The following is a 72,089-nucleotide window of genomic DNA, read 5'->3' as shown; positions in this document are numbered from 1 at the left end:
GCCATCGCTTCTGGTTCCAAACCACACACTTTTCAGCAGGAAGTTTTCTCAAAGTTTGTCCCCTTTTTAAAAGTTCCCTGCCGTACCATTTCCCCATGTAGATTTCTCTGTCCTTAACCATCAGCTTTGGTCTGACACGACCTGGAAAGCTTTTTTCTAAGGCCACTTTTGAAATGTGTTTTGAAAGGACCCCTTGGTTTGTTGCATCTGTCAAAATTCTAGAAATGCATTTCATTTTTTCCTCAATATTTTTTTCACGTGGAGCATTTTTGAAGTCTTGTTGAATTTATTGCAATATTGCTTCTGTTTTTTATGATCTGTTTTTTTTTTTTTGGTGGGGGGTATGACACATGTGGGTTCTTGGCTCCCTGGCCAGGCATTGAACCCACACCCCCTACACTGCAAGGCAAAGTCTTAACCACTGGACCACCAGGGTTGTCCCCAAAAGTACATCCACTTTGATAAGGGATTCCATTTAAATAAATTATGAAACAATTGGCACACATAAAAACCATTAACTGATTTGTTGATTGCAATGTTGGAACATTTAGAAATAAATTTAACAGTCTAGCAGCTGTGACACAGTGATAGTGAAAAATAGAAAAATTAGAGTCAGACATTAGTTCTCAATGAATCCATATCATCTGTGAATATATTTGCACTTGAAATAAACAGAAATACCATTCTCTGTATATTTTAATTCTTCTGTATGTCTAAAACAAAGATTGCTCTCCAGTATATTAATATGTTTGTGTGTTAAGGGAAACGCATGTGTATGTATACAGAAGTTTTAGAAAATGTATTGGAATATATTTTCTTTTCACTGTTGTGCGGTTTCTGCTGACAAGCAGTATGAATCAGCTATACATATACATGTATCTCCTCTTTTTCTTGGATTTCCTGCCTATTTAGGTCACCACCGAGCATTTAGTAGAGTTTCCTCTGTTCTAGAATAGTTTCGCATTAAGTATCCATTTTATACATTAAATCAATAGTGTATATGTGTCAATCCCAATCTCCCAGTTCATCCCACCCCCCTTGCTCCCTTGGCGTCCACACATTTTTTTTTTTTTACATTTATGGTCATTACTTCTATTTTGGAAATAGATTCATATGCATTATTTTTCTCAATTTCACATATATGTGTTATTATACAGTGTTCTGCTCTTTCTAACTTCACTCTGTGTGATAGTGTGTGGGTCCAACTGCATTTCTGCAAAAGGCTGAGTAATAGTCCACTGTGTCTATACACACACACACACACACACATATTTATATACCACTTCTTTTTTCATTCCTCTGCTCACGGATGTTTAGGTTGCTCCCATGTCCTGGTATCTTAAAGAGTGCTGTTCTGAACAGTTGGGTTCAGTTCAGTTCATTTCAGTCATTCAGTCATGTCCAATTCTTTGTGACCCCATGGACTGCAGCACGCCAGGCCTCCCTGTCCATCACCAACTCCTGAAGCTTGCTCAAACTCCTGTCCATTGAGTTGGTAATGCCATCCAACCATCTCATCTTCTGTCCTCCCCTTCTGCTCCTGCCTTCAATCTTTCTCAGCATCAGGGTCTTTTCCAATGAGTCAGTTCTTCGCAGCAGGTGGCCACAGTATTGGAGTTTCAGCTTCAGCATTAGTCCTTCCAATGAATATTCAGGACTGATTTTCTTTAGGATGGACTGGTTGGATCTCCTTTTAGTCCAAGGGACTCTTATCTCCAGCACCACAGTTCAAAACCATCAATTCTTCAGCACTCAGCTTTCTTTATAGTCCAACTCTGACATCCATGTATTAGGGTGTTGTACATTTTAGAATTATGGTTTTCTCTGGGTATATAGAATTTAAACAAAACTGTCAGAAGAACCTAATTCTGTCTAGAAGGTTAAATGGCAAATTAAGATTGAAAATAATTTAATATGAACGTATGTGATCATGTACCTATCTGTGACTTTCTGTAAGTTTAGTGATATTTCTTCTTTACTTATTTGATGGTTTTCAATTCAATATCCTTGACCTCCAACTTTGTGGAATATTCTTTGCAATTTCTTTAATAAAGACAGAAGTCTTCTGTTCACCACGTCAATTTTGGTTCCACGCCTTTCAAGTACTGTGTCTACATTTCACCTGGATTATTAATTCCAATAACATAAATCTGTTTCTAGTTACCCCGTGATATTTATCTGTTGGATTTGTGGTGATAATTTGTTTTTTCCTATTAATATTGAAAAAACCAATACACATATGTGTATATATGCGTGTATATATGTACACACATGTCTGCATATGCTATTTCACAGTTTATGACTTGTTTATGCCAGGTCCTGACTTTCAATAGCCCTTAAGAGATTCACCCCATAACTGCATGGTGTTGCCCCTGTGTCTATCCACCCATCCAATCCAGCGTTTGCAGAAGTACTGTGAAGACCAGAATCAGAGCTCCAACTGCATACACTCTGCTTTACAAGTAGCAGAACTTGCCCTTGACCACCATTACTATGAACTAAGCCATGGAAACATTCATTCCTGGTCCCTTTGACATTGACCAGTTGTAGCCCATTTGGAGGTCATGACTATGTAGGAAGTAAAACATTTATTCTGTTACATATCATCAGGTCTAGTAATATTTTCCCAAGACTTGGAGCAGATCTTTAAACTTTTCTCCAACCTTTTATTTTTTTATTTTTAATTAATTAATTAATTTATTTATTTTAATTTTTCCTTTACAATTCTGTATTGGTTTTGGCATAGATAAATAAGTTCTATATCTTTATGTTTTTGAGAAAAAAACAGTTGTTTGTTATTTCTGACTGCTCTGGCTCTTAGCTGCTGCCCTGGCTTTATCTAGCTGCGGCGAGCAGGGGCTACTCTCTAATTGTGGTTTGCAGGCTTCTCACTGTGGCGGCTTCTCTACTTGGGGAGCACGGGCCCTGGGCACACGCGTTTCTGTAGTTGTTGGGCATGGGCTAGTTTCTCCGTGGCGTCTGGGATCTTCCAGGGTCAGGGATGGAACGTGAGGCCCCTGCAAAGCAGGTGGATTCCTTACCACTGGACCACCAGGGAAGCCCCATAAGTTCTATATCTTGAGTGCTCGCTAGATCTTTTGGATTCTAAATACCTCGGTCAGTGTGCTCTGCCCATTGTCATGGGAATGTCCTTTCAAGCCTTGGAAATGCTACTATCTGCGGCTCTTTGAACCATAACTGGCTGGAAGAGCATCTTTAGATCCTGTTCATGTGGATCAGTTACAGCTGCCTCGTTTTTCTCCCAAGTGTCAGCTGCTGCCCCATCTTTGATTCCTTCTGTTGCAGTCGTTAAGAAGTATGAGTCCTTCAGCTCAATTGCAGAAATGTTGGTGCTGTTGGAAGAGGCGTTTCCCCTCAATTATGATCAATGTCCTCTGACATTTTCTGTGCTACATCTTAGTAAATCCGAACACGAGTTTCTTTCCCTGTAATGAGTAAGACGCTTTCTGGGGACATCTCTCTTCACCTGACTGCCCCTCTCACTAGAGCAAGAGCATCCATAATCCTGTCCCCTGCCCAGTGATGGATTTGTTCCTTTCCTCCTTCTCCCAGGGACACCTGTAGGACATCTCTAGTTAATCCTCCAGATAAATATTGTCTCTGATGAATATCTCTCCTGAAAGTGACAGTGTTAGTTGCTCAGCCATGTCTGAGTCTTTGCAACCCCATGGACTATATCCCATCACAGTCCTCTGTCCATGGAATTCTCCAGGCAAGAATACTGGAGTGGGTTGCCATCCCCTTCTCCAGGGGAACTTCCCAACCCAGGAATCGAACCCACATCTGCACTGCAGGCAGATTCTGTACCGACTGAGCTACCAGGGAAACCCATCTATCCTCTTAAAGGCATATATTTTTGGACAGTTAAATTTAATGCCTATATTTGTGTGTTTTACATCAAGTGACTTTTGCACAGACACACATGTGCAGGGATGATATTAAATCAGTTTATTTAAACCCTCAGAAATCAAAGACCACCAAACAGGATGGGATTAGTGACCAGCAGAGACAAGATGAGAGAGGGAGTGTGAGTGTGAAGAGTGAAGGATGGTGTTACTCAGGAACCAGGAAAGTGATCTTCGTGTTGTTGATCTTGATTCCATGGAGACGAGGAAGGATCTGGTCTCAGGGAGTCTTTCTGTAGTTGAGTAAAACAGAACCAAAGGTTTACTATAGTTGACTGCGTGGTGGCTGACGGGGTGAGCCTCAGGCATCAGGCTGTCCAGGGTACAAGAGCTGGTAGCTGATCCAATGTCAGAATCCTGGTGGACCTCACTACTCCACATCGCTGTGATGTTGGAGTCCCTGTGGAATTCTTCCTAGGATGTACATATGGTGGGACCTTTTATGTACCGGATGCAGTCTAGGAGTAGTGATTACAGAATGCATGTTCATGAGCTTGGTTCATATTAAGATGGTTTACAGACTCTATGATTGGAGTAAGCACCTCTGATTCCACAAGTTTTGTATTTGGGGGCTTCAAGAAATAATTTTTTATTTTATGTTGGATTATAGCTGATTAACAGTACTGTTTTACTTTCTGCTCTACAGAAAATTTATTCACACACATGTCTGCAATGTGGGTGACCTGGGTTCAATCTCTGGGACAGAGGAGCTTGGTGGGTTGCAAAGAGTCGGATACAACTGAGCAACTAGCATTCAATATTAAGGTACTTGGTATCATTATCTCTAGGTCCATCCATATTGCAGCAAATAGTATTATATAGGTTTTTTTTTTTAATGTTTGAGGAATGTTCCATTGTACCTATGCACTACATCCTTTTTTTAAAAACCATATTCATGTGGAAGATAGTCTTTTTATTTCCTTTATTTCTTCCATTTTGCCTCCACAGAAAAATAGAAGCTACAATTTAATTTAGATAAGTGTCATTCTCTGAAGCTATCTCAGTTTAGAAAGTTTAAAGATCACACTAAGACAAAATTGCCTACTGAGGGGAAATATAAAATAAATGCAAGTCCCAGACAGTGGTTGGAAGGCCTTTACTGGTTCTGTAAGATTTATGTGAGAATAAACAGTGGAGTTGAAGGACACACGAGTTCTCTTTACTCCCCCTTCTCCTGGAAGAGGGATGTGTGTGGGCAAATGTGAGGTCTGGACTGGTGGGGACACAAGTTTCCAGCAACTTGTGGGGATTCCTGCTTCTCTCTGATGACTCTGCTCTGAAGTTTCCTTCAGGTTAAAACTTGCTCACCAAAGCTGCTTAGTATTAATCAGCCAACCAATTGGAAATTTAATATGACTCAGTGCAGTTCAGTTCAGTCACTCAGTTGTGTCCAGTTTTTAGCGACTGCATGGACTTCAGCATGCCAGGCTTCCCTTCCATCACCAACCCCTGGAGCTTGCTCTAACTCATGTCCACTGAGTCGGTGATGCCATCCAACCATCTCATCCTCTGTCATCCCCTTCTCCCACGTTCAATCTTTCCCAGCATCAGGATCTTTTCCAAAGAGTCAATTCTTCACATCAGCTGGCCAAAGTATTGGAATTTCAGCTTCAGCATCACTCCTTCCAATGAATATTCAGGATTGACTTCCTTTAGGATGGAGTGGTTGGGTCTCCTTGCAGTCCAAGTGACTCTCAAGAGTCTTCTCCAACACCACAGTTCAAAAGCATCAATTATTTGGTGCTCAGCTTTCTTTATACTCCAACTCTCACATCCATACATGACTACTGGAAAAACCATAGCTTTGACTAGACAGACATTTGTAGGTAAAGTGATGTCTCTGCTTTTTAATATGCTATCTAGGTTGGTCATAGCTTCACTTTCAAGTTTAAACAAGTGTGTTTAAATTTCATGGCTGCAGTCAACATCTGCAGTGATTTTGGACCCTCCAAAAATAAACCCTCTAACTGTTCCCCTGTTTTGCCATCTATTTGCCATGAAGTGATGGGACTGGATGCCATGGTTTTAGTTTCCTGAGTGTTGAGCTTTAAACCAACTTCTTTACTCTCCCCTTTTACTTTCATCAAGAGGCTCTTTAGTTCTTCATTTTCTGCCATAAGGGTGGCGTCAGCTGCATATCTGAGGTTATTGATATTTCTCCCAGCAATCTTGACTCCAGCATGTGCTTCCTCCAGCCTAGTGTTTCTCATGATGTACTCTGCATATAAGGTAAATAAGCAGGGTGACAATATACAGCCTTGACGTACTCCTTTTCCTATTTGGAACCAGTTTGTTGTTCCATGTCCAGTTCTAACTGTTGCTTCCTGACCTGCATACAGGTTTTTCAAGAGGCAGGTCAGGTGATCTAGTATGCCCATCTCTTTAAGAATTTTTCACAGTTTGTTTTGATCTCCACAGTCAAAAGCTTTGGCATAGTCAATAAAGGAGAAATAGATGTGTTTTTTTTGGAACACTTTTGCTTTTTCATGATGTAGCAGATGTTGGCAATTTGATCTCTGGTTCCTCTGCCTTTTCTAAATCCAGCTTGAACATCTGGAAGTTGACAGTTCAGATATTGCTGAGGCCTGGCTTGGAGAATTTTGATCATTACTTTATTAGCATGTGAGATGAGTGCAATTGTGTGGTAGTCTGAGCATTCTTTGGCATTGCCTTCCTTTGGGATTGGAATGAAAACTGACCTTTTGCAGTCCTGCGGCCATCGCTGAGTTTTTCAAATTTGTTGGCATATTGAGGGCAGCACTTTCACAGCATCATCTTCCAGGATTTGAAATAGCTTAACTGGAATTCCATCACCTCCATTAGTTTTGTTCCCAATGTAGCTTCCTAAGGCCCACTTGACTTCACATTCCAGGATGTCTGGCTCTAGGTGAATGATCACACCATCGTGATTATCTGGGTTGTGAAGATACTTTCTGTACAGTTCTTCTGTGTATTCTTGCCACCTCTTCTTAATATCTTCTGCTTCTGTTAGGTCCATACCATTTTTGTCCTTTATCGAGCCCATCTTTGCATGAAATGTTCCCTTGGTATCTCTAATTTTCGTGAAGAGATCTCTAGTCTTTCCCATTCTGTTGTTTTCCTCTATTTCTTTACATTGATCACTAAGGAAGGCTTTCGTATCTCTCCTTGCTATTCTTTGGAACTCTGCATTCAAATGGGTATATCTTTCCTTTTCTCCTTTCCTTTTGGTTTCTCTTCTTCTCACAGCTATTTGTAAGGCCTCCTCAGACAGCCATTTTGCTTTTTTGCCTTATTTTTTCTTGGGGATGGTCTTCCTCCCTGTCTCCTGTACAGTGTCACAAACCTCCGTCCATAGTTCATCAGGCACTCTATCTATCAGATCTAGTCCCTTAAATCTATTTCTCCCTTCCACTGTATAACCTTAAGGGATTTGATTTAGGTCATACCTGAATGGTCTAGTGGTTTCCCCTACTTTATTTTACGTCTGAATTTGGCAATAAGGAGTTCATGATCTGAGCCACAGTCAGCTCCCGGTCTTGTTTTTGCTGACTGTATAGAGCTGCTCCATCTTTGGCTGCAAAGAATATAATCAATCTGATTTCCGTATTGACCATCTGGTGATGTCCATGTGTAGAGACTTCTCCTGTATTGTTGGAAGAGGGTGTTTGCTATGACCAGTGCATTCTCTTGGCAGAACTCTATTAGCTTTTGCCTTGCTTCATTTTTGTACTCAAAGGCCATATTTGCCTGTTACTCCAGGTGTTTCTTGACTTCTTTCTTCTGCATCCCAGTATCCTTTAATTAAAAGAACATCTTTTCTGGGTGTTAGTTCTAGAAGGTCTTGTAGGTCTTCATAGAACCATTCAACTTCAGCTTCTTGAGCATTAGTGGTCAGGGCATAGGCTTGGATTACCATGATATTGAATAGTTTTCCTTGGAAACGAACAGAGATCATTCTGTCATTTTTGAGATTGCATCCAAGTATTGCATTTCAGAATTTTTTGTTGACAATGATGGCTAATCCATTTCTTCTAAGGGATTCCTGCCCACAGTAGTAGACACAATGGTCATCTGAGTTAAATTCACCCATTCCAGTGCATTTTAGTTCATTGATTCCTAAAATGTCAATGTTCAGTCTTGCCATCTCCTGTTTGACCACTTCCACGTTGCCTTGATTCATGGACGTAACATGGATGGATTCCATGGGTTGCATGGATTCCAGATTCCTATGCAATGTCACTCTTTACAGCATCGGAGCTTGCTTCCATCACCAGTCACATCCACAATGGGGTGTTGTGTTTGTTTTGGCTCCATCTCTTCATTCTTTCTGGAGTTATTTCCCCACTGATCTCCAATAGCATATTGGGCACCTGCTGACCTGGGGAGTTGATCTTTCAATGTCCTATCATTTTGCCTTTTCATACTGTTCGTGGGGTTTTCAAGGCAAGAATACAGAAGTGGTTTTCCATTCCCTTCTCCAGTGGACCACAAGTTGTCCGAACTCTCCACCGTGACCCGTCCATCTTGGGTGGCCTTACACAGCATGGCTTCATAGTTTCACTGAGTTAGACAAGACTGTGGTCCATGGGATTAGATTGGTTACTTCTCCGTAACTGTGGTTTTCAGTCTGTCTTCCCTCTGCTGGAGAAGGACAAGAGGCTTATGGAAGCTTCCTGATGGGATAGACTGACTGAAGATGAACCTGGGTCTTGTTCTGATGGGCGGGGCCATACTCAGTAATTTGTTAATCCAATTTTCTGTGGAACTGTGTTCCCTCCCTGCTATTTACCTGGGGCCAAACTGTGGTGGAGGTAATGAAGTTAATGCCAACCTCCTTCAAAACATCCCATGCAGGTACTGCTACGCTCAGAACCCCCAAGCCTGCAGCAGGCCTCCACCAACGCACACCTCAGCCAGAGACTCCCGGACACCCACAGGTAAAGCCGGGACAGTCTACTGTAGGGTCACTGCTCCTTTCTCCTGGGTCCTGGTGCATAAGGTTAAGGTTCTGTTGGGCCCTCAAAGAGACTATTTCCCAGTCCTGTGTAAGTTCTGGCAGCTCTGTTGTGGGGTTAATGGTGACCTCCTCCAAGAGGGCTTATGCCATACCGAAGTCTGCTGTACCCAGAGCCCCTGTCCCTGCGGTAGACCACTGCCGACATGTACCTCCACAGGAGACACTCAAACACAGTTCTGTCTTGGTCTTGTGGGGTCCCTGGGACCTCATGCCCACAAGATTTGTTTGAGCCCTCTGAGCATCTCTGGCAGGAATGGGGTTTGATTCTAAACATGAATTCACCCCTCCTACCATCTCGCTGTGGCTTCCCCTTTGCCCTTGAACATGGGCTATCTCCTCAGATACTCAGGCTACCAAATACAGAGTGTCAGGGTTAATCTCTTAAGAAATGTTGAAAAGCACTGCCTTGCATAAACAAGTCAAAATATTCTGAAACATCATATACCTACATAAGCATTAATGTGTATGTATATATATGTGTGTGTGGGTGACTGTATGAACTTGTGATAACTATTACTAAAAAAAAAAGATTATTGCCACAAAGCTAGAAGACAAAGAACACGACTAAACTGTAAACAGATGTTGTTATTCAAATTAACACTCAAGATGAAATTTACACATTACCTCAAAGATGTGTTACTACAACTAAAACACAATAAAACAGAAACTTTCTAATGTCCTTTATCTATTAAAGGAATTGAGTACAATGTTCCAGAAATCTGCAGGGCAAGATTTAATTGAAAATTTTCCAAGAGGTAGCAAAGAAATATCACTAGACTCAGACAAAGCCAACCATGTGATCATATGAGTTACAATTAAAGTACTTCCCATTCAAATTCGATCCTTAATCCCCTAGACAGAATTAGGTACTTCTGAAAGTTTTCATTAAAACCTGTATATGCAGTTCAGTTCAGTTCAGTCACTAAGTCGTGTCTGACTCTTTGCGACCCCATGAATCGCAGCACGCCAGGCCTCTCTGTCCATCACCATCTCCCGGAGTTCACTCAGACTCACGTCCATGGAGTTGGTGATGCCATCCAGCCATCTCATCCTTGGTCATCCCCTTCTCCTCCTGCCCCCAATCCCTCCCAGCATCAGAGTCTTTTACAATGAGTCAACTCTTCGCATGAGGTGGCCAAAGTACTGGATTTTCACCTTTAGCATCATTCCTTCCAAAGAAATCCCAGGGCCATTCTCCTTCAGAAAGGACTGGTTGGATCTCCTTGCAGTCCAAGGGACTCTCAAGAGTCTTCTCCAACACCACAGTTCAAAAGCATCAATTCTTTGGTGCTCAGCCAAGTACATGCACACCAATGCACAACAGCAGTATGTACAAAAGCCAAGACATGGAAGTGACCTAAGTGTTCATGAACAGAGCAATGGATAAAGAAAAATGTTTAACAATTCTATATCTATTAATGTTTTTTCACTAATGCACAAACATACTAACCTACTGGGAAGATGTCTTTGTTTTACACATACATGAGAATTAAAATATAAAGACAGTCATCTTTCTGTTTACTTCAGGTACTAATATTTTTACAGATTCTGTGGACTCATAGAGATCTAATGTATGAATCCAATTTCTTATATTTCCCCCTATGAATAGCTACTAGACTGTAAAATTTATTTTTAAATTATTTACCACCACAAGCAACAAATCAGTTAATGTTTTTTGTATGTATTGATGGTTTCATAAAATTTTTTTAATAAAATGCCTTATCAAAGTGAATGCAACTTCCCTGTGGGTCCAATGGTTAGAACTTCACCTTCCAATAAATAAGCTGCAGGTCTCAACACTGATTGGGAGCTCAGACCCTACACGTACATGTTAAAAAAAACAAAACATAAAATAGAAACAATATTGTAACAAATTCAATAAAGATTTTAAAAGGGGTCCACATTAAAAAAAAAAATCTTGAAAAAAAAAAAAAGTGAACGGACTTGTAGAATTTTGATAGATAAGCCTACCAAGGGGACTTTTCAAAACACATCTGTACTTTGTTATCTCAAGTCATATTTTGTTCTTCTCACAGATTCATACTTAACTGACTCATCCAACAATCCTCACAGCGTCGCTGAAAACCATCTCTATGGAAATATTCCCTTCTTCACCCTACAACATATAAGGACAGAGAGGAGAGTGAAAAGCTGACTTGAAACTCAACATTCAGAAAACCAAGATCATGGCATCTGGTTGCATCACTTCATGGCATATAGATGGGGGAAACTATGGAAACAGTAAAAACTTTATTTTCTTGGGCTACAAAATCACTGAGAACAGTGACTGCACCCATGATATTAAAAGACACTTGCTCCTTGGAAAAAAAAGCTATGACAAACTTAGACAGTGTATTAAAAAGCAGAGAGATGTACTTTGCCAGCAAAGTCTGTATAGTCAAAGCTATCGTCTTTCCAGTATTCACGCATGGATGTGAGAGTTGGACCATAAAGAAGACTGAGTGCTATGGGGATGACCCAGAGAGATGTTGTGGGGAGGGCGGTGGGGGGCGGTTCACGTTTGGGAACGCATGTACACCTGTGGTGGATTCATGTCAATGTATGGCAAAACCAATACAGAATTGTAAAGTAAAATAAAAAATAAAAAAGATGAAATTTTGATATAAATGGAAAGATCAAAAAAAAAATAAAGTAAGAATAGGATAGGATTTTTGTTTTGGTTTTGAACTGGCTAATGAGCAGCAGGACAATTAAACATCACCATTCAGTTATCGTCTCAAAAAAAAAAAAAAAAAAAGGCTGAGTGCTAAAGAACTGACGCTTTTGAACTGTGGTGTTGGAGAAGATTCTTGAGAGTCCCTTGGACTGCAAGGAGATCCAACCAGTCCATCCTAAAGAGAATCAACCGTGAATATTCATTGGAAAATCTGATGCTGAAGCTGAAGCTCCAATACTTTGGCTATCTGATGGGAAGAGCTGACTCACTGGAAATGACTGGGATGCTGGGAAAGATTGAAGGCAGGAGGAGAAGGGGACAACACAAGATGATATCGTTGGATGGCGTCACCAATTCAATGGAAATGAATTTAGGCAAGCTCCAGGAGACGGTGAAGGACAGGGAAGCCTGGTGTTCTGCAGTACACAGGGTCACAAAGAATCATACATGACTAAGCAACTGAACAACAACAAAATCGGCAATCATCTGTTAGCTGCTATTAGTATGTATCTGTCTGCTTTCACAGGAAGACAGCTCACTGGATGAATTCCTGGGTCTATCTGCTTTCTGCTGAATCCTGAGGCTTAGTCTCTTACTGGCACTGAATCTGTATTTACTGAATTCATGCCAAAGCATGGACAGGACTGTACAGAATATGCATTCTTTATGAGCACATGAACTGTTTACAACACATTGTACTGACCTTATTCTCTAGCCTGTTCCTGTCTGATAAAGGCAAAGTCGAGACATTCTGTGGACAATGAAACTTCACAGTTCCTAAACAAATGATCTTAATAACCACACACTTTTATCAAGAGCAATGTCAACAGACTGACTGACTGAAATGCCCAGGACGGAAGTAATATGTGCCATTCAGCCAGACTAACATGTGTGATGAAAAGAAAACAGATACTGATTAATAAATACCAGTACGGGAACATAAAAACAAAGGTGCATAGTGCTGAGACACAATGGACCTTTCTCTATAGGACCAGTCCTCTCTGATATCTGTAGGAAATTTGGTCTTGTCCACGTCAACCTGCAATCCTAAAAGTTTCCCCAAGTATTAGGAAGGTCATTGATAGATGACTTTTGCTTCTTTTCACGTCTCTCTGTTTTTCTCTCCAGCTGGAGAGCTTTGAGAGATTTTCAATATCGAATGCAAGCTCAAAGAAAGCGGTGAAGATTTATAGCATGAAAATGAAATTAAGTATAGATGTTATATCCTCTACTCACATTGAGTGTTATCTGTCATTTGCTTGGGCTGTGTGCACATCAAAGTGTTTCCCTGACATTTAGTGGGAAAATGGTCAGTCTTTCCTGAGTCAAACTAAGAGGGCACCTTTGGGAGCTATGCTGAAATTGTACAACTTGGGTAACTATTTACAGGAATGCCTACTCTGGGTCACTCTGCTTCTAGGTGGGGACTCCCATGAGAACAATATGTGTGTGTTTTCCTTCTGTCTTTGTACATTCCTGTTCATCTTACTGAATCCTGACATCTTTCCCTGACATCACAGTTCTCAGCACAAACAGTGGCAGGGTCAGGGTGCTGGGTGACTTCTAGACACACCTGGGCCAGTGCCCCCTGGCCTTCTAGAGCCTTCTTCCTGTCCACTGGATAGTGCTGAATACAACCCTTTCTACCATATGCCCATGCATCTAATGACCCTTGGACAATGGCTCTGGATTCCAGTCCTGAACACATCCTTCTGTCTTTGGTTTGACTAAGAAATGTCCCTTATATATATACACATGGTGGCCCACATTTGCCCATCACGAGCCAAAATCCCCAAAGAAACACCCTGACTTATTTATTCACAAGCTCTAGCAATGGGGACTCAACCAACACCAAAGTGCAAAGGCCATGATGATGTTGAAGTTACTCATTGGTAGATGAAGACTGGTTAAAAAAGAACAGAGGAAGATAAAGTGGGGAAGAAGAAAGAGTAAGGGAGTGTGGGGCTGTGGCAATGGATGGAAAACCATGTTCTGTAGAAATCTACAGGTTCCTATGAGGACTGAGGCTTCATTCTGGGTCAGAGCAGCAGGGAAACTCAGGTGATTCAGGATTTCTCAGCCTCTTTGTGATGGACGTGCGATGGGACAATCCTCTGTCAGGGCTGTCCTGCATATCGTAGGCTGTTTAGCATCCTGTTTCATTTCTAACAACCAGATGGAAGGTGTCATCACCCACCTCTCCCACTGCCACAACCATACGTGACCAGTGTCTCTCCTGGGTGTGGGGGCTCATGCTCCATCTGAACCAGCAGCAACAATAACCTTCTCTGGGGTCACTGAGCATTTACTCAATTGAGAGGCACCATGTAGAGAAACTGGAAAATTCTGAAACAGATGGGCATACCAGACCACCTGACCTGCTTCTTGAGAAACCTTTATGCAGGTCAGGAAGCAACAGTTAGAACTGGACATGGAACAACAGACTGGTTCCAAATAGGAAAAGGAGTACGTCAAGGCTGTGTATTGTCACCCTGCTTATTTAACTTCTATGCGGAGTACATCATGAGAAATGCTGGGCTGGAGGAAGCACAAGCTGGAATCAAGATTGCTAGGAGAAATATCAATAACCTCAGATATGCAGATGACACCACCCTTATAGCAGAAAGTGAAGAAGAGCTAAAGAGCCTCTTGATGAAAGTGAAAGAGGAGAGCAAAAAAGTTGGCTTAAAGCTCAACATTCAGAAAACTAAGATTATGGCATCAGGTCCCATCACTTCATGGCAAATAGATGGGGAAACAGTGGAAACAGTAGCTGACTATTTTGGGGGGCTCGAAAATCACTGCAGATGGTGACTGCAGCCATGAAATTAAAAGACTCTTACACCTTGGAAGGAAAGTTAGGATCAAGCTAGACAGCATATTGAAAAGCAGAGACATTGCTTTGCCAACAAAGGCCCGTCTAGTCAAGACTATGGTTTTTCCAGTAGTCATGTATGGATATGAAAGTTAAACTATAAAGTAAGCTGATCGCCAAAGAATTGATGCTTTTGAGCTGTGGTGTTGGAGAAGACTCTTGAGAGTCCCTTGGACAGCAAGGAGATCCAACCAGTCCATCCTAAAGGAAATCAGTACTGAATGTTCATTGGAAGGACTGATGTTGAACTGAAACTCCAATACTCTGGCCATCTGATGCAAAGAGCTGACTCATTTGAAAAGACCCTGATGCTGGGAAAGATTGAAGGCAGGAGGAGAAGGGGACGACAGAGGATGAGATGGTTGGATGGCATCACCGACTCAACGGACATGAGTTTGAGTAAACTCTGGGAGTTGGTGATGGACAGGGAGGCCTGGCCTGCTGCAGTCCATGGGGTCGCAAAGAGTCAGACATGACTGAGCAACTGAACTAAACTGAGGTAGAGAGTGTCTGCAGGATCAGACCTTAAAAGATGGGCTAGCAGTTCTTTATTTCAACTTAGATTCTAAGTACATTGAACCTTGGTCAGGAGTCCATGAGGGACCTGTGTGTTTTTGGTGACCAAGATCACAAGTTTCCTTGCATTATTTAAATAGGAGTTGCATAATCTAAGACATAAAAATAGTGATCCCAGAGAAAGAGGAAAGTAAGACAAAATTAATAAACTGGGAAAGAGAGGCTTCATAGTTCCAGAAAACTGGAGAATCAGAGGAGACACCAGGAAGATGTACCAAGCATGGTTTATCATTATTTGTTGGGGGATTACAAGATTATTGTTTGAGTAAGGTGATTCTGTTTTATTTATCAGTTTGTTACCTACATTTTTTGTCAACATTTATGAAGGAGACTTTGGATTAAATGTCCTATGACTTCCTTTAGTTATAAACAAGCAGAACTGCTAAAACCTGTTCCAATAACCTCTTGGAGAAACTGTGTTTAATTCCCCCTTGATTGGCAGTTAGAAAGGTCTTCCTGAGATGGGATGGTCCAAGAACACACTCCCCAGTGACACGTGTTGGTAAGAATCTGAAAGGAAAATGTGAGAATGTTAGAGGTGCCTAAGGAAAGATGGAAGGGTGATGATGGATAGATAAGAGGTGTTAGCTGGGATCATACTCCTGTTAAAATGATCTGAATCAGGATGAACCTGGTGGTTCAAGGGTTAAGACTCAATACATCCACTACATGAGGTGATGATTCCATGCCTGGTTGGGGAACCAAGATCCCTGGTTGTGGGAAAAAAAAAAAAATACAAAGTAGAGATCCTTTGGCTATTTGAGGGATCTTGATAGTAACTAGATGTATAGAGTTAGGAAATTTCCTTTTTTATTTTAAATTCTACAAGTACAAGAAATACAGTCTTGCTTTTCCACTTCCTTAGAAACAATTGAGTCAATGAGTAAATGATATACCACAGATTAGATAGATAAAGGATGTCTTGAAGGGGAAAGATGAACAGAATTGCTCACGGGCCTTTTTCAGAACGAGGGTAAGGGGCATTTGGATGGAACCTCCTCTTAGCTATAAGGAGGACAGAGCCCACTGTGGGGCAGGAAGAGGTGATAAACACTTTGTTCTGATGTGTTCCTCCCTTCAGAGAAACAAGAGGTTTTCCGAAGGTCTCTTCAGAAGTATTTTTAACTTTGTTAAATCACACACTCAACTTAACTTTGGAAAATAAATTTTAGACTCTCTCGTAAATGTTGAGGAAACAGCACAGGAGTTGGAGATATGTACCTTGGACAGCTTATCCCAGCTTTACCTCAAGATACAAAGGTAAATAAATATTCCTGGCCCTGGAATATCAGCGTGTATTGTGATATCTCATTCCCTTTAAATGTCACCATGTCCAGATCCTCTTAAGCTTCTCTTAAAACAATCCTCATGATAAAGATAACAAAATGATATGACAGCTGATCCCTGCCAAACAGGATACTGAAGATAACTTCTGTGTAACCTTGGGCTTAGGAGGAACAACCATTGGTTCGTGGCAAGTCACACCAACATAATGATCCTATAAAAAGTGCCACAATTCCCATCCTCTCCAACCACTGGGACACACTCAGCCTGGACAGACGAAGGACCACGAGAGACAAGATGAAGGTTCTGTTCCTGACTCTTCTCCTTGGTGTGGTTTGTGCCGCCCAAGAAGAAGAAGCTGAGCAAAATCTCTCAGAGGTACCAGGGATGGTCTAATCTGGGAGGAGGCCTTGGGTGTGTGGGTGTGTGTGTCTGTCCCTTTTGTGGTTTTGTTATGTGGACCCACGAGCTGATCCTTGTCCCTTCGACTCAATACTGCTCCATTAACTGACTCTAGACCTGCTCCGTTTCATCTCTGTATCATCTCTACTGTGTATTAATTGACTCTCATGCATTTTTACTAGTCTTGTAACAGAAAAAAAGAGGATCAGCCAAACAGCTGTTGATTTTGAGATCTTGTATTTGACATGAGAACTCAAGCTATCTCAGAAATGTCTCAATTCCTTCTTTTACTCTGAGTCAGTTTTACATTTTTTCATAAAACCTGCTTTGTCCAGTCAAGGCAGATAATGTGTGCTGACTTGCACTGGGGATGGGAAACTCATGACTGATGATGCTGGATGAAATAAAAAGACAAAGACTACACTTTCTAAGGGGAATTTTGGTTTCAGGCCTCAGGACAGTGGAGAACAGTGTATATTGGATCCACTGACCCAGAGAAAATCCAGGAGAATGGACCATTCAGGACTTACTTCCGTAAACTTGTGTTTGATGATGAAAAGGGCACAGTAGACTTCTACTTTTATGTCAAGTAAGTAAAAATAACCAAGAAGGAAAACACATGCAAAAAAAATCAGACACAACTGAGCAACTATCACACACACACACAAACACACTTTTGAATTTTCATACGGCTAATCTTTCTGAAATCAACTTTATTGACGTGAGCATGTGGCTTGCTAGGTTGTTTCAGAAGTGTCTGACTCTTTGCAAACCTATGGCCTGTAGACCACCAGGCTCCTCTGTCCGTGGGGACTCTCCAGGCAAGAATACTGGAGTGGATTGCCGTGCCCTTCTCCTGGGCATCTTGCCAATCCAGGGATTGAACCTGCATGTCTTATGTCTCCTACATTGGCAGGTGGGTTCTTTACCATTCGCACCTCCTGGGAAGCCCATGAGCAATCATTATATGCAGCTTTGTGGAAGGCATAAGGCTTTCCCGATGGCTCAGATGATGAAGAATTTGCCTGCAATGCAAGAGAACTGAGTTCGCTCCTTGGGTCAGGAAGATCCCCTTGAGAAGGAAATGGCAACCCACTCCAGTATTCTTGCCTGGAGAGTCCCATGGACAGAGGAGCCTGGTGGGCTACCGTCCATGGGGTCGCAAAGAGTCAGACGTGACTGAGCAACTAATTCTTTCTTTTGTGGAGGGCATAGTTCAATGTGTTTTGCCAGGCACACATCTTTTTCGTGAACTCCACTGCACAGATACAAAATTTCTCCATCTCTGCCAAAACTCTCCTTTTCTTCAAAATTAAATGTCTACCCACTGAGCCACAAGTTAACAATGGATCTGCTTATTGACTCCTCTCTTAGAACTTCAGATGACAAGATTACCCTGTGGGGATAAAACAAAGAAAATTCTAAGTATATGTCTACTTTTTTCATTGCTTCGACCACCTTGTACATGTTTTGTTTTTAAGGCGGAATGGAAAATGGAAGAATGTGCATGTCAGAGGAACAAAGCAAGAGGATGGTACTTATGCTGTTGACTGTAAGTACAGCTGCTTCACTGCTCAGAGGACATTTGGGTAGAAATCTTGGCACAATTGCCTTCAATAACCCCACACACCTGAATTCTACTCCTACTAACAATTAGAGGGGTGAGCAGGCTCCAGTCCTTAGGATATTCAAGCACTTCACTTTGTCATGAGACAACGATTCAAACACACGGCTTGGAGGTCTCCTCCCAATCAAGAGTGTTAGCCACTGAGAATAACATGTGTAGACCTGTATTGCATACGGTTCTCAGACAGTTTACAACAGCCTGAGGAACCGATGTCTCAAGGGTCTATCTTGAGTCTTCACATCAGTGTCACGTTTTTCAAACAATTTTAAACATCTTAATCCATGCAAGGTACAGAGGATGAACTTGAACCCAAGGAAATCATCTTGAGTTCAACCATAAAGGAAACTGCTGGTCAAAGCAGTAGGGATGCTGGCTAAGATTTTTAAGTTCTTTATAATGGCCCCAAAATACCTTCCTAATTTTAAACGTCCTAGTTCAGTTCAGTCGCTCAGTCGTGTCCGACTCTTTGTGACCCCATGTATCACAGCACGTCAGGCCTCCTTGTCCATCACCAACTCCCAGAGTTTACTCAAACTCATGTCCATTGAGTCGGTGATGCCATCCAGCCATCTCAACCTCTGTCATCTCCTTTTCCTCCTGCCCTCAATCCCTCCCAGCATCAGGGTCTTTTCCAATGAGTCAACTCTCCACATGAGGTGGTCAAAGTATTGGAGTTTCAGCGCAGATGGTAAACGTCCTAAGTGAAGTGAAGTGAAGTGAAGTGAAATGAATTTGCTCAGTCATGTCCAACTCTTTGTGACCCCATGGACTGTAGCCTACCAGGCTCCTTAGTCCATGGAATTTTCCAGGCAAGAGACTGGAGTGGGTTGCCATCCCTCTCCAGGGGATCTTCCCAACCCAGAGATCGAACCCAGGTCTCCCACAATGCAAGCAGATGCTTTATCATCTGAGCCACCGGGGAAGCCCCCAAACGTCCTAAGGGGTACATATTTTACTATGATAAAAGAACCAGCCTGTGATGACAACCCATGCTTATATGATGACAACCCAATGCTTATATGGTGAACACAAATCAATGACATTTATGCCTGAAAATTTTTCCTGGATGGCTTTTAATATTTGAAAACTTTTACATTATGGTTTTATTTTCTTACTCTGATATTATTTTTTCCGTTGGCTAAATCTCAGGGCTTCCGCTGTCTTTACTTTTCTCCAGCTTTGCAATCCTTTTTAGCTGTAGTTTTTACAGTGTGACTAAAGAAGGGAGAAGTAGATTATAACACCTTCTTGTAAGGTCTCTTGGGGACCAGCAAGTGCTAACCCCCAAGTGTGTTTTGGGGGCTGTGAGGTGTGCCCACATCAAGCCCCGCTCCTTAGTAATGGCCTTGATGGTGACCTGACACCCATAAGACAGGTTGGCTCTCACTGTCCCGTCGCCTTCATTAATGTCACAGCCAATTTAGTGATGCTGCAATGCCCACCTTGCTGAAGTCATGCTCAGCCACAGGCGGTCACTGATGATCTCAGGACCTGCATCATCTGACTTCAGTTGTCCCAGCGTGACTCCAGGCTCTAGACTCATGGTGGGCTTGGGCCCACTGCATGTAATGTCTAGGGGCTCTGAGACTATGAAGCTGCTTCGGTCACTATTTTTTCTGCTTCTCCATCACACTAATAATTTTCAGTGTTTCAGACACTGAGAAATGGCGTTGGCATGTTTTAGGTACAAAGGTGGGTGGTTTTACCTCCTGTCTTTCTTAGGGATTACTATTAGGTAAATGGAAGCCAGGAGAGACAGAATGGACACAGACAGTTTAGACGTAACACACAGTAAGTCAGAGCTGCTTCTTGTCCAGACACATGGGGCAGAGTGGACGGGCAGGGCAGAGAGGAGGGGCAGCCCTCCAAGTGGGGACGGAGCTCACTGCCTGCACTTTCCAGCCGGTGAACTGTCTTCACACCAACGGACATGTCATACCCCAAGCTGAGGGGCAGAGGAAGCACAATAACTAATATCAAGTGTTCCTAAAGTTGCCTGGCACAGTCTAGGCACTCGAAAATACACATTTTTTTTCTTTCCTTAACTATTTTTAAAAATTTGATAATTACAATTTTAACTATATATTAATTATTTCAATAGCAGCTCTATAAAACATCTCAAATTGTCCCAATTTTTTTTTAAATTTATTTTTAATTGGAGGAGAATTGCTTTACAATGTTATGTTACTTTCTGGTGTACAATGTCAATCAGGCATATGTGTGCATATATCCACCCTGCCTTGAGCCTCCCTTCCCTTCTCCCATCCCAGCCCTCAAGGTCATCACAAAGCACCAAGCTGAGCTCCCTGTGCTATCCAGGAGCTGCCCACTAGCTGTCTGTTTTACACATATGGCACCCCACTCCAGTACTCTTGCCTGGAAAATCCCATGGATGAAGGAGCCTGGTGGGCTGCAGTCCATGGGGTCGCTGAGGGTCGGACACGACTGAGCAACTTCACTTTCACTTTTCCCTTTCATGCATTGGAGAAGGAAATGGCAACCCACTCCAGTGTTCTTGCCTGGAGAATCCCAGGGACGGGGGAGCCTGGTGGGCTGCCGTCTATGGGGTTGCACAGAGTCAGACACGACTGAAGTGACTTAGCAGCAGCAGCAGCAGTATATACATGTCAATGCTACGCTCTGAAATGATAAGTTGATTTTGGCCCTAAAGAAAAATCAGTTCCATGGCTGGAATACAGAAATAGAAATAAGTTTGGATCTTGGATTTGATAATACACTCCTGCTTTTTTTTTTTTTTTTTAAACTGTTGGGTTCATTAGAGCACATGTTGTAGAAGACAGCTGAGTAAGAGGGCAAAGAGGGACTGGTTAGTTGCATGAGAAGGTGGGACTAAGGAAAAGTCTTGACCATTCCTGCTCTCCTTGCTGCCACAGCAGCTGTAGGATTCAGCCCACCCATGGAGTGAGACACACATCAGTACAGGATGTACTATTGCTATTACTCTCAATTCACTGTGATGAATCTAACTGAACATAGATGAAGGTGGAGTCCTATATATATGCATATTCTCTCTCTCACAGATGAGGGTCAAAATGCATTTAAAGTTATCTCCATGTCAAAAACGCATCTGGTAGCACATGACATCAACGTGGATAAACATGGCAAGAAGACAGAATTGACCGGGCTATTTGGTATGTGTGACGTCCTCCTATGCACATCAACACTGTCATGTAGAACCTCCATCGTCACTGCTCTTATCCATAAGATCATTAAGTGGTGATGATTATGCAGCCCACAGAACCTAGATCTTTCTGTTCATGGACATAAGGACTCTGGAACAAAATCTACCAAGAAAGAGGAGCTCAGAGGGGTTGAGGAGATCATATCATCAGACATTTCTAAATAAATCCCATTTGCTGAAATGAAAAATAACAAATGAGTTGTAGTGCACATAGTTTTTTGTTTAAATTTTTCATTGAAGGAAAATTATTGTGTTGGCTTCTAGGTTTTTTTTTTTTTTTTTTTTAAAAACACTTTAATTTCAAGATATGGCTATAAGGAAACTACTCTCATTTGTTGAGTTTATACCAGTTTCTCAATTGACTTGAAGACTTGGAAGAGAAACTTTTATTTTCAATCTTTCTCCTGTGCAATTTTTCAAATGCACTATTATGAACACTGACATAAGCCCAAATACCTACATAGAAGCACTGAGACGAGTGTACACCATTGGAACAACATATGTCTAGTTAAGGAAAGGTTCTGAGCAGAATAGTGGGTTAATTAAAGGATGAATCATCTCCCATTTTCATGTGTGATGAGATGACTGCGTGTCTATCAGGGGAGAACTCTGCTTTTTATTTGAGTCAGAACAAGACCTCAGTGGCAGGTGTAGTTACTCGGAAGGTGGTCAGCAAGAAGGTCAGTTCCATACTGTGATGGATGAAGCCCCCAAATCCCTGAAACTCCTGTGAGTCTTTGGGGCACTCCTGCTGATGCTGGGGTGGGGGTCTAGTTACAGAGTTGGGTGGGGATTAATTCATAAGACAGACAAAAGACATCTGAGTCATGAAATGGTAACTGCTTGAGGCTTAATTTATATCAGGTGAAGATCTGACTTGGACACTCCACTTCTTGTTCTGCATTCAGAATGGGTTCTGAGGGGCAAAATTCTGTTTTCTATGTGGTGGTGTTTTTCAGTTAAATTGAATGTTGAAGATGAAGACTTGGAGAAATTCAGGAAGCTGACAGAAGACAAAGGAATTGACAAGAAAAATGTTGTGAATTTCATCGAAAATGGTAATGGAATTCTATTTTTTCCTAACTATATCATTCACCTTATATGCAAATATACTATCAGGGAACAAATCAATGTATTTGATATCTATTTCTCCATAAATATTATTTTATATAATCTGTTACTTAAAAAAAAAAAAAAAGTCTTGGAAATCCTGTGGAATGGTACTAATTGGTGGATCTTTCTTTCCTGTCCATTTGATTTTCCCCCAGAAGACCATCTTCAGTTCAAGTGACAAGGTCTGAACAAACATCAGTGTAAGTGAAAATAGTCTTTTACTAATACTGTTCCATTAAATAAATCAATAAGGACACACGGTGATTTCATATCTGCCAAATTTGTAGATAACAATAATTTTTGGCCCCACAGCTTACATTTGATCAGTAGAGAAATATCTCTGTCACAGCAGGTAATTCCTCTTCTCTCGAGCCATATTAAATTGCCATTTGGGTGGTTGATTCATCCTGGGCAGCTTTGATGAGAAAGCCTTATCCTGCAGGAATATTGCAGACCAGAGTCATGAGGGAGAAGCAGGAATGATCACGAGTTGGTGGAAGCTTAACTAGTTTTCCCCTTGTTCCTGACTTCGTGGTTGGCCACATACATCCCTCCTCTAAGAGAACCACGATTGAAGGGTGCTCATGTTGACTACAAGACAAATGTTCAATCTCATATAATTCTTTTATTTTTTATTTTACTTTACAATTCTGTATTGGTTTTGCCATACATTGACATGAATCCACCACGAGTGTACATACATTCCCAAACATGAATCCCACTGTCTGCAACATGCATTTGAATTATATTTCCCTTTACAAGATGATTTTCTTAAAGTGAGATGTTTAAACTTTCTAAACTAAGACAGCCTCAGAAAATGACACACATCTGGGATAAAGTGTGGCTTTTAATTTTCTGTTGAGAAAGAAAAAATAATGCAAGAAAAAGGCAAAGACAAACACTAGCTTCCAGGCAGCAAATATGATAAGAAAGATGTGGTACATATATTCAATGGACTATTACTCAAGTCATAAAAAAAGAATTAAATAATGTCATTTGTAGCCACATGGGTGGACCTAGATATGATCAAACTGAGTGAAGTCAGAAAGGGAAAGACAAATATCCCATGACGTCACACATATGTGGAATCTAAAATATGACATGTGAAAATCGCTCAGTCATGTCCAAGTCTTTGTGACCACACGGACTATAGTCCATGAAATTTTCCAGGCCAGAATACTTGGGTGGGTAGCTTTTCCCTTCTCCAGGGGATCTTCCCAACCCAGGGATCAAACCCAGGTCTCCCACATTGCAGGAGGATTCTTTACCAGCTGAGCCACAAGGGGAGTCGAAGAATTCTGGACTGGGTGGCCTATCCCTTCTCCAGGGGATCTTCCCAACCGAGGAATCGAACTGGGGTCTCCTGCATTGCAGGCAGACTCTTTACCATCTGAGCTGTCAGGGAAACCCAAAATATGACATGGAGGAACTTATTTAGAAAACAGAAACAGGGTCACAGACTTAAATAACAGACTTGTGGTTTCCAAGGAAGAAAGGGTGGAAAAGAGATGGAATGAGTACTTGGAGTTAGAAGGTGCAGGCTACTATATACAACATGGGTAGATGAAAAAGTCCTAAAGTATAGCACAGGGAACTATATACAATACTCTTGAAAAACCTACATGAGAAAAGAATCTGAAAAAGAATAGATATACGTATGTATAAACTAACTGCTTCACTGAACACACGAAACTTACGCAACACAGTTAATCAACTATACTTCAATATAAATTCAATTTTTAAAAAATTATTTCTTGAAGACCCTAAAGACAAAACTTGGAGAGTTAGAGGAATGCACTCTAATCACAGAACCTGAATGTGCCTTCTGAAACCATTATTCCTATAATGGATCATATAGATAAAAGGTCACCTCATTCGTACATCCTGGGGAAATTTCCACAGGGACTCCCACCTACATCAGAGATGTGGAGCAGTGAGGTCCACCAGGATTCTGACATTGGATCAGCTACCAGCTTCTGTACCCTGGACAACCTACTGCCTGAGGTTCACCCCATCAGCCTTCACACAGTCAACTCTACTGAAGTTTTCAGTTCAGTTCAGTTCAGTTCAGGCACTCGGTTGTGTCCACTCTTTGCAGACACAGCATGTCCATGAACTGCAGCTCCCTGTCCATCACCAACTCCTGGAGCTTACTCAAACTCATGTCCATCGAGTCGGTGATGCCATCCAATCATCTCATCTTCTATTGTCCCCTTCTCCTCCCACCTTCAATCTTTCCCAGCGTCAGGGTCTTTTCCAGTGAATCAGTTCTTTGCATCAGGTGGCCAAAGGATTGGAGTTTCAGCGTCAGCATCAGTCCTTCCAATGAATATTCAGGACTGATTTCCTTTAGGATGGACTGGTTGGGTCTCCTTGAAGTCCAAAGGACTCTCAAGAGTCTTCTCCAACACCACAGTTCAAAAGCATCAATTCTTCAGTGCTCAGCTTTCTTTATCAACTAAACATTTGGTCCTGTTTTATTCACCTACAGAAATAGTCATGGAGACCAGACACATCCTCATTTCCATGGAATCAAGATCAACACAAAGACGACTTCTCCGGTTCCTGATTAACATTATCCTTCTGTCTTCACACTCACACTCCCTTTCTTATCTCATCTCTCCTGGTCACTAATCACATCCTGTCTGGTGGTGTTTGATTTCTGAGGGTTTAAATAAATTGGTTCAATTTATAGTCAAGTTACGTGTGTTTGTACCAAAAGTCCCCATTTTCAAACACCCAAAAATGCACCTTAAATTTAACTATCCAGAAACATATGCCTTTAATAGAATAGGTGTTCCACCAGAGGCAATTCTGAGGAGGAGTATATAGAGATTCCTAGAGGTGTCCAGGGTAGAGGGGGGAAAAAGAACTTGGGATAGGGACAGCGTTATGGATCATCTTAACTGCAGTGGGAAGGGGTAATCTGGTCAAGAAAGATGTCAAGAAAACATCGTATTCATTACATGGAAGGGAACTGTGTTCCAGTCTCATAGAGAGAAAGTATAAGATGCCATGGGCCACAACGTAAGAGAAACGTATATTCTGACAACACCAACACTTCTGCAGTTGAGCCGAAGATATTTCTTAATGACTTGGATCACTAGGAATCAAAGCTGGGCAGCATGTGCACCTTGGTATACTTCATAGTATACTTCATAGTATCATGAAGTCAGTGCAGTGCTTGGAGGAAGAAGATGATTAACAGCTCAGGCAGGAAGCTGTCACTGTTTACAACATCTAAAGGTGTACTTTGGCCACCTCATGTGGAGAGTTGACTCATTGGAAAAGACTCTGATGCTGGGAGGGATTGGGAGCAGGAGGAGAAGGGGACGACAGAGGATGAGATGGCTGGATGGCATCACGGACTCTATGGACGTGAGTCTGAGTGAACTCTGGGAGTTGGTGATGGACAGGGAGGCCTGGCGTGCTGTGATTCATGGGGTCACAAAGAGTTGGACATGACTAAGCGACTGAACTGAACTGAACTGAAAGATGTTTCTTCTAGCCTCTTATGTTTCAAAAAGCAGTAGATGTTAGTAGTTTGAAGGAGAGGCCATTCCCACTCTCGTGGGGAGAGCACACTGATCAGATCTCCTTGTGGTTTACAATCTACAAGATCGAATACCCTCGAGATATAGAACTTATGGGACTTGCCTGCTGGTCCAATGGTTAAGAATCCACCTGTGGATGCAGGAGACAGGGGTTTGATCCCTGATCCAGAAAGATCCCACATACCAAGGGAAAACTAAGCCAACGGAACACAGCTACTGATTCTGCACACCTAGAGCCCATGCTCCAAAGAGAAGGTACCACAAAGAGGAGCTTGGTCACTGCAACTAGAGAGTAGCCCCCATTCCCTGGAGCTAGAGAAGGCCCAGGCAGCATCGAAGACCCAGCACAGGCCAAAATTAATCATTAAATCTTTTTTTTTAATGATGCAAATGGTGATTGCCGCCATGAAATTAAAAGATGCTTACTCCTTGGAGGGAAAGTTATGACCAACCTAGAGAGCACACTAAAAAGCAGAGACATTCTTTGTTAACAAAGGTCCATCTAGTCAAGGCTATGGTTTTTCCGGTGGTCATGTATGGATGTGAGAGTTGGACTGTGAAGAAATCTGAGTGCCGAAGAGTTGATGCCTTTGCACTGTGGTGTTGAAGACTCTTGAGAATCTCTTGGACTGCAAGGAGATCCAACCAGTCCATCCTAAAGAGAATCAACCGTGAATATTCCACTGGAACAACACATGTCTGTTTCAGAAAAGGTATTGGCTAGAACACTGGGTTAATTGAAGACTAAAGCATCTCCCATTATTATGTGAGATGAGGTGAGTGTGTATCTGTCAGGGGAAACCCTGTTCCCTATTTGTTAGGGTCAGAACAAGACCTGAGTGGCAGGTACAGACACTAGGAAGTTGGTCAAGGAGCAGGTTGGTTCCATACTAAATCCATGGAGCTCCTGCAAGTTTTTGGCGTCCTGCTCAGGACACTTGTTTGGTCTAGTTACAGAGTAGCCCTGAAATTAATTGTTAAGACAGACAGCATACATCTGAGTCATGGGAATTGGTTGCTGTTTGAGGCTTAATTTATAACAAGTAAAGACCTGAATTTCACACTCAACTTCTTGTTCTGTATTCAGAAATTTCTCTGGGTTCTCAGGGGCAAAAATTCTCCTTTCTGCATGGTATTTTTCAGTGAAGGGAAGTGATATTGAAGATAAAGGCTTGGAGAAGTTCAAGAGGTTTGCAAGAAAGAGAGGGATTAAAGAAGAAAATATAGTGGATATCAAAAAAAGTGGTAAGGGAATTACACTTTTTCCTAGCTACATCATTTATTTAGCATGTAAATATGCTATCAAGATACAGTTGAATTTATTTAAAACTTCTTTCTCCATGAATAAACTTTTACATAATCCCCAACTTATAAAAACAGAAAGCCACTGGAAATATTGGAGAATGCTTGTAAAGAATGAATCTTTTATTTCTTCCCCTAGATAACTGTCCTCCCGGTAAGAAGAAAAAGCCTTCACAATAACTTCAGTGTAAATGAATGTTTGTGTATTTGTGCTCCGTTGCCTCTGACTTTTTGCCCACCCCTCCATGAACTGTGGCCTGCCAGGCTCCTCTGAACATGGGATTCTCCAGGCAAGAAAACTGCAGTGAGCTGCCGTTCCCTTCTCTAGGGGATCTTCCTCACCCAGGGACTGAACCTGGGTCTCATGCATTGCAGGCTATACTGTACCATCAAATATACCAGTAAGGACACATGGTGGATTTCGTATATGCTAAATTTAGCAGGTAGCATTTTTTTTTTTTGTCCCAATAACTTACTTTCTAGCACTAGAGAAATTTCTCTGTCACAGTAGGTAACATCTCTTCTCTTGAGTCATGTTAAGTAGCCAGTTGGTTGGCTGATTAATACTCAGCAGCTTCGGTGAGAAAACCTTAGCCTGCAGGAATCGTGCAGACCAGACTCACCAGAGAGAAGCAAGAATTCCCACAAGTTGGTGGAAACTTGCGTTCCCATCAGTCCTGACCTCCCAGTTGTTCACACACATCCCTCCTCCAGGAGAATAGGGATTAAAGAGAACTCATGTTTCCTTCAAATCCACTATTTAATCTCACATAATTCTGACAGAACCAGTAAAGGCCTTTACCGCATGGTCTGAAACATGCATTTATATTTCCCCTCAGTAGGAGATTTTTGTCTTAGTGTGATCTTTAAACTTTCTAAGCTGTAAGGCAGCTTCAGAAAATGACACTGATCTATGCTAAAGTGCGGCTTTTATTTTTCTGTTGAGATAAATGGAAGAAATAAAGCAAATGAAAACACCATCTTCCAGGTGTATACGGTAAAAAGAAAAGCTGTAATACATAGGTACAACAGAATACTCTTCAGCCATAAAAAAGAATAAAATAGTACTCCTTGCAGCAATGTGGATGGACCTAGAGATGGTCATACTAAGTACCTGCATATTGAATGTTATTTGCTCAGTTGTATCCGATTCTTTGCGACCCCATGGACTGGAACCCACCAGGCTCCTCTGTCCATAAGATTCTCCAGGTAAGAATACTGGAGTGGGTGGCCATTTCTTTCTCCAAGAGACCTTCATGAACCAGAGATTGAACCCAGGTCACTCAGATTGCAGATTCTTTACCATCTGAGAGACCAGGAAGCCCATACTAAGTAATGTAAGTCAGAGAGAGAAAGATAACTAGCATATGATATCATTTATGTGCAAAGTCTAAAATACAACACAAATGAATTTATCTGCAAAACACAGACTCACAGACATAGACCACATGCTTGTGGTTGCTAAGCGGCAGCAAGAGAAGGATTGGGAGTTTCAGATTCACATAGAGATAAAAACTATTGCATACAGGATGGATAGACAAAAAGGACCTACTGTAGAGCACCGGGAACTGTATTCATTGTCCTGTGATAAACCATAATGGAAAACGATATGCAAAAGAATATATACGTGTGTGTATATAACATATACCTGTGTGTGTGAATAACTTTCCTGTAGAGCAGAAAGTAAAACAGTATTGTTAATCAACTATAATCCAACATAAAACAAACAAACAAAAAAGATTCTTGAAGCCCCCAAAGACAAAACTTGTGGAATCAGAGGTGCTTACTCCAATCACAGAGTCTGTAAATTGAACCATACCCATGAATGTGCATTTTGAAATCATTAGTCTTAGATTGCATCCGGTACCTAAAAGGTCCCACCATATGTACATCCTAGGAAGAATTCCACAGGGACTCCAACATCACAGAGATGTGGAGTAGTGAGGTCCACCGGGATTCTGACATTGGATCAGCTACCAGCTCTTGTACCCTGGACAGCCTGCTGCCTGAGGCTCACCCCATCAGCCATCACACAGACGACTCTAGTTAACTTTTGGTTCTGTTTTACTCAACTACAGAAAGAGTCCCTGAGACCAGACCCATCCTCGTCTCCATGGAATCAAGATCAACAACACGAAGACGACTTTCCTGGTTTCTGAGTAACACGATCCTTCACTCTTCACACTCACACTCCCTCTCCCATCTCGTCTCTACTGGTCACTTAATCATGTCCTGCTCGGTGGTATTTGATTTCTGAGGGTTTAAATATACTGATTTAATATCTGCCCTGCACATGTGCATCTGTGCAAAAGTCACTTGATGTAAAACACACAAATATATGCATTAAATTTTACTATCCAGAAACATATGCCTTTAAGAGGATAGATGGGTTTCCCTGGTAGCTCAGTCGGTACAGAGTCTGCCTGCAGTGCAGGAGATGTGGGTTCGATCCCTGGGTTGGGAAGTTCCCCTGGAGAAGGGAATGGCAACCCACTCCAGTATTCTTGCCTGGAGAATTCCATGGACAGAGGACTGTGATGGGATATAGTCCATGGGGTTGCAAAGACTTGAACATGACTGAGCAACAACACTTTCACTTTCAGGAGAGATATTCATCAAAGACAACTCTGAGGAGGATTAACTACAGATGTCCTAGAGGCATCCAGGGGAGAAGGAGAAAAAAAACGAATCCATCATTGGACAGGGGACAGGGTTATGGATGCTTTTACTGTAGTGGGAGGCACTCTGGTCAAGAAAGATGTCCCCAGAAAGCATCTTACTCATTACAGGGAAAGAAACTCGTGTTCGGATTTACTAAGATGTATGCACAGAAAATGTCAGAGGACATTGATCATAATTGAGGGGAAACGCCTCTTCCAACAGCACCAACATTTCTGCATTTGAGCTGAAGGACTCATACTTCTTAACGACTGCAACAGAAGGAATCAAAGATGGGGCAGCAGCTGACACTTGGGAGCAAAACGAGGCAGCTGTAACTGATCCACACGCACAGGATCTAAAGATGCTCTTCCAGCCAGTTATGGTTCAAAGAGCCGCAGACAGTAGCATTTCCAAGGCTTGAAGGGACATTCCCATGACAATGAGCAGAGCACACTGACCGAGGTATTTAGAATCCAAAAGATCTAGCGAGCACTCAAGATATAGAACTTATGGGGCTTCCCTGGTGGTCCAGTGGTAAGGAATCCACCTGCTTTGCAGGGGCCTCACGTTCCATCCCTGACCCTGGAAGATCCCACACGCCATGGAGAAACTAAGCCCATGCCCAACAACTACAGAAACGCGTGTGCCCAGGGTCCGTGCTCCCCAAGTAGAGAAGCCACCACAGTGAGAAGCCTGCAAACCACAATTAGAGAGTAGCCCCTGCTGGCCGCAGCTAGAGAAAGCCAGGTCAGCAGCTAAGAGCCAGAGCAGTCAGAAATAACAAACAACTGTTTTTTTCTCAAAAACATAAAGATATAGAACTTATTTATCTATGCCAAAACCAATACAGAATTGTAAAGGAAAAATTAAAATAAATAAATAAATTAATTAATTAAAAATAAATAAATAAAAGGTTGGAGAAAAGTTTAAAGATCTGCACCAAGTCTTGGGAAAATAATACTAGACCTGATGATATGTAACAGAATAAATGTTTTACTTCCTACATAGTCATGACCTCCAAATGGGCTACAACTGGTCAACGTCAAAGGGACCAGGAATGAATGTTTCCATGGCTTAGTTCATAGTAATGGTGGTCAAGGGCAAGTTCTGCTACTTGTAAAGCAGAGTGTATGCAGTTGGAGCTCTGATTCTGGTCTTCACAGTACTTCTGCAAACGCTGGATTGGATGGGTGGATAGACACAGAGGCAACACAATGCAGTTATGGGGTGAATCTCTTAAGGGCTATTGAAAGTCAGGACCTGGCATAAACAAGTCATAAACTGTGAAATAGCATATGCAGACATGTGTGTACATATATACACGCATATATACATATATGTGTATTGGTTTTTTCAATATTAATAGCAAAAAAACAAATTATCACCACAAATCCAACAGATAAGTATCACGGGGTAACTAGAAACAGATTTATGTTATTGGAATTAATAATCCAGGTGAAATGTAGACACAGTACTTGAAAGGCGTGGAACTAAAATTTCCGTGGTGAACAGAAGACTTCTACTGTCTTTTCTCTATTAAAGAAATTGAATAGAATATTCCATAAAGTTGGAGGTCAAGGATATTGAATTGAAAACTATCAAACAAGTGAAGAAATATCACAAAGCTTAGAGGAAGTCATACATAGATACGTGATCACATATTAAAGTATTTTCCATCTTATTTTGCTATTTAATCTCCTAGTCAGAATCAGGTTCTTCTGACAGATTAAATTCTATATACTCAGAGAAAACCATAATTCTAAAATATGTATGCACCCCAATGTATCGATGTGAGAGTTGGACTATGAAGAACGCTGAGTGCCAAAGAATTGAAGCTTTTGAACTGTGGTGTTGAGAAGACTCTTGAGAGTCCCTTGGACTGCAAGGAGATCCAACTAGTCCATCCTGAAGGAAATCAGTTCTGAATACTCATTGGAAGGACTAATGCTGAGGCTGAAATTCCAATATTTTGGCCACCAGCTGTGAAGAATTGACTCATTGGAAAAGACCCTGATGCTAAGAAAGATTGATGGCAGGAGGAGAAGGGGACGACAGAGGATGAGATTGGTTGGATGCCATCATCAACTCAATGGACAGGAGTCTGATCAAGCTTCAAGTGTTGGTGATGGACAGGGAGGCCTGGCATGCTACGGTCCATGGGGTTGCAAAGAGTTGGACACGACTGAGTGACTGAACTGAACTAAACTGAACCTGAATGTTCACAACAGCACTCTTTAAGATACCAGGACATGGAAGCAACCTAAACATCCAACAGCAGAGGAATGAAGAGATGTGGTATATAAACATCTATATGTATGTGTATATATATATACCCACACTGGACTATTACTCAGCCTTTTGCAGAAATGCAGATGGACCCACACACTATCACCAGAGTGAAGTTAGGAAGAGCAAAACAAACACTGTATAAAAATGCATATATGTGAAATCGAGAAAAATAATGCATATGAATCTATTTCCAAAATAGAAGTAATGACCAGAAATGTAGAAAAAATGTATGGACACCAAGGGAGCAAAGGGGGTGGGATTTACTGGGAGTTTGGGATTGACACATATACCTATTGATATTATGTATAAAATAGATAATTAATGAAAACCTACTCTATAGTAAGGAGAAGGCAATGGCACCCCACTCCAGTACTCTTGCCTGGAAAATCCCATGGACGGAGGAGCCTGGTAGGCTGCAGTCCACGAGGTCGCGAAGAGTCGGACACAACTGTGCGACTTCACTTTCACTTTTCACTTTCATGCTTTGGGAAAGGAAATGGCAACGCACTCCAGTGTTCTTGTGTGCAGACTCCCAGCGATGGCAGAGTCTGGTGGGCTGCTTGCTGTCTATGGAGTAGCACAGAGTCGGACACGACTGAAGCGACTTAGCAGCGGCAGCAGCAGCAGCACTCTATAGCACAAGGAAGTCTCTACACAATGTTCTGTGGTGACCTAAATAGGCAGGAAATCCACAAAAGAGGGCCTACATGTATATGTATAGCTGATTCATACTGCTGTAGAGCAAAAACTACACAAGCATGTAAAGAAACTATATTCCAACAAATTTTAAAAAAATTCTATAGATGTACACATGCTTTTCCCTTAACCCACAAACATATTAACATACTGGAGAGCAGTCTTTGTTTTGCACATACATGAGAACTAAAATATAAAGAGAATTGTATTTCTGTTTATTTCAAGTACTGTTATATTCACAGATCACATTGATTCACCAAGAACTAATGTCTGACTCTAATTTTTCTATTTTCCACTATCACTGTGGCACAGCTGCTAGACTGTTAAAGTTATTTCTAAATGTTCCAACATTGCAATCAACAAATCAGTTAATGGTTTTTATGTGTATCTATTGTTTCACGATTTATTTAAATGGAATCCCTTATCAAAGAGAATGTACCTCTGGGGACAACCCTGGTGGTCCAGTGGTTAAGACTTTGCCTTGCAATGTAGGGGGTGTGGGTTCAATGCCTGGTCTGGGAGCCAAGAACCCACATGTGTCATAGCCAAAAACAAACAAACAAAAACACAAAACAGAAGCAATATTGTAATAAATTCAACAAGACTTCAAAAATGCTCCACAGGAAAAAAATCACTGAGAAAAAAATGAAATGCATTTCTAGAATTTTGATAGATGCAACAAACCAAGGGTTCCTTTCAAAGCTTTGCATGTCCTGTTCTCAAGTCCTCTGGGTTCTTCTCACAGAGTCGCACTTAGCTCACTCTTCCAACTATCCCCGCAGGGTCACTCAAAACCTTCCCTATGGAAACATTCCCTCTTTCTGAAATTAGACCTCAAACACACTCTGCGTTTCCACCTATCTTTTGTTTTGTTTGTTTGTTTTCCCCACGTAACATCTATATTTTACTTACCAATGTGTATGCAGCGTTTCCTGGTTTTAAATTTATTTTTAACTGGAGGGTTGTTGGTTACAGTGCTGACTTGGTTTCTGCTGTACTGCAGCGTGAATCAGCTATACGTATACACATATTGTATCTGTCTTGAGCCTCCCTCCCACCGCCACCCCACACCTCTCAGTCATTACAGATCACCCAGCTGAGCTCCTCGTACGGTATAGCAGCTCCCCACTAGCAATTTTACATGCAGAAGTGTATATATGTTCCAGCTTCTTTTTCACTTTGTCCTTCCCTCTCCTTCCCTGCTTGGGTCCACATGTCTGCTCTCTATCTCTGCCTCTCTATTCCTGCCCTGTAATTACGCTCATCAGCACCATTTCGCAGCTTTCTTTATTCTTCATCCTACAACTTAGAAACACGTACTATGAAAGCTGCTCAGTCATGTCTGGCTCCTTGTGACCCCGTGGACGACACAGTCTAGGAATTCTCCAGGCTTCTAGAATACTAGAGTGGGTAGCTTTTCCCTTCTCCATGGGATCTTCCCAACCCAGGGATCGAACCCAGGTCTTCCTGCATTGCAGGCAGATTCTTTACCAGCTGAGCCACCAGGGAAGCCCAATTACTTGTTAGGTTGAAGCCCAATTACTTGTTAAGCTCTTATATATTCTGCCGCCTTTCACAGCAAGGCTGCTGACTGGATGATGTACTGAGTCTGTCTGCTTCTTGTTACATTCTCAGGCTTAGGCAGCTGTAGGCATTAAACCTGTATTTGCTGAATTCAGGACAAAGCATGCAGAGGGGGAATCCTACAGAACATACATGCTTTACAATGTACATGTAGGTAAAAGTTTGCAGCACATTGTACTAAACTCAATCTCTAGTCTGTTCCTGTCAGGAAAAGGAGAAATCAAGACATTCTGGAAAAAATGAAACTTTTGTCTCATTTGGTGCACACACCTTGAGAAGGGCAAAAACTGAGGTTTACTCTTACTGATGCTGGCTTTGGGTTCCAACCTGGCGCTAGCTAACAGACTCCAATGATAAGAGTAGGGTCTGGGGGGGGGGAATCTTAATTCCTATACAATTGATATTAATAACGAAAGATATTGATCAAGGACTACAGCCAAAGGCTGACTGCCTGAAATACCCACAAAGGAACACACATACACACAGAAACGGCCTGAAACACATGCACACGGAACTGGAAACAAACAGACACCAACGGATAAATACCAATTCAGAAACAAAAAACCAAAAGTACACAGAGGTGAGTCACAATGGAAATTCCTTTGTGGAACCTGCCCTTTCTGACGTCTGTGTGATATTTCTTTTTACCAAGAAATGCCCCGTCTTGTACACATGGTTGCCGAAATTTGCCTGCTGAGAACAAAAAACCCCGAGGAAACAGCCTGACTCACTCACTCACCAGCTCTAGCACTGGAGGTTCAGCCAACATCAAACGCGAAGACCAAGAGACTGAGGAAGTTACTCACCAGGGAATGAAGACCGCTCATGAAAAGAACATGGGCTGATGAAGGGGGAGGAGGAGGAGTTAGGGAGTGTGGGTCTTTGACACTGGAGAGGGGACCATGTCCTGTAGAAAATCTACAGCTTCCTACAAGGACTGAGATTTCATTCTGGGTCAGAGCAGCTGGTTAACTCAGGTGATCCAGGATTTTCAGCCTCCCAGTGATGGGCACAACTGGATAATTCTCTATGAGCTACTGGCCTGAGCATTGCAGGGTCTTCAGTAGCCTGATTCATCTCTAACGACCAGAAGGAAGGTACCGGGGTCCAGCCCCGGTGGATCCAGGGAATTCGAAGGTGGGGACGGCATCGGCGTCTTTGGAAAAATACATATTTAATTACAGATATATAGAGAGATTAGAAACGGATAGTGTAGTAGGAGATTTAGTGGAGAAAAGAGGCTGAATTCAGCCAGAGAAACGGGAGCAAGAAAGAAGCGACATGGTGGAATCAGTCTTTCCGGAAACTGATCCGATTTCTTTATTTTGGGGTTAGCTTATATACCTTTTGTTACACATAGGGATGAATACCAAGTCACGCGGGGGTCTTAGGGGTATTACATCATCTTCTGGCCATGAGTGAGACCTGCTGACATTCTATGGTCTTTTCTTTCTGATAACCAAAAACCTCATTTCTTCCAAGGGTGTTTTTTCTTAAACCAGGCACTACCCTCCAGATAAAGTTGCATTCCTATAGGGTGAGGGTGTAGTGAGTTACAATCAAGAAAGGAATTTATTTAACCCAAGGTTAACAGGATTAATCTTAAAGGTTAATACCTATCTCTCCTATATGCTTAAAGGTTAATACTTATTTCTCCTATATGTTATATTCATTATAAGGGCAGGGAATATGGAGATTTAGCAGCAAACATCAGCCCAACAAATGAAAAACCCTTCACCAATATAATTCCTAATCAACTCACTATACTAATAATTTCTAACTCCCCAAAAGAATTTGCCTTTAGTAAGTCTAAAACATCTCGTGCCTCTCAGATTGGGAGGCTGTAAACAATCACATGTGGCTGGACGAATCTATACAGGCGGGCTAGATAACCTTCAGAGGAGTCTGTAAGCTGAAACACTCTTGTCACACCCAGGAATTTTTATTGCCTTGGAGCTGCAAGTTAACTCCTTCTCCAAGAGAAACGGTTATGGGGGAGAGCCCCGGTAAAGTCAGAGATGTAGGCGAGAGCATAAAACAGACTCTGGTTTTGGGGTAGATGCTTGGGAACAGGGGGTTTCCTGAGGCTTGATCACGCCTTTGCGTATGCCAAGCCTCTTTCCTCATGACCTTTGCCATGGGTGGAGTTCCTCACGCTGGCCCCCAACATGGAAGTTGTCAACAGCCACCTCTCCCACTGTGACAACCAGAAACATCTCCATACGCAAGTGTCTCTCCTGGGAGCCACAACACGTCTGGCGGAGAAGCAATACCCTAAAAGCGGCCTTGGAAAAGAATTTTCCAGGTCTGGCCAGACCAAAGCTGCTGGTTAAGAACAGAGAAATCCACCCGGGGAAATGGTACAGCAGGGAACTTTTAAAAAGGGGACAAACTTTGAGAAGACCTCCTTCTGAAAAGTGTGTGGTTTGGAACCAGAAGCGATGGCATCTCCTGGGTTGCTTGTTAGAAATGCAGGTTCACCATTTGAATCAGTTCTGATGAGGTGGAGGAAACTGGAGCCTATTGTACAGGGTGAAGTAAGCCAGAAAGAAAAACACCAGCACAGTATATTAATGCATATATATGGGATTTAGAAAAATGGTAACGATGACCTTGTATGTGAGACAGCAAAAGAAACACAGAAATAAAGAACAGACGTTTGGACTCTGTGGAAGAAGGCGAGGGTGGGATGATTTGAGAGAATAGCATTGAAACATGTATATTATCATATGTGAAACAGATCACCGGTCCAAGTTTGATGCATGAAACCGGGCACTCAAAGCCGGTGCACTGGGACTACCCTGAGGGATGGGATGGGGAGGGAGGTGGGAGGGGGTTCAGGATGGGGTCACACATACACCCATGGCGATTCATGTCAGTGTATGGCAAAACCCACCGCATATTGTAAAGTAATTAGCCTCCAATTAAAACAAGTAAATTGATTAAAAAACAAAAAAGAAATGCAGGCTCAGGCTCAACACTAAACAAGCTCCATCAGAACCAGCGGTGTGTGTCACCTTGTCTGAGGTCATTGAGCATGTTCCTCTTTGAGAAGCGCTGTGTAGAGCAGGTCACCAAGGTAGATCTCAAAAACTGTGCTTGTGGGACTTCCCTGGCGATCCAGTAGCTAAGAACCTGCCTCCCAGTGCTGGAGACCGCAGGTTCGATCCCTAGACGGGGAACTTCGACCCCACACGCTCCAGGGAAGCTAAGTCCACACGATGCCCTCCTAAGCTTGTTAATTGCTGCAGAGAGGTAACAATTCTGACCCCACGCTGGAGCTCGCTCTTTGACTTGCTTTTCGCTGCTGCTGTTATTATAATCATATATAATCAAAGTCAAAGTTGTTAGTCAGTCAGTCATGTCTGCCTCTTTGTGACCCCATGAACTGTGTAGCATGCCAGGCTCCTCCATCCATGGGATTTCCCAGGCAAGAATACTGGAGTGAGTAACCATGCCCTGCTCCAGGGGACTTTTCCGACCAGGCAAGGAACCTGCCTCTGTAGCATTGAGGAAGATTCTTTCCCACCTGAGCCGCCACGAAAGCTCAATGATGCATGACGACCTGTCTCAGAAGACACTGCCCCCTGCGTGCCTGTAAACTCGAGTGCCTTTCTTCAGTTCGTAGAGAGGTCACCTGAACCTGACCACCTGTGAGTGGCTACAAAAAGAAGAGAGAAACACACCCCTTCCAAAGGCTGCTCCTTCCCAGAGATGCCTTGCAAGACTGAAGACTCACGTCACGTTACTTCCTCACTATCTCTCACTCTCTGTTCTGCCCTTTGCTATTAGTTCCTCATTGCTTCTCTCCACCTGACTCTATAAAAGAATCTGGCATCCAGACCCCAACAAGATAGCTGCCCTGAGACGCCAGTCTGCCATCTGCTCGGTCAGCCGGCTTCCCGAATGAAGCCATATTCCTGGCTTCAGTGCCTAGTCTCCAGATGCAGGGGCCTGCTGTGTGGTGACCAGACGGAGCTTGGACTTGGTAAGAAATCTGCCTTAGCCACCCAGGAGCCGCAATGCTTGAGGCTAGCCGGCCATGATCAGAAAATATTTGGGCAAGACCCTATCTGCGGAGATCATTTGCCCTCAGGACTTCCGTGCAAATGAGGCACATATTGGTTCAAGCAAATCACTGACCTCACTTCCCCCTGTTTGCTGCCTTCCTGGCAGGACTATGCAGACTTCCCATGCTGCCTTTCCTGGTACCTTCACCTCTTTCCCTTTCAGTCCAGATTGATTTACAGGAGCCTAGATGTTGCCTCTGAGCCTTCCCTAGAGGTCATCTCCTCTAAGCTAAATGAGTAAAAGTAAAGCTTTCCAACATAGGTAAAGGGTATGTCAATTCCTCCAATTTCATTAAGGTAACTGTTTCCAATTCTTTCAAAAAGAAAAACAAAACTGTCTTTGTTTTACAAATGTAATCTTTTCAGGACCCAAGGGTGGCTACAAAAATCCTTTACCACTCCTAAACCTTACCCATTTATCTTAAGAGGCTTGTGAATATCAACCAAGGGGGAAACAAAGTCATCCTAGGAAGAATTTGGCTGTAGTTTTGAGATGAAAATGTCCCATCTGGTCTTCTCAGGAACACTCATCTGCACTGCCTTTTATACATGCAGATTTAAGAGAGTAACGTAATTTAGAAGTTGGTTTGTACAAGACACTTATAAATTTATTTTTCTGCAAATATTCAGCCATCTAGCTAAGTGAGCTTGACTTGTTCCATTTGTCAGAAACCTCATTTGAATCTAAACTCTTTGGCAAATTGATGGGTTTTTACATTGCTCTACCTGACCTAGGACTGAATTCTTGAAATATAAACTGAGGCCCCTTTGTTGCTGTGTGTATGCATCTTTGTCTTTGGATAACACTGCCACAGCTGATTTACAAAAGAGCTCTATTTAATTAACTTAAGTGAACATAAGTGCTCACAAACATACAGACCAAACAATTCTAAGTAAAAGAAAAAAATTATGCCAAATGAATGTCACATTCACATGAACTGAGATATTCCATATTAAATTAGCATCTGGTATTAAAGTTTAAGTTTGTTGATCTAATTAATATAGACCTATCTTGATTATCAACATTAGATATAACTTTAAGTATGGTTGTTCCAGTAGTCATGGATGAATGTGAGAGTTGGACTATAAAGAAAGCTGAGTGGTGAAGAATTGATGCCTTTGAAACTGTGGTGTTGGAGAAAACTCTTTAGAGTCCCTTAGACTGCAGGGAGATCAAACCAGTCCATGCTAAAGGAAACCAGTCCTGTATATTCAATGGAAGGACTGGTACTGAAGCTGAAATTCCAATACTTTGGCCACCTGATGTGAAGAGCTGAGTCACTGGAAAAGATCCTGATGCTTGGAAACACTGAGGGCAGGAGGAGAAGGGGACGACAGAGGAAGAGATGGCTGGATGGCATCACCGACTTACTGGACATGAGCTTGGGAAGACTCCGGGAATTGGTGATGGACAGGGAGGCTTGGCGTGATGCGTTTCATGGGGTCACAAAGAGTCGGACACGACTGAGCGACTGAACTGAACTGATAATATATGAATTGTTTCAATGTTTAACAGAAGCTAAACAAAATCTTGTCATATCTCTTACAAATCTGTCAGCAAGGAAAGTAACTCAATGTGAAGAAACTTTTGAGGAGAGTATGCAAATGAAACAGGAATTTTGAGTGAACTTTTAGAAAGGCTTTCACCTTTTAGGATCTCTCCAGATATTCTACAACTTAGAAGTTAAAATTATGCTGAAACAGTTATGTGACCAAAGATTTGTGGATAAGGGTTCCAAACTGGGCTTTGTACTTGATCACTCAGGACTGAGTTGTTTAAAACAGGTTTAATTGAATAAATGAATTTTTAATGTAAGCAGAAGCAAAATGTAAATTTGTTTTTTTTTTTTTTAAAGGCAAGTTTTCAGAAGATGTTCAGTTGCTTTTTATAGCAAATGTTAAGTTTCTTTACCTTTTTAAGTGATCTGTTCTGTGTTTGCCTTTGAACATTTTTATTATCACTTTGGCTTAGTAAATAACTTCTTTGACAGAAACCTATAAGCCTGTTGTGTTAAAAAAAATTTTTTTTTTCCTGAAAGTTCTTTTGACAAGAGACTCAAATCAAATTACCTCTGTCTAACTTTGGGATGCTTCAAAGGGCCCCCAAAACACCCCAAAGGAAGATATTGACCTAATTAGGTTCACTTCATATGTTAAACTGCATGGGAGGTGTTTTCAGATTAGTAATAAATATTAAGTTTATTGTAAATGATAAAGATAGTCTAGGGATTACATGGAGTTCCTAAAAATCTGATATGTTCTGATAGAATATTATTAGTTATGATTCTAGTTATTATCTGAAAGTGTTGTATGTCACAGCAGTAACTGGGTTGGTTTCTCAATTACATTGTAATCAGATTTAAACTTGACTTCTGAAGTCTTTTCTCATTATAGACAGCTATGGTTTCGCTCTTATGCCTTTGGAGAAATGCTTTCCATTCAAGAACAGTGATTTAAAAAAAAAGAATTTTGGATAAACACAAGTTTCTGACATTCAGACTTTAATGCTGAACTGAGAAAAAAAATTATGAAAGAAATCTGATGGGAAAACTGAAGGCTTCATAAAGCTGTTAACATAAAGAATGGCTTACATAGACCGGAGTGAACTAGTACATATGGTCATAAATATTATGATTTCTATATAAAAATTTAGTGGTTTAAACCTGTATTTTCCAGGTGTAAGAAAAAAATCTTCTCTTAATTATGACTCATACTACCTTGGTAAATTATAAGTTTGGTGAGTAAAATGGAAACATTTATCTTTTTCTCTCTACCTAGTTGATTCTGCCAATATAGGCTTGTCTCAAACATTAAGCCATGAAAAAATGTGCGTGGCCAGTACGATGAAACTGCAGATAGCTCATTAAATCAGTTATGCCTCCTTGGGTTGCTTGATTATCACAACTGGATTAAAACTAGTTATACGAACCAATGTTTAACTTTGTTCTTTGTCTTCAAATGATGCCTCATGTTTCTCTGCTGAACTACGTCTCTGTCTATGTTACTAGCTCCATTGCTTATATCCTGTCTAATTTCTAAGGTTGTGGTCTCTTGCGGTAACCAATACATAATCGGGCATCCATACCTCTGTGGCTAAACATTTTGAGAAAGTCACATGTATAACATAAAATAATTGCAACAGTGTGATTCTAGGTATGGGAAGAAGCTACAAGGGAAAATGTCTCCTCGATTATGGTTACACACAAGCCAGGGATTTTTTAAATTACTACTGGCCCTGGTACAAAACTTAACACCTGTCGTGGCTCAAAAAGAATATGTGACTGGACTGGACAAAAACAAATAAACAAAATCACTGAAGTGAGACTCTCAACTCCTGGGACAAAAGTTGATCAGAAAGTGTCCCGCAGACACTGGTCACATTCATGACCGAGAGGCGAACCTGAGAGAGGGAACCAGCAATTGCAACCCTCCAGCGTGCAGTCCATGGGGTCGCAAAGAGTTGAACATGACTGAGTGACTGAACTGAACTGAACATGAGTCGGCGAGCCCTGAGGAAGAGGAATACCTGCCACTTAGCAGTCTCCAGACTTCAGTCACTGCATATGGTGAACCCTGAGGAAACGCTGAGAAAGCAGGATTACAGGCCTCCAGATGGCTGAGGTGCAGACCAAGGAAATCATTGCAATAAGCCATGGCTTTTTGATCTTCGCATATATAAGTTGAGATGCTTCCATGACTTGAAAGCTGCCTTCTGGGTTTCAAGCAGTCTTTCTAGACTTCTAGACCCTTTACAAAGAGGAACCCAAGGAAGGCACATTTCAACATGTATAACACTAAGCAGCAATTGGAGACACCCCCAGAAAGAGAAATCTGATAAAGCAGGACGGTCGTCACCCCCTTTCTCAACAAGACTTATGGAATGGACTGAGATGGGGGAAATCGTCGTAGAGAAGAACCGGCTCTGACTCCCTGTTGGAACTGTTCCTTTTGACTTGCTTTTCCTTGCCATTGCTATCATAGCCGTACATAATGGCCTGCCTCAGAGGACCCTGACCCTCTGCTGGCTGTTACTAAAGTGCCTGTGTTCAGCTCACAGGGAGACAGCCTGACCTTTCCCAGCATTGAAAGGATGAGATGAACACACCCCTTCCAACGGTCGGCCCTTGGGAGAGATGTTTTACAAGACTGAAGACCCTTTTTACTTTCCTTCCTCACTATCTCTTCCTCTCTCTTCTGCCTTTTGACTTGAGTCCCTCACTGCTTCTCTCCATCTGGCTCTGTTTAAGAACTGGGCATCCGGATCCTGACAAGATGATTATTTGGGGACACTAGTCTGCCATCTTTTCGGCCAGCCAGCGTTCTGAATAAGTCATATTCCTTGCCTCAGTACCTAATGTCTCCGATTCATTGGGCTGTTGGTAATATAGCTAGAGAGTCCATGCACCATAACTAAAAACCAGCCATAATAAAACTAAGATTCCACATGCTGCAACTAAGATCTGAAACAAGTAAACGTGGAAATAAATGAACATTAAAAAAGATATTTTTGTAGTAGAAGCTAGATATGCAATTATTTTCTTCGAGAAAAAGTGGGTTTGTGGTTGATTATGTCACATTAAATTCTAATTGCTTTGGAACCTTGCTCATGAATGTTAGAGGGAATGCCCAGTTTTGGGTAGCCAAGCTCAATAGCCTCCTTCAGCATTTTAGATAGGTGTTGTGCAATCTAAGATGTAAAAACAGTGCTAACAGAGAAAACAGACAAGCAAGACAAAATTAATATACTGGAAGAGAGAGGCTTCGTAGTCACAGAAACGTGGATAAATTTGAGAAGGAGACATAGCAAGCCTAGCTTTAGCATTATTTTTGAGTGGTTGCTGAGTTAACATTTGAGTAAGATGGTTGTCTTTTTATTTATCATTAGATTATCTGCATTTTGACCACTATTCGTGACACAAGGGTGCCTGGGTGGAGAGCACTAGGGTAAGGGAACCCAGGAGAACTGCTCTGCCGCGTGGCTCGCAGTCTCGGGTTTTATGGTGATGGGATTAGTTTCTGGGTGGTCTTTGGCCAATCATTCTAATTCAGAGTCTTTCCTGGTGGCACACGCATTGCTCAGCCAAGATGGATGCTAGCGAGAGGGATTCCGGGAAGTGGACGGACATGCCATGTCTCCTTTAGACCTTTCCCAAACTCTTCCAGTTGGTGGTGGCTATTAGTTCTGTATTCCTTACCAGGATCTCCTGTCATAAAACAACTCATGCAAATGGTTACTATGGTGCCTGGCCAAGGTGGGTGGTTTCAATCAGTGTGCTTCCCCTAGTGTTGCGATAAACTCTAAGAGTAACTGACGATTAATTTCCCCTGGACTGGCAGACAGTGAGGCCTTCCTAAGAAGCGATGGTCTTAGGATACATTCCGAGGGGACACGTGTTGGTAGGAACCCGAAAGAAAGACCTGAAAATTCTGGAAATGCAGAGGTCGAGATGGAAGGGTGATGATGGGCAGATAAGGGGTGCTAGCTGGGACCACATCCCTGCTGGAAGTGATCTGATTCAGGGACCTTCCTGGTGGTGATCCTGCACTTCCGCTTCACTGGGTATAGGTTCTTTTCCTGGTTGGACAACTAAGAACCTGTGTGCTGCTGGGTGCAGCCAAAAGAGACAAACAGACAAAAAACCAAATTATTATCTGGATCCGAGACGAAAAAGGGAACCATTTCAGGGTCTTTTGAGACATGAAAGCCTTCAATCACCCAGGTTTCACACCCCAAACCTACAACAAGATACTATACAGAGGGACGTGTGAATAAAAGAAAAAATGACATGGCAACCAAAAGAAAAGAACGAAGACAAAACAAATGATAATACGGTTATTCCACATAAAGATAGAAAGGATCAACTGAAGAAGTGAGCGGAAGACATTCTTGAGACAAGGTTCAACCTAACCTTAGCACTCTCAGCTCTGATTTGTCCCAGGAGCAGCCAGGACTGGGTGAGCCCTCTGGGGATGGTCCCTCAGCTGAAACTCACTGTTTCTTCATTTCTATCCTCAGAACAAGACAAATCCTTTAATGTATTTATTTGATAAATCACTATCCATGAAGATGAACATAAGTAAAAATTGATTAAAAATACAAAACAATACATTCTTTCATATGAAGCCAGGAAAATAACTACATGTATAGGTTCAGGAAATTTACTTTTCCCATTTAAATTCTAAAAATTACAAGAACTACTATCCTGCTTTTTCGCTCACCCAGAGAAACAACAGAGTTACTGACTAATTACTACATGACAGGTTAGGTGGTTAAAAGGTGTTCAGAAAAGGGGTATTGAAAATGAAGTGTTGACATGCCTTCTTCATGTAAGGTTAAGGGTATTTGATTGGCTCTTCTTCTTAGAAATTAGGAAGAAAGAGCCCACTGTGGGATGCTTTGTGCTCATATGCTCCTCATTTTTGAGAAACAAGAGACTTTCCAAAGGTCATTTACAAAAGAGATTTTCTGTGGCTAACCCACATAGTCAATATTTACTTTTACATAATAAATTTTAAACACTCTCCTCTGTTAAGTGAGCAACATGGGGAGTGGGGGGGGGGTGCAGGTGGTATGTACCTTGGACAGCTCATCCCATTTTGGATCTCCAGATATAAAGAAAAGTAAATATTCCTGACTTTGAAATTATCACACATGTACTGTGTTTTCTCACTTATTCATAAGCCTCTCTTGAAACAAATCTCATTATGAAAATGACAAAATACCAGATCTACGAAACATTCTCTTAAGACTAATCTCATTATTAAAATGACAGAGTGCCAGAAAAGTTCTCTCTACCAACCAGGAAACAGAAGATGACGTCTGTGTAACGTTGGTGGTATGAGGAACAACCATTGGTTCGTGATGCATCACACCAACAGATGCTTACTATAAAAGAGGCACCAGTTTCACATCCTCTTCAACCCCTGGGACACCCTCAGCTTCTAGAGAAGAAGAGACAGGGAGATGAAGGTTCTGCTGCTCAGCGTTGTCCTTGGTCTGCTTTATGCAGGCCACAGTAAAGCTCAGCTACTTCTCATACCGGTACCAGGGGTGGTGCAAACTGGGAGGAGGTCTTGGGGTATATGTGTGTGTGTGCCTCTTTTGGGGTTTGGTCATGGGGATCCCTAAGTCTGGCCATCTCCCTGCAACTCAAAGTTGCTCCGTTCACTGGCTCTATATGTGTTCTGCATGGTCTCCATATCATCTCTGCTGTCTATTCATTGGCTCTCATGCCTGTTCACTGCTCTTTTAAAACAGAAGGAAGATCTCTTGGCTGTTGGACTAGGGCTCTTGCATTTGACAAGACAGCTCAAGCTATCTCAGTAATGCCTCAGCTCCTTCTTTACACAGCTCAGGCTATCTCAGTAATGCCTCAGCTCCTTCCTGTACACAGCTCAGGCTATCTCAGTAATGCCTCAGCTCCTTCTTTACACAGCTCAGGCTATCTCAGTAATGCCTCAGCTTCTTCCTTTATGTGAGTTCAGTTTTCACATGATTTTATACCTAGGGCTGTGTCCATAAAGATAGGTAGCTTCTGCCCAAGTGAAAGGACAAGGGAAACTCCTGAGGAACGATATCAGCAGAATTTCCAGAGATGATCGAAGCTTTCTCACAGGAATCTGATTTCAGTTTTCAGGGGAATGGAAAACCCATTATATCGCAGCCAGTAACAAAGACAAGATCACTGAGAACGGCCCATTCCACATTTACGTACGTCATATTCAGTTTCATGTAAATAACACAGCTGACGTCGACTTTTATGTCAAGTAAGTGAAAATCACCCTGAATTAAAAAAAAACAAAACCAAAACAACCTGTAAGCTCTTGAGTCTGGCAGAGGGTGGCTTCTCCATCTACAGGGAACTCTCTGGCCGATGTTGAGAGTGTGATGCCATGAGTTGTGGATAAGCAGGGTCTCTGAGCTGGGGTGGGGGGCAGTTCACTTGAGAGCCTCCAGGGAAAGTCCTGGTGCCTTTGCTTGGAAGAGGGTGGGAGTTCCAGAAGCTCCACTGGCATCAACTCATTAAAGGAAAGCGGGACTCGGCAGTGGGAAAGGCTTGTGTTCTGGAACCAACCAGGGCCTTGAACACTTCCTGCAGAGTTTGTAAGAGAGGGTTCCCACCGAGCCCAGAACCGAGGGTACTGAGAGAGCCCACAGTGAGCTCTGCTCTGTGGGGCGTCCTCACGAGATAGTTAATCACCACTGAATTCACTGAAGTCCTCACAGCCCCAGATGAGCATCCCAGCTGGTACTAGGGGTAAAGAACATGGATTCTCCCTGCAAGAATTCTGGAGCGGGTTGCTATTCCCTTCTCCAAGGCGATCTTCCCAACACCGGGATGGGACCCTCGTCTCCTGCGTTGCAGGAAGATTCTTTACCACTGACCTGAGACAGTATACATACAGTCAAATTATAACCACACATACAGAAACAGACTCACACAAACACACAGATATATATCACACACACATATATATGCACGTGTGTTGTCACTAATATTTTAAGAACACCTCTTATCATCCTCTGCCATCTTTACAATTTTCATGTCTTGTGTTTAACTTTTCAAGAGGCCACCCTTTCTGAAATCGACTTTATGAAGTGTATTTATGTATAATCTGCCCTTTGTTGAGGTCTTAATTCGGTGAGCTTTCAATCATCCACAACTGTTCCACTAGCTGCACAGTTGAGATACAGAATTCTGGGCTTCCATGGTGGCTCGGGGGTTAAGAGTCCGCCTGCCAATGCAGGAGACACAAGTTGTGTCTCTGGTCCAGGAAGATCCCCCATGCTGCGGAGAGACCAGGTACATATGACAGAGCTACTGAGCCCGTGCTCTAGAGCGCGTTCCAGAGCCGGTGCTCTGCAAGAGAAACTGCCAGAGTGAGCAGCCTGCGCGCTGGCACTCAGAGTAGCCCTCTCCTCCAAAACCAGAGAAGAACCCACATAGCAATGAAGACCTAACACAGCCAAAACTAAACATTAGGATCAAATATATATGTATAATTTCTCCATCACGACTCCTTTTCATCACACATTCATCGACATCTACCCTTCGGGCAACAGGTAAGACCTGACCAGCTTATCCTCACCTTTTCTGGATCTTCAGACGACAAAGTTATGCACGCTGCACCATTTCCCCCGATTTCTCTCACTCAGCACAATGGTTTTAAAATTTAACTTTGTGTCCGCATATACAGGGAGATGTGTTTTTCAGCCACATGAAAGGGATTGGTTTGCATGGATAAAATTTCGTACATTTGCAGCTTTTGGAAAATTGTTTTGTTCCCACCTTATGATTCTTTTCAGTCACTTTAGTGTATTTCCCTAAAGACTGATAACAGTAAACTCAATTCACTGTGGAGGTTCCTTTACAAGGAGTCTGTTCAAAAATTAACCCAATTCTTATTGAGTTATTTCCATTTTAGTATTTGTTTCCTGTGCATTCTATTTGCCAAATATACCTTTTTTTCTCACATACAAGCAGAGAGGACAATATAGGAAGTCACCCAAACTCTTCTGTTACATAGCTGACAATATATATGTCACATACACTATATAGGTACAATTTCCTTATATCATATAAGCATATCATGTGTACTTGTGTTTTTGCTTATGTGTGTGTGTGTGTGTCAACATGTGTACACACATAGATGTATCTTTAAAGTTTAATCCTTGTATGGTGTTGTGATAACGAGTGTGCCTTTTGAGAAAACTAAAAATTTTCTTCTAACTCTCGGTGATATTAGATTCTCACATTCTCTAATGAATCACTCCCGGGGTTGTGAGAACGCCCGAGGTCTGTCATGATGGCTATTCCTCTCAGTTTCCAGAAACTAAATGAAGGAAAGGCTCATTCTTATTGGGCTTTCCTAAAATTCTAGACGTCTCCACGTGTATTGGCTGTAAACAAGACCTATATTGTATTTGAAGTTTATCTTTGGAGCTACTAGTCAGATCTAATGTGTAGAGGAAGCATCCTTGTCACTGGATAGTTGCTTGATCTTGGACAACAATATTTCTTCTCTTTGTTTGGATTGTTCACATTTATTCACATTGTTCCCAGGTACTAAGATGACACAAGCACAATCTGGGGTGTGATACAAAAAGGAATTCTAACTATATACCGAATTTTGCCATTTTAATAACACAACTTGAACATATTTTATCTTTAAGGTCAGACGGAGAATGTGTGAAAAAACAAGTCACAGGAGAAAAGCAAGCAGATATTGTTTATTATGTTGACTGTAAGTATTTGATGTTGAACATAAGAGTGTTTCACTGGGAGGAGTGTGTTTGGGTGGAAATCTTGGTCTTGACTTCCTTCAGTTACCCCATACACCTGCAATCTACTCCTACTAACAATTAGAAGTCAAGGATTGGACCGTCTCCACACAACTGAGTTTTACTCAACAAGACTAGAGCCAGACATCCTAGAGTGTGAAGTCAAGTAGGCCTTAGGAAATATTACTAGGAACAAAGTTCGTGGAGCTGATGACATTTAACCTGAGCTAGTTAAAATCCTAAAGGATATTGCTGTTAAAACGCTGCACATAATATATCAGCAAATTTGGAAAGCTGAGCATTGGCCACAGGACTGCAAAAGGCAGTTTCTCTTCCCATCCCGGAGAAGGGCAATGCCAAGGAATGTTAACTACCACACAGTCATGCTAATTTCACATGCTAGTCAGGTTATGCTCCAAATCCTTCAAGCTGGGCTTCAGCAGCATGTGATCTGAGAATTTCCAGATGTGCAAGCTGGGTTTTGAAGAGGCAGGGGATCCAGAGATCAAATTGCCAACATCTTCTGGATCATGGAGAAAGTAAGGGAGCTCCAGAAAAACATTAACTTCCACTTCACTGATTATGCTAAAGCCTTTGACTAAAGGCTTGCCACAAACTGTGGACAATTCTTAAAGACATGGGAATACCAGAACACCTTACCTGTTTCCTAAGAAACCTGTATGCGAATCAAGAAGCAACAGTTACAACTACACATGGAAAAATGCATTGGTTCCAAACTGGAAAGCAGTACCTCGGGGCTGTGTATTGTCACCCTGCTCACATAACTTATATGCAGAGTACATCAGGTGAAATGCCAGGCTAGGTGAATCTCAAGCCAGAATCAAGATTGCCAGGAGAAGAATCAAGAGCCTCTGACATGCAGATGATACCACTCTAATGGCAGAAAGTGAAGAGGAACTAAGGAGCCTCTGAATGAGGGTGAGAGAGGAGAATGAACAAGCAGGCTTGAAACACAGCATTCAACAAACTAAGACCATGGCATCTGGTTCCATTACTTCATGGCAAATAGAAAGGGGAAAGTGTGGAAGCAGTGACAGATTTTATTTTCATGGGCTCCCAAATCACTGCAGATGGTGACTGCAACCATGAATTTAAGAGACGCTTACTCCGTGCAAGTAAAGGTAAGACAAACTTAGTGCATTTAAAGGCAGAAATGTTGCTTTGCTGACAACAACCCATAGAGTCAAACCTATAGTTTTTCCAGTGTTCATGAATGGATGTGAGAGCAAAAAGATCATATGATGACTGGATCATAAAGAAGGCTGAACACCGAAGAATTGATACTTTCGAACTGTGGTGCTTGAGAAGACTCTTGAAGTCCCTGAACTGCAAGATCAAACCAGTCAATCTTAAAGGAAACCAACCCTGAGTATTCATTGAAAGGGCTGATGGTGAACCTGAAGCTCCAATCCCTTGGCCACCTGATAAGAGCCAATTTGTTGGAAAAGAACTCGATGCAGGGAAAGAATGAAGGCAAAAGCAGAATGGGGTGCCAGAGGATTGGATGGATAGATGCCATTACCTTCATGATGGGCATGAATTTGAGCAAACTGAGAGATAGTGGAGAATAGAAGAGCCTGGTTTGGTATAGTCGTCAGATCGCGAAGAGTAGGAAGTGACCTAGCAACTGAACAAAGAGAAAAACGAGACTAAGCACAGGTGTCAAATTTGTATTTTGTACTGTTCTCACCGTGAGCAATCTGAATTTTCACTGGAAGGACTGATGCTGAAGCTGAAACTCCAATACCTTTACACCTGATGTGAAGAGCCAACTCATCGGAAAAGACCCTGATGCTGGGAAAGATTGAAGGCAGGAGGAGAAGCAGATGACAGAGGATGAGATGGTTGGATCCCATCACCGACTCAATGGACAGGAGTTTGAGTAAATTGCGGGAGTTGGTGATGGACAGGGAGGCCTGGCATGCTATAGTCCGTGGGGTCACAAGGAGTCAGACACGATTGAGTGACTGGAGTGAGACTGACATGGTTCTCACAGAAAATTTACAAGAGCCTTGTGAACTGACGTCTCAAGGTTCTGTCTTGAGTTTGCACATTGTCGTCAATCACTTTTTAACATGGTCTTACAACATCTAAATCTGATAAAACTTTGGTGGAAGTACTTAAATCCAAGGAAACTATCCTGAGTTCAATCATAAAGGCAGCTTGTGTTTGAAACAATGGTGGTGCTGGCTAAGATTTATATCCTTAAGACCTCCATGAGGGCTCTAAACACCATTCCTAATTTTAAGTGGCTGAAGAGGTACACATTTGATGAAAATTTGAATATTTTTGTATACGATCACAACCCTTGCCTTAACGAAGTATTGGCACAGTTGCAAATGCAGTGACCAAAAAGATGTAAAATGTATGCCTGAAATATTTCCGCATACTTCTGTGGATAATTTCTAACAGTTGATGATTTTTAAACTATGCTCTCATATGCTTCAGTTCCGTTCAGCTGCTCAGTCGTGCACGACTCTTTGTGACCCCACAGACTGTAGCATGCCAGGCTTCCGTGTCCACCACCAACTTCCAGAGCTTGCGGAAACTCATGTCCATCGAATCAGTGATGCCATCCAACCATCTCATCCTCTGTTGTCTCCTTCTTCTCCCACCTTCAATCTTTCCCAGCATCATAATTCCCATATTATTTTTTCCTTTGACTGAATCATGAATGCTTCCACTGCTATTGTTTCCTTAGATTTTGTAATACTTTTTAGCTGGATTTTTACAGAGCAAATACCAGGGAGGGAAATAGAATAGTTTGCCGTCTTGCACGGGTCTCTTTCAGGAGCTAACCGCCAGCTGTGTTTTGTGGGGTGAGGTATCTCACATCAAGCACAGCACAAGCAGCGATCTTGATGGTGACCTGACACCCAGAAGATAGCTTTACTCTCACTGTGCCATCACCTTCACAGCCAATTCAGTGATGCTGCTATGTCCACCTTGGTGAAGTCATGATAAAGAATAGGTGGTCACTGACAATCTGAGGACACGCATTGTCTGGCTTAAATTATTCCAACGCAATCCAACGTTCATGGACTGATGGTTGGCTTGGGCATATTGTATATATTTTCAGGGTTATGAGACGGTGAAGCTGTTTCAGCTGGTTTTTTTTTTTTTTCTACTTCTCAAGCAGACTGATGATTTTCAGTATTTTAGACACTGAGGAAAGGTGTTTTCATGTTTCAGGTACACAGATTGTGCAATTTACATCCCATCTCGCTGAGTGATTGCAGGAAGTTGTGATGGAGGCCAGGAGAGAAAGAATGAATGCAGACAGGTTAGAGGTGACACGCAGTAGGTCAGAGCTACTTCTTGTCTAGACACACGTGGCAGAGTGGACGGGCGGGGAAGTGTGGATGGGCAGCACAGAGAGGAGGGGCGGTGTTCCAGGTGGGGACGGAGCTCACTGCCTGCACGTCCCAGAAGGTGAACTGTCTTCAGAACAACAGATTTGGCAGTGGGCTTTGTCATACCCCAGACTAAGGGGGCAGAGGAAACAGAGTAATTAATGTAAAGTGTTCTGAAGTGTGCCTGGCACAGGCTAAGCACTCAGGAACACAAGCTTATGAATGGTAGGCTGATTTTGGTCCAGAGAAATCAATGCCATGGCTGGGGTAATACGAATACAAAGGCTTTTAGAACTTCTGCTTGAAAACACCCTCATGCTCTTGAAAACAGTGCTGGGGACTTCCCCAGTCATCCTGTGGATAAGAATCGGCTGGCCAACACAGGACTCACGGATTGAACCCCTGGCCCGGGATGATCCTGCTCACCATGGGGCCTAAAGCCCATGTGCCACAGCTACTGAGCAGGTGCTCTGGAGCCAGCTAGCAGCAACGACAGAGCTCACGCCTCCTAGAGTCTCTACTCGACAAGAGAAGCCTCTGCAACGCGAAGCCCGTGTTCCACAACTAGAGAGTGGCCCCCGGGTCAACACAAGTAGAGAAATCTGCAGACAGTGATGATGATTCAGAGTAGCAAACAATTAACTGAAATTAATGCCCTCAGCCTGTCACAATACATCCCACTGCCAACAAATGAACGCGGGGTTGTACATATGTATCTCCTCTCTCTCACAGATGCGGGTCAAAACAAAGTTAAAATTCTTCAACTGTCACGTGACACCATAATAGGATCTATTCACAATGTGGATGAGGAAGGAAAAGAGACAGAGTTGGTTGGAATACTCGGTATGTACGGCATTCTCAAATTCCCATTGGCATTGTCACACCACGTGTCCATGCCAGAACTTTCAGAAAGTCACGAGGTGTTGACAATATTCACTATTCAGTGTACGTGCTCTTCATATTCATGTTTGCTGACTTAGGTATCCTGGAAGGTAATCTACTAAGAAACAGGGGCCAAAAATAATTCTCAAACATTTGAAAATAATCTCTACCCATTGATATAAAAAAAATAATTTTTATAGAGTATTAAAAAAAATATGTCAACTAAGCCCAAGTCATGGCTATAATGAGGCTGGCCTGAATTGCATCATTTTATATCTGTTTTCTCATGCATTATAACTCCTGGAACAGAAACTTGTAAAATAAATCTTTGTCCTGTTAAATTATCACAATGCACTCTTCTTATGAACAATGGCATGACCCCAAATGACCACACAGAAACACTGAGGTGAGTGTACCATCATGACAGTAGGTGTCTATTTCAGAAAAGGTACTGTGTAGAATGGTTGGCTAAAGAGTCAATTGTCTCCCAACGGTGTGTGTCTCCACCATGGGGAAACCCTGCTTCCTGCTAAGTGGGGCCCAGAGCAAGACAGGAGTACGGGTACAGGTTCTGGGAAGTTTGAAGAAGAAACAAGTCAGGTGTCTACTGTGATGGGTTGAGTCTCAAATTCATGGAGCTCCTGCAAGTCTTTGGGGGTCCTGCTGCTGATGCTGGCAGGGTTTAGTTACAGAGTTAGAGGGAAATTAAATCTGAGGACAGCAGACATCTGCAGCATGGGACATGGGAACTGTTTGAGGCTCTCTTAAATTATACAAGTGGAGATCAGATTGGCACATTCAATTCCTTGTTCTGTATATTCAGAAATTTCTGTGCGTTCTCCTTTTTGCATGATGACTTTCAGGCAAACGTGACGAGATTTCAGACAGAGACTATGAGAAGTTCAAAAAGGAGACGCGTGACAGAGGGATTCCAGAAGAAAATATCGTGAATTTCATTGATAATGGTAATGAAATTATACTTTTTTCCTGACTATATCATTCCCCTGGTATGTAAATAGCAGGAAACAAATCAACTTATTTAAAATTTATTTTTCCATACGTAATCTCACGTAGAACGGTGGTCGATGGTGGTTTAGTCTCTAAGTCTTATTTGACTCTTATAAGTCCATGCACGTAGCCTGACAGACTCCTCTGTCCATAGGATTTTCCAGGAAAGAATACTGGAGTGGGTTGCCATTTCCTTCCCCAGGCAAACTTTCAGACCCAGGGATGGAGCATGGGTCTCCTGTACTGCAGGCAGATTCTTTATTGACTGAGCTACCAGGAAAGCTACTATTATAAAATACATTATTTTAAAAAGAAAAGAAATCTTAAACATACTGGAGAATGGTAGTAATCAGAGGCTCTTTTATTTCTCCCATTTTGTTTTTCCACAGATGACTGTCCAGCGGAGTGAATAAAATTGAGCTCAACAGTTTTGTAAGTAAGCATAGTTCATTACTAATGCTGCCCCACCAGATAAGTCAATAAGGACACATTGTCATTTTATTCCTAATGCCCAATAAGTGGCTTCAGTTGTGTCAGACTCTGTACGACCCCCATGGGCTGTTGCCCACCAGGCTCCTCTGTCCATGGGATTCTCCAGGTAAAAATGCTAGAGTTGGTTGCCATTCCCTTCTCCAGGGGATCTTCTCAGCCAGGGGATTGAACAAGCCTTTCTACATTGCCTGTATCAGCAGGCGGGTTCTTTACCACCTGCACCTATTTCATGCATGCCAAACATTGCACGTAACAATTATTTGTCCCAATAACTTACATTCTTGCACTAGAGAGTTTTGTCTGTTACATTAGGTAATTTCTCTTATCTTGAGACAGCTGAAATTACAAACTGTTTGCTTGATTATTGCTGAGTAGCTTTGGTGAGAGAGCCTTATCCTGCAGGAATCTTGCAGACCAGAATCATCAGAGAGATGCAGGAATCCCCACAAGTTGGCGCAAACTCCTCAGTGTTCCCGTCAGTCCTGACCTGATAGTTGTCCACACATATCTGTCCTCTAGGAACACCAGGATTAAACAGTGCTCATGGTTTCTCAAGACCAGTGTTTAATCTCACGTGACTCTGAGGGAAACTAAATGCCTTCCAACCACACTGTCTGAAATATGCATTTGAATCATATTCCCCTTTAGAGGGTAATTTCTGTTACTGGGATCTTTAAGGTTTCAAAAGTAGGACAGCCTCAGAAAACGACACTGATCTCGGCTAAAATGTGGCTTTAATTTCTTGTTGAGAAAAAAAAAAAACTGAAAGAAAAAAATGCAAAGAAAAACACTAGCTTGCAGATGAATGTGATAAAAAAATGTTGCAAATATTAATGGAATATTGCTCAGCCGTAAAAAATAATGAAATCATGCCATGTGCAGCAATGTGTATGGACCTACAGATTGTCATACTGAGTCAAATAAGTCAGAAAGAAGTAGACAAATGCAATATGTATCACTTATACATGAAATAAAAAATAAGAGATGAAGGAGGTTATCTACAGAACAGAAACAGACTCACAGATGTAGAGAACAGATATTTTTGCAGATGGGAAAGGATTTGGGAAAGATATAGATTGGGAGTTTGGGTCAGCAGGGGCAAACTATTATAAAGAGGATGTATAGAGAACAAGGTCTAACTACATAGCCCAGGGGACTAAATGCAATATTTTGTAAAAACCTAAATTTGAAAAGAATCTGAAAAAGAATTGATATTAATATATGTATGTATACATTAATCAGGCTCCATTACCCCTGAAATTAATACATTGTTAATCACCTGTATTCCAAAATGAAATTTAAAAAAAAATTAGTTCTTGAAGAACTAAAAGATAAAATTTGTGGAATTAGGAGAAGAATGTAACTCAACCACATTGGCAGTAAACCACCTTTAGATGAAGATTCACCATGAGCATGCATTCTGAAATCATTACTCCTCAAATCCCAAATGGAAAATCTCCCACCTTATGTACATTCTGGGGAAAATTCCACAGGGAACCTGCCATCTCAGAGATGTGAAGTATCGACGTCCACCAGGATTCTGTCCACTGGATCCCCTACCAGCTCCTGTACCCTGGACAGCCTGCTGCCTGAGGCTCAACCCTGTCAGCCATCACACAGTCACCTCTACTAGACTTTTGGTCCTGTTTTATTCACCTACAGAGTCACTGAGACCAGGCACATCCTCTTCTGCATGGAACGAAGATCAACAACACAAAGACGACTTTCCTGCTTCCTGACTAACAGGATCCTTCTCTCTTCACATACAAACTCTCTTTCCTGTCTCATTTCTCCTGGTCATGTGCTGTCTGGTAGCATTTGATTTCTGAAGGCTTAAATAAATTGATTTAATTTCTGCCCTGCAAATGTGTGTCTGTGCAAAAGTCACTTGATTTCAAACATGCAATTTTCCACTTTAAATATCCAGGAAATTTGAAAGTCACTTGCCATGTCTGACTCTTTGTGACCCCACAGACTATATAGTTCATGGAATTTTCCAGGCCAGAATATTGGAATTGGTAGGCTTTCCCTTCTCCAGGGATTCTTCCCAACTCAGGGACTGAACCCAGGTCTTCATCATTTCAGGTGGATTCTTTACCAGCTACCAAGGAAGCCCCAGGAAACTGTGCCTTTAATAAGACAGGTGTTTATCAGAGGCACTTCTGATGAGGATTCAATAGAGATGCACTCAGGTGTCCAGGAGAGAGGGAGAAAAAAGACTAAACAACCATGGGACAGGGGACAGGATCTCCCTCGGTCCTTTAGATGCAATTAAGACTACACGCCTCTTCGATGCAATTAAACTACCCGAAGAAGTGGCAGTAATACACTGCTGGGACCATCAAATGGATGATTCTGACATAACAGAGGGAAAAAGAAGAGCTCACCAACAAGGGAAAAAAGACAGCCACCCAGTCTATTAATACTCAGGCTTCCCTTCTGTGGGGCTTCCCTCCTGACTCAGTTGGTAAAGAAGCTGCCTGTAATTCAGGACACTACCTGCAGTGTAGGAGACTTGGGTTTGACCCCTGGGTTGGGAAGATCCCCTGAGAAGGAAATGGTTACTCAGTCCAGTATGCTTGCCTGGAGAATCCCATGAACAGAGGAGCCTTGCAGGCTACAGTCATTGGGGTCTTGAGTTGGACACAACTGAGTGACTAAACTACCACCTCCTGTGGGACAAGATTCAGACTGATATCAGTTCAGTTCAGTTCAGTTGCTCAGTCGTGTCCAACTCTTTGCCACCCCATGAATTGCAGCATGCCAGGCCTCCCTGTCCATCACCAACTCCCGGAGTTCACTCAAACTGGTATAAAACCCCATTGTTCCCCTGAGGAACTTTAACGTTCCCTGTCTGATGGAAATATTTTACTCCCCTCTGGATGCCTTCAAACAGATGAGAAACATATATTACCCTCCAATGGCCAATGCAAAGTTCTTAAAACTTGACGTCAAACATCCAATTTGGGAATTGAAAATACTTCCCAAGTTGCTTCATGTCTCTTTAAAGAAAAGGGATTAAGAAACACTAGAAGTCAAATTGTCAAGGGATGTAAAATATGTTTCTTAGTTTCAGAATACTAAGATCATGGCATCCGGTCCCATCACTTCACAGCAAATAGATGGGGAAACTGGCTGACTTTATTTTGGGGGGCTCCAAAATCACTGCAGATGGTGACTGCAGCCATGAAATTAAAAGATGCTTGCTCCTTGGAAGGAAAGTTATGGCCAATCTAAACAGCATATTAAAAAGCAGAGACACTACTTTGCCAACAAAGGTCCGTCTAGTCAAGGCTATGGTTTTTTCCAGTAGTCATGTATGGATGTGAGAGTTGGACTACAAATAAAGCTGAGCGCTGATGAACTGATATTTTTGAACTGTGGTGTTGGAGAAGACACTTGAAAGTCCCTTGGACTGCAAGGAGATCCAACCAATCCATTCTAAAAGAGATCAGTCCTGAGTGTTCATTGGAAGGACTGATGCTGAGGCTGAAACTCCAACACTTTGGCCACCTGATGCGAAGAACTGACTCACTGGAAAATACCCTGATGCTGGGAAAGATTGAAGGTGGGAGGAGAAGGGGATGACAGAGGATGAGATGGTTGGATGGTATCACCGACTCAATAGACATGAATTTTAGTAAACTCTGGGAGTTGGTGATGGACAGGGAGGCCTGGCATGCTGTGGTCCATGGGGTCGCAAAGAGTCAGATACAACTGAGCAACTTAACTGAACTGTAAAATATGTCAAAAAAATAATCCTCATGACAGCCAATCAGCTTCTCCAAGTTTACAACGTACAGGAAAATATCCTGGAGAAGACTGGCAGATAGATTTCAGCCATATGGCTAAAGGCAAGAAACACCAGTACCTACTGGTTTGTGTTGGTACCTTTACCGGGTGGATAGAGGCTTTCCCTTGCAGAACAGAACAGGCAAAAGAAGTAATTGAAATTTTAATACATGAGGTCACTCCTTGCTTTGGTCTATTTCGAAAAATTTCAAGTGACAGTCGCTCAGCGTTTCAGACTGCAATAATGCAATGAGTCTTTCAAGCCCTAGGAATTGAGTTTCACTTATATCATCTTTAGAATCTCAATCTTCAGGCAAGGTAGAAAAAGCCCACGATATAGTCAACAGACATTTATGAAAACTATCACAAGAAATTCACCTTCCCTGTATTTCACTACTCCCTTTAGCTGTAGTAGGAAATACTTCACAGTCTCTAGGACTCAGCCCTTTTGAGATGTTATATGGAAGGCCATTTCTCACAAATGACTGACTTCTAGATCAAGAAACAGTTGAACTAACAAAATTTGTCACTAATTAACTTCTTTCCAAAGATGGCTACAGTCTTTAAAAGATGAGATTGCACAACTAAAGGAAAATTAAAAGTCCTAATATAATCCTGGGGTCTCGGTATTAGTAAAGGCCATTCCTAACAATAGTCGCACCTCCACCCCTACGTGGGAGGGATCCTATTCTGTTATTCTCTCTTCACCTGACCATGTTAAGGTGACAGGTATCGACATCTGGAATCATCACACATGGATAAGGTCTTGGAATCCTCCCAGAAAAAATCATAAGGACCATCCAACACCCCCAGAGTAGAAATCACAAGAGAATTCTGTGTTTGGAATGTCAATACACCCTCTTGGAAAGATTGAAAGGACTGTTCAAGAAGGGTCCAGCTAAGTAACTCTTCTAACGCAACATGTATAGACACATACTATTTTGTTCTTCTTAGTGTGATAATCACCTCTCAAATCCCTTTAGATTGGACAGAGAAAGTTTTCATTTTATGGGCACATTCTCATGCAATGTTTGAAAATCGATCTTGTGGTTGGGTCTGTAGAGTTCTACCATTAACCTCCATTCATGGACCGCCTTGGTTGATGTCACCCATAGATGGATCCGATTTTCAAAAGGTATGTCATTTTATGCTTCACCGGAGGCTCACATGGTAAAGAATCCGCCTGCAATGAGGGAGACCTGGGTTTCATTTCCTGGGTTGGGAAGATCACCATGGAGGAGAACATGTTGATTCACTCCAGTATTCTTGCCTGGAGAATCTCCATGGACAGAGGAACCTGGTGGGCTGCAGTCCATTGCGTTGCAGAGACAGACACGGCTGAGCGACTAAGCATATGTCATTTTGTCCAAGAAGATAAAGATGAAACCAAAAATTTAAATGTCCTTAACTGCCGGGGTCCAGCCCCGGTGGATCCACAGCGTGAGGAACTCCGCCCATGGCACTTAACATGAATTTATTGACTTGGTGTAATACTACTAATGCATTGGGTACAGTCTACATTTTGATTATGATCAAACAGAAAGAGATGCCTATGGCTATTATATAAAAGAAGCAACCAATACTAGCTATGCCTCCAGGGGAACCAAAACCACAATATATACTGCTCAACAAATACACCAATCTGGGACCAGTACGTGTGGATAACCCCAGAAAGGGGGCAATTGATAAAAACAGCTCCCATTTGTTGGAAACAAAATAATCATACCAACTTACATCCTCATAGTACTAAATCTTCAGGATTCTTATCAAAGTCTTTATGTAATCCAACAATAACTGTAAGTCATATGAACTCAGCAGATTCAGTCATATAACCAGGGACTGATTGGGTCAACACTCCAGGCATATGATTTTTAGCCCCAAATGGAACTCACTGGATATGTGGGACCATTCTTTGGCCCCAGTTACCCCCAGGATAGATTGCAAAATGTGCCCTGGGATTATTGTGTGCACATGGTCAAATTTTGAATGAATTACCTCATAACTCAATCAATCTCCCTATACTACAGGTGAAATGGACACCATCTGTGTTCCACTGGTATGACTACCTGGCTGTAATATTTGTGCCATCACTTGGCACCACTGACGTAATACTCAGAAAAGAAGCCTTGACTAACTTGACAAGACAAGCTTCAAATGATAATATGATGGAGAATGTAGCCTTCAATTCCAGACAAACTTTAATGTGTCAAGCTGCACTCCAAAATAGAATGCCATTAAATATAGTAATGGCAGCACGGGGAGGAACTTGTGCCATAATTCATACAGAGTGTTGTGTATATATAACTGATTACTCACAAAATGTGTCTGATTCTCTTCAAGATCTGAAAAGTCACGTCCAGGCAACGGGTGATTCCACTCCTCCTTTTGGGACTACCCTATGGAACTGGATATCAACTTCCACCTGGTGGAAGCCCCTGGTCCGGGTGGGAAGCCTTACTTTGTTCTTATTGCTGTTTGGTCCTTGTGTGTGTGTGTGTGTGTGTTTTTTTAATTTTTATTTTTACTTTATTTTGCTTTACAATACTGTATTGGTTTTGCCATACATTAACATGAATCAGCCAGGGGTGTACATGAGTTCCCAATCCTGAACCCCCCTCCCACCTCCCACCCCATATCATCTCTCTGGATCATCCCCGTGCACCAGCCCCAAGCATCCTGTATCCTGTATCGAACATAGACTGGCAATTCGTTTTTTACATGATAGTATACATGTTTCAATGCCATTCTCCCAAATCATGCCACCCTCTTCCTCTCCCACAGAGTCCAAAAGTCCGTTCTATACATCTGTGTCTCTTTGCTTGCATACAGGGTTATCATTACCATCTTTCTAAATTCCATATACAAATGTTAGTATACTACATTGGTGTTTTTCTTTCTGGCTTACTTCACTCTGTATAATAGGCTCCAGTTTCATCCACCTCATTAGAACTGATTCAAATGTATTCTTTCTAATGGCTGAGTAATACTCCATTGTGTATATGTATCACAGCTTTCTTATCCATTCATCTGCTGATGGACATCTAGGTTGTTTCCATGTCCTGGCTATTATAAACAGTGCTGTGATGAACATTGGGGTACACGTGTCTCTTTCAATTCTGGTTTCCTCGGTGTGTATGCCCACCAGTGGGATTACTGGGTCATAAGGCAGTTCTATTTGCAATTTTTAAAGGAATCTCCACACTGTTTTCCATAGTGGCTGTACTAGTTTGCATTCCCCCAACAGTGTAAGAGGGTTCCCATTTCTCCACACCCTCTCCAGCATTTATTGCTTGTAGACTTTTGGATCGCAGCCATTCTGACTGGTGTGAAATGATACCTCATTGTGGTCTTGATTTGCATTTCTCTGATAATGAGTGATGTTGAGCATCTTTTCATGTGTTTGTTAGCCATCCGTATGTCTTCTTTGGAGAAATGCCTATTTAGTTCTTTGGCCCATTTTTTGATTGGGTCGTTTATTTTTCTGGAATTGAGCTGCAGGAGTTGCTTGTATATTTTTGAGATTAGTTGTTTGTCAGTTGCTTCATTTGCTATTATTTTCTCCCATTGCGTAGGCTGTCTTTTCACCTTGCTTATAGTTTCCTTTGTTGTGCAGAAGCTTTTAATTTTAATTAGATCCCATTTGTTTATTTTTGCTTTTATTTCCAGTATTCTGGGAGGTGGATCATAGAGGATCCTGCTGTGATTTATGTCGGAGAGTGTTTTGCCTATGTTCTCCTCTAGGAGTTTTATAGTTTCTGGTCTTAAGTTTAGATCTTTAATCCATTTTGAGTTTATTTTTGTGTATGGTGTTAGAAAATGGTCTAGTTTCCTTCTTTTACAAGTGGTTGACCAGTTTTCCCAGCACCACTTGTTGAAGAGATTGTCTTTACTCCATTGTATATTCTTGTCTCCTTTGTCAAAGATAAGGTGTCCTAGGTGTGTGGATATATCTCTGGGCTTTCTATTTTGTTCCATTGATTTATGTTTCTGTCTTTGTCCCAGTACCATACTGTCTCGATGACTGTGGCTTTGTAGTAGAGCCTGAAGTCAGGCAGGTTGATTCCTCCTGTTCCATTCTTCTTTCTCAAGATTGCTTTGGCTATTCGAGGTTTTTTGTCTTTCCATACAAATTGTGAAATTATTTGTTCTAGCTCTGTAAAAAATACCGCTGGTAGCATGATAGGGATTGCATTGAATCTGTAGACTGCTTTGGGTAGTGTATGCATTTTCACTATATTGATTCTTCTGATCCATGAACATGGTATATTTCTCCATCTATTAGTGTCCTCTTTGATTTTTTTCATCAGTGTTTTATAATTTTCTATATATAGCTCCTTAGTTTCTTTAGGTAGATATATTCCTAAGTATTTTATTCTTTTTGTTGCAATGGTGAATGGAATTGTTTCCTTAATTTCTTTTTCTACTTTCTCATTATTAGTGTATAGGAATGCAAGGGATTCCTGTGTGTTGATTTTATATCCTGCAACTTTACTATATTCATTGATTAGCTCTAGCAATTTTCTGGTGGAGCCTTTAGGGTTTTCTATGTAGAGGATCATGTCGTCTGCAAACAGTGAGAGTTTTACTTCTTCTTTTCCAATTTGGATTCCTTTTATTTCTTTTTCTGCTCTGATTGCTGTGGCCAAAACTTCCAGAACTATGTTGAATAGTAGTGGTGAAAGTGACCCTTGTCTTGTTCCTGACTTTAGGGGAAATGCTTTCAATTTTTCACCATTGAGGATAATGTTTGCTGTGGGTTTGTCATATATAGCTTTTATTATGTTGAGGTATGTTCCTTCTATTCCTGCTTTCTGGAGAGTTTTTATCATAAATGGATGTTGAATTTTGTCAAAGGCCTTCTCTGCATTTATTGAGATAAGCATATGGCTTTTATTTTTCAATTTGTTAATGTGGTGTATTACATTGATTGATTTGCGGATATTTAAGAATCCTTGCATCCCTGGGATAAAACCGACTTGATCATGGTGTATGATCTTTTTAATGTGTTGTTGGATTCTGATTGCTAGGATTTTGTTAAGGATTTTTGCATCTTTGTTCATCAGTGATATTGGCCTGTAGTTTTCTTTTTTTGTAGCATCTTTGTCAGGTTTTGGTATTAGGGTGATGGTGGCCTCATAGAATGAGTTTGGAAGTTTCCCTTCCTCTGCAATTTTCTGGAAGAGTTTGAGTAGGATAGGTGTTAGCTCTTCTCTAAATTTTTGGTAGAATTCAGCTGTGAAGCCATCTGGACCTGGGCTTTTGTTTGCTGGAAGATTTCTGATTACAGTTTCAATTTCCGTGCTTGTGATGGATCTGTTAAGATTTTCTGTTTCTTCCTGGTTCAGTTTTGGAAAGTTGTACTTTTCTAAGAATTTGTCCATTTCTTCCACTTTATCCATTTTATTGGCATATGATTACTAATAGTAGTCTTATGATCCTTTGTATTTCTGTGTTGTCTGTTGTGATCTCTCCATTTTCATTTCTAATTTTATTGATTTGATTTTTCTCCCTTTGGTTCTGGATGAGTCTGGCTAATGGTCTGTCAATTTTACTTATCCTTTCAAAGAACCAGCTTTTGGCTTTGTTGATTTTTCCTATGGTCTCTTTTATTTCTTTTGCATTTATTTCTGCCCTAATTTTTAAGATTTCTTTCCTTCTGCTAACTCTGGGGTTCTCCATTTCTTCCTCTTCTAGTTGCTTTAGGTGTAGAGTTAGGTTATTTATTTGACTTTTTTCTTGTTTCTTGAGGTATTGCTATGAACTTTCCTCTAAGCACTGCTTTTATAGTGTCCCACAGGTTTTGAGTTGTTGAGCTTTCATTTTCATTCATTTTATGCATATTTTGATTTCTTTTTTGATTTCTTCTGTGATTTGTTGGTTGTTCAGAAGCGTGTTTTTCAGCCTCCATATGTTGGAATTTTTAATAGTTTTTCTCCTGTAATTGAGATCTAATCTTAATGCATTATGGTTAGAAAAGATGCTTGGAATGATTTCAATTTTTTTGAATTTATCAAGGTTAGATTTATGTGATCTATCCTGGAGACGATTCCGTGAGCACTTGAGAAAAAGGTGAAATTCATTGTTTTGGGGTGAAATGTCCTATAGATATCAATTAGGTCTAATTGGTCTATTGTATTATTTAAAGTTTGTGTTTCTTTGTTAATTTTCTGTTTAGTTGATCTGTCCATAGATGTGAGTGGGGTATTAAAGTCTTCCACTCTTATTGTGTTATTGTTAATTTCCCCTTTCATACTTGTTAGCATTTGTCCTACATATTGCGGTGCTCCTATGTTGGGTGCATATATATTTATAATTGTTATATCTTCTTCTTGGATTGATCCTTTAATCATTATGTAGTGGCCTTCTTTGTCTCTTTTCACAGCCTTTGTTTTAAAGTCTATTTTATCAGATATAAGTATTGCTACTCGTGCTTTATTTTGGTCTCTATCTGCATGGAATATCTTTTTCCAGCCCTTCATTTTCAGTCTGTATGTGTCCCTTGTTTTGAGGTGGGTCTCTTGTAGGCAGCATATATAGGGGTCTTGCTTTTGTATCCATTCAGCCAGTCTTTGCCTTTTGGTTGGGGCATTCAACCCATTTACGTTTAAGGTAATTATTGATAAGTATGATCCCATTGCCATTTACTTTATTGTTATGGGTTCGGGTTTATATGCCCTTTTTGTGTTTCCTGTCTAGAGAATATCCTTTAGCATTTGTTGTAGAGCTGGTTTGGTGGTGCTGAATTCTCTCAGCTTTTCCTTGTCTGTAAAGCTTTTGATTTCTCCTTCATATTTGAATGAGATCCTTGCTGGGTACAGTAATCTTGGCTGTAGGTTATTTTCTTTCTTTGCTTTAAGTATGTCTTGCCATTCCCTCCTGGCCTGAAGCGTTTCTTTTGAAAGATCTGCAGTTATCCTTATGGGAATCCCCTTCTGTGTTATTTTTTGTTTTTCCTTTCCTGCTTTTAACATTTGTTCTTTGTGTTTGATCTTTGTTAATTTGATTAATATGTGTCTTGGGGTGTTTCGCCTTGGGTTTATCCTGTTTGGGACTCTCTGGGTTTCTTGGACTTGGGTGATTATTTCCTTCGCCATTTTAGGGAAGTTTTCAACTATTATCTCCTCAAGGATTTTCTCATGGTCTTTCTTTTTGTCTTCTGCTTCTAGGACTCCTATAATTCGAATGTTGGAGCTTTTCATATTGTCCTGGAGGTCTCTGAGATTGTCCTCATTTCTTTTAATTCATTTTTCTTTTTTCCTCTCTGATTCATTTATTTCTACCATCCTATCTTCTATTTCACTAATCCTATCTTCTGCCTCCGATATTCTACTATTTGTTGCCTCCAGAGTGTTTCTGATCTCATTATTGCATTATTCATTGTATATTGACTCTTTTTTATTTCTTCTAGGTCCTTGTTAAACCTTTCTTGCATCTTCTCCAGGCTATTTATCTGTGATTCCATTTTGATTTCAAGATTTTGGATCATTTTCACTATCACTATTCAGAATTCTTTATCAGGTAGATTCCCTATCTCTTCCCCTTTTGTTTGGTTTGGTGGGCATTTCTCCTGTTCCTTTACCTGCCGGGTATTCCTCTGTCTCTTCATCTTGGTTATATTACTGCGTTTGGGGTGGCCTTTCTGTATTCTGGGAATTTGTGGAGTTCTCTTTATTATGGAGTTTCCTCCCTGTGGGTGGGGTTGTATCAGTGGCATGTCAAGGTTTCTTGGTTAGGGAAGCTTGTGTCGGAGTTCTGATGGGTGGAGCTGGATTTCTTCTCTCTGGAGTGCAATGAAGTGTCCAGTAATGAGTTATGAGATGTCTATGGTTTTGGAGTAACTTTGAGCTGCCTGTATATTGAAGCTCAGGGGTGTATTACTGTGTTGCTGGAGAACTTGTGTGGTATGTCTTGCTCTGGAACTTGTTGGCCCTTGAGTGGTGCTTGGTTTCAGTGTAGGTATGGAGGCGTTTGATGAGCCCCTATCGATTAATGTTCCCTGGATTTTTACAGTAGCCTCAAGACTTCTCCATCTATACAGCACTGATGATAAAACATCTAGGTTAAAGATGAAAATTTCTCCACATTGAGGGACACCAGAGAGGCTCACTGAGTTACATAGGGAAGAGAAGAGGGAGGGGGTAGTTAGAGGTGACTGGAATGAGATGAGGTGGGATCAAAAGAGGAGAGAGCAAGCTAGTCAGTAATCACTTCCTTATGTGTGCTCCACAGTCTGGACTGCTCAGAGATGTTCACAGAGTTATATAGAGAAGAGGAGGGGGAGGAAGTAGACAGAGGTGGCCAGGATGATAAAAGAGGGAAATGAAAAGGAGAGAGACAGATCCAGCCAGTAACCAGTTCCCTAAGTGTTCTCCACCGTTTGGAACACACAGAGATTCACAGAGTTGGGTAGAGAAGAGAAGGGGGAGGGAGGAGGCAGAGACAACCTGGTGGAGAAAAAGGAGAGTCCAAAGGAGGAGAGAGTGGTCAAGCCAGTAATCTCGTTCTCAGGTAAAATTGGGTACTGAAGATTGGGTTTTTAAATGTACAAAATTGACAACAAATACCAAAAAGCAAAGATTAAAAGTCTAGAGTAGAGGTTGGATTTTCAAAGATACAATATTAAAGAAAAGAAGAAGAAGGAAAAAAAAAAGTCACGAGAATTATTAAAAATCAACAACCACAACCACAAAAAATATATATATAAGGAATTTGCTTTAAAAATAGGGTCTTTTTTTTTTTTGAAAAGTAATAGTAGGTTATAAAAATTTAAATTAAAGGAGAAATAGAGGACTTAAAAATTTAAAAAAGTTAAAAAAAGAAGAAGAAAAAGAAAAGAAGAAAAAAACAATCAAACAACAACATCAACAAAAAGAAAAACGAAAAAAAAGAGAATGGTCGTAAAAATAGTAAAGATATTTCTGTGACTTTCTCTGGTGTTGTGGGCAGTGTGGAGTCACTTCCAAGGCAGTTCCCTCTGTTTAGCTTCTTCTGTTTGCTGGTCTCTTCAGTGTCTGATTTCTGCCCTGTCACAAGTGGGGTGGTGGTAGACACTTCTTTTTTTAAGCTCACTTGTTCAGTCGTGCTGTGGGGAGGAGGGATGCTGCAAACAAATAACACTGGTGTGTGCTTGCAGTGTCTCAGCCACGCTGGGCATGCCCCTGCACATGGCGCACACTGCTCAGGCTCTACGTTGCTCCGCCGGGAATCATCTGAGGCTGGCCCTAGGCTGCATGCACCTCCCTGGTCTAAGCCGCTCAGGCTCAGCTCTCAGGTAGCCCTCAGAGGTGCAGATTTGGTTGGGCCTGCGTTTTGCACCCTTCCCAGGACAGAGTAGCTCAGGTGTTTGGCGAGCGCAGTCTCTGCGACTTATTGCCTTTCCCGTCTCTGCTGCTCAGTTTTCTGGGTGTACCGCTGGCGCCCCTTATCAAGCGGATGGTGACTGTCTAGGACCCCAAGAAGTCTTAGCAAAGAAGCCTGCTTGCAATTTGGTAGGTAAAGTCTCTCCAGAGCTGCGATTGCCCCTTTCCAGCCCTTACGGCTCTGGCTGCCTGTCACCGGAGGGGGATGGTCTGCAGCTGGCTATTTCTGTTCTGTCCTTTGTTCTGTGCGCGGTCCTGGTGGTGTCTTATGTTAGAGCTTTTCACGTGGTAGCTATCCCACAGTCTGGTATGCTAGCCCAAGTTAGTTCGCTCTGGTTACACTCAACGGCATTCCGGCCGGATTCTTAAAAAGCATTGCCGCCCACGCCTCCCTGCCCAGTGGTTGATGCAGGCGTCTGTGCTGCTTCTCCACTGGGGGAGTTACTGTTGGGCTCGTAATCTGTTGGTTTTAATTATTTATGTATTTTTCTTACCTGTTACGTTACCCTTTGTGCTTCCAAGGCTTGCCACAGACTCAGCAGCGAGAGTGTTTCCTGGTGTTTGGAAACTTCTCTCTTTTTAAGACTTCTTTCCTGAGACAGGACTCCCTTCCCGGGACATAGCTCCCTCTCTACCTCCTTTGTTTCTTTTTTCATCTTTTATATTTTTCCTACCTGTTTTTGAAGACAATGATCTGCTTTTCTGGGTGCCTGATGTCCTCTGCCAGCATTCAGAAGTTGTTTTGTAGAATTTACTCAGCGTTGAAATGTTCTTTTGATGAATTTGTGGGGGAGAAAGTGGTCTCCCCATCCTATTCCTCCGCCATCTTCAAAAATGGACCGGCCCTTGTGTTTTAAATTCTCTCTCTCTCTCTCTCTCTGTAATGTCTTGCATAGAAACTATCAAACTCCAAATGGTTATGGAAATGGAGCCTAAGAGGACATACTGAGATACAATAGATCATCCCACAGGTGGAAACCTAACTACCATCCATGAACAATGCCACTACAGGCTCAAAGAAGCCAGATCGGTCTTCATCCCTTTCCCCATAACAGTTAGAATCTCCATCTCTAGAGGGGGTGGTTTGAGGTAGAAATTGCTAGGCAGACAGCGTAGGACTCTGAGCCCTCAGTCTTGTTTTCAATAAACACCTCGATCCATTAGCCTAAAGCTACACCCTTTGTCCAGAATTGCTGGAACGTGTCCTTGGTCTGATCAATTATTGGCACTCAGATCCAGGGAAGGGCAGTAGCTAACTTCTGCTCCATATGCCTGAGAGAAAAAACAACTGGTGTCCATTAATTTTTAGCCCATACATCTGATCCATTGGAAAATGGCCAGGGGCCATGAGAAAGGGTGGCAACTTAATCCAAAGACCAAGAGAAGCCATAAAAATATTAAGCATCTTGACCTCTAAACTGATGGGTTAAAAATGACATATTTTAAGGACAGGAACCAACCAAAAAGGTATAGATTAAGGATATAAAAATCGCTGTAAGCCTTCCTTTGGGGGACTCTTTACCCCCCTCAATGTCTATTCTGACAGCCTTGTACTTTCCTTCCCTTTAATAAAACATATTTGCGTGCTACCGTGAATGTTTGTATGTTCGTAAAGTTCATTCCTCAGCTCCACAAACAAGAACACAAATTTCCATTGCATAGAGTCTATGGAAGCAATTGAGCAACTCTTGCCAGGGTTGCTCTCTGGTGTGTTCCATGCTCCATAGCCCAGTGTACTCAAGTACCTTCCACACAAGCAGGTGAGGGCTCTCCTTTCTTACTCCTCCCTTAAGCTGAAAACCAGGTTAATTAACCTTGTGTGGGCTTGGGTCAGACACTTAGAAGTCATTACTGTATCTGCTGCTTGACGACTCCCATAACAGGATAAGGGAACCACAGAAATGACCAGACCTTTAGTGTCTGCCCCCAGCAAGATAATATCCAGGCGATCAGGCACATGTTGGTTCATGCGAAATGCCAAGCCCACTTCCCCCTGGTGGCCCTCTTCCAGGGAAGACCGCATGGTGGATCACTCAAGCCATTTTTCTGTTACCTTCACTACGTTCCCCCTTCTACCTGGATTGATTTACAGCAGCCTAGGTGTAAATAAATCTGAGCCTTCCAAGAGGCCTTATCCCCTGAGCTAAATGAGGAAAAGTAAAACTTCCCAGCATAGCTAAGTGGGTATGTCTATCTTTCAATTTCGATGAGGTAGACACCAAATTCTTTCAAAAAGAAAAACAACACTGTCTTTGCTTTACAAACAGTCTTCATAGCAACAGCAGGCTAGCTCCAAAAATCTGTCTACCATTCCCCAAACCATTCCTGTTTATCTTAGTTCAGTTCAGTTCACTTCAGTCGCTCAGTCCTGTCCGACTCTTTGGGACCCCATGAATCACAGCACGCCAGGCCTCCCTGTCCATCACCATCTCCCGGAGTTCACTCAGATTCACATCCATCGAGTCCGTGATGCCATCCAGCCATCTCATCCTCTGTCGTCCCCTTCTCCTCCTGCCCCCAATCCCTCCTAGCATCAGAGTCTTTTCCAATGAGTCACCTCTTCGCATGAGGTGGCCAAAGTACTGGAGCTTCAGCTTTAGCATCATTCCTTCCAAAGAAATCCCAGGGTTGATCTCCTTCAGAATGGACTGGTTGGATCTCCTTGCAGTCCAGGGGACCCTCAAGAGTCCTCCAACACCACAGTTCAAAAGCATCAATTCTTCGGCGCTCAGCCTTCTTCACAGTCCAACTCTCACATCCATACATGACAACAGGAAAAACTATAGCCTTGACTAGATGGACCTTAGTCGGCAAAGTAATGTCTCTGCTTTTGAATATACTATCTAGGTTGGTCATAACTTTTCTTCCAAGGAGTAAGCGTCTTTTAATTTCATGGCTGCAGTCACCATCTGCAGTGATTTTGGAGCCCCCCAAAATAAAGTCTGCCACTGTTTCTACTGTTTCCCCATCTATTTCCCATGAAGTGATGGGACCGGATGCCATGATCTTCGTTTTCTGAATGTTGAGCTTTAAGCCAACTTTTTCACTCTCCACTTTCACTTTCATCAAGAGGCTTCTAAAAGCTGAACAAGGGAATAATAAAGTCATCCTAGGAAGAACTCAGGCTTCCCTGATAGCTCAGTTGGTAAAGAATCTGCCTGCAATGCAGGAGACCCCGGTTCAATTCCTGGGTCAGGAAAATCCCCTGGAGAAGGGGTAGGCTACCCACTCTAGTATTCTTGGGCTATCCTTGTGGCTCAGCTGGTAAAGAATCTGCCTGCAATGCGGGAGACCTGGGTTCGATCCCTGGGTTGGGAAGATCCCCTAGAGAAGGTGTAGGCTACCCACATTGGTCTTCTGGTCTAGAGAATTCTGTATAGTCCATGGGGTTGCAAAGAGTTGAACATGACTGAGCAACTTTCACTTCATTTCACTTCAGGAAGAGCTCACCTATAATATTGAGATGAAAAAGTCCTATAGGTCTTCTCAGGAACAATCATCTGTGTTGCCTTTCTACATACACATTTGAAAGTGTACACTCTCAAATGACAAATGTAATTTGGAAGTTGGCATGTCCAAGGTAAGTAGAAACTTCTTTTCCTGCAAATATCCAGTCATCTAGCCAAGTGAGCTTGACTTATTTCATTTGTCAGAAATCCAAATTTAATCCAACTTCCTTTGCACACTGATGGCTTTTCCTATTGATCAACCTGACTTAGGACTGATGGTAGCTCAGTTGGTAAAGAATCTATCCACAATTAGGAGACTTGGGTTTGATCCCTGGGTTAAGAAGATTCCCCTGGAGGAGGGCATGGCAACCCACTCCAGTATTCTTGCCTGGAGAATCGCTATGGACAGAGGAGCCTGGCAGGCAAAATGGTGGCTTTTCTATGGCTCAACCTGACTTAGGACTGAAATCTTGAAATGAAAATTGAGGTCTCTCTTTGTATGTATGTATCTTTGTCTTTGGATAACATTGCTCAGTTGATTTGTAAAACAATTCTATTTAATTTGCTCTAATAAAAGTAAGCCCTTACAGATTTGCAAACCAAACAGAGGAACC

At 41.9% G+C, this 72,089-nt stretch overlaps 2 protein-coding genes and 2 long non-coding RNA genes across 4 annotated transcripts; all 4 read left to right on the top strand.

Annotated features, from left to right (window-relative positions):
* The first annotated feature begins 16,556 nt into the window (after positions 1 to 16,556).
* Positions 16,557 to 22,725, top strand: LOC120881724 (odorant-binding protein-like). Its single transcript, XM_040265374.1, has 6 exons — positions 16,557 to 16,715; positions 17,189 to 17,328; positions 18,221 to 18,291; positions 21,408 to 21,518; positions 22,528 to 22,626; positions 22,688 to 22,725. The coding sequence occupies exons 1-6, from the start codon at positions 16,635 to 16,637 to the stop codon at positions 22,723 to 22,725; spliced, it is 540 nt and encodes a 179-aa protein (XP_040121308.1). The 5' UTR covers positions 16,557 to 16,634.
* Positions 22,726 to 22,835: 110 nt separating this feature from the next.
* Positions 22,836 to 25,373, top strand: LOC120882397. Its single transcript, XR_005725496.1, has 2 exons — positions 22,836 to 22,881; positions 25,173 to 25,373. It is a non-coding gene; the product is annotated as an uncharacterized LOC120882397 (long non-coding RNA).
* Positions 25,374 to 45,778: 20,405 nt separating this feature from the next.
* Positions 45,779 to 49,219, top strand: LOC120882394 (male-specific submandibular salivary gland protein-like). Its single transcript, XM_040266382.1, has 3 exons — positions 45,779 to 45,879; positions 46,468 to 46,604; positions 49,012 to 49,219. Exons 1-3 carry the CDS (start codon positions 45,802 to 45,804, stop codon positions 49,202 to 49,204), a joined length of 408 nt encoding a protein of 135 aa, XP_040122316.1. The 5' UTR covers positions 45,779 to 45,801; the 3' UTR covers positions 49,205 to 49,219.
* Positions 49,220 to 53,231: 4,012 nt separating this feature from the next.
* Positions 53,232 to 54,308, top strand: LOC120882396. The gene is made up of 2 exons (XR_005725495.1): positions 53,232 to 53,336; positions 54,239 to 54,308. It is a non-coding gene; the product is annotated as an uncharacterized LOC120882396 (long non-coding RNA).
* The last annotated feature ends 17,781 nt before the right edge of the window (positions 54,309 to 72,089 follow it).

Source organism: Oryx dammah, unplaced genomic scaffold (genome assembly GCF_014754425.2).
Source record: "Oryx dammah isolate SB20612 unplaced genomic scaffold, SCBI_Odam_1.1 HiC_scaffold_23, whole genome shotgun sequence".
Classification (NCBI taxonomy): domain Eukaryota; kingdom Metazoa; phylum Chordata; class Mammalia; order Artiodactyla; family Bovidae; genus Oryx; species Oryx dammah.
Note: the sequence above shows the minus strand (reverse complement) of the source record. Positions and strands in the feature narration are given on the sequence as shown.

Bases quoted from the DNA above. Each gene is read 5' to 3' on its own strand.
- LOC120882394 (XM_040266382.1), top strand. From the start codon at position 45,802: ATGAAGGTTCTGCTGCTCAGCGTTGTCCTTGGTCTGCTTTATGCAGGC. The intron at 45,880-46,467 runs GTACCAGGGGTG...ATCTGATTTCAG, and splicing joins CTCAGCTACTTCTCATACCG to TTTTCAGGGGAATGGAAAAC. The intron at 46,605-49,011 runs GTAAGTGAAAAT...TTTATCTTTAAG, and splicing joins GACGTCGACTTTTATGTCAA to GTCAGACGGAGAATGTGTGA.
- LOC120881724 (XM_040265374.1), top strand. From the start codon at position 16,635: ATGAAGGTTCTGTTCCTGACTCTTCTCCTTGGTGTGGTTTGTGCCGCC. The intron at 18,292-21,407 runs GTAAGTACAGCT...TCTCTCTCACAG, and splicing joins TGGTACTTATGCTGTTGACT to ATGAGGGTCAAAATGCATTT. The intron at 21,519-22,527 runs GTATGTGTGACG...GGTGTTTTTCAG, and splicing joins AGAATTGACCGGGCTATTTG to TTAAATTGAATGTTGAAGAT.